This window comes from Musca vetustissima, unplaced genomic scaffold (assembly GCF_032173495.1).
Source record: "Musca vetustissima isolate MV318-11 ecotype Yass unplaced genomic scaffold, APGP_CSIRO_Mvet_v1 utg56881, whole genome shotgun sequence".
NCBI lineage: Eukaryota > Metazoa > Arthropoda > Insecta > Diptera > Muscidae > Musca > Musca vetustissima.
Window position 1 is genome coordinate 20,046 of NW_026878537.1, and position 72,089 is coordinate 92,134.

Genomic DNA, 72,089 nt, shown 5'->3' on the forward strand with positions numbered 1-72,089 from the left:
ACTTCGCCGGTTTCAGCATTAACAGGTGCAGTTGACACACAATTTTAAGGGAACATTTGTAGAGAAATTAGGTAAAAAAGTTTTGGTAGGTATGCACTGCAGACATAAAATAATATTTCGCCAGTTTAATTCAAATTGGTTCCCATTTCCTTATATAATCATGTCATAAACTATTGAGGACAGTGTTGTACGGTGGTACGTTACTTTTTTCATTTGTGTCAATTATTACAAAATATGGACCTATCAAAATTGGTTTGACTACGCAGTTCCCATTTCCCTCATTTAAAGTCCATTAAACTTTTCTAAACGAATAGAAATACTACATTTGTTTTTATGTATTCATGCTCTACATTAACTGCTTGAGGATATTGGTGCAATATTGAATTTTTTATGTAGGTATTTACGTGCATCATTTGATTTTATTACATTTCCCTTTTGGCCATACAAAACGGATTTAGAAACATTATATACAATATAAGTTAATAGCATTTAAATAAAATAATATTGTTTTAATTAATTATATTGCCTTTCTCTTATGACGTTTTTTTCTACCTTTTCATTACAGATTATTTTCTATCAATGTCCATGTGTTTGTGTTAGATTTTTTGTTGTATTAAAATTACCAGACCACCACCACCTACACAACTGAATGCTGCTAAAATACCTTTGCCGGCAATCATAAAACGAACTAAAGCAACACGAAAAAAGGTAATTACTTTTTGTCTGTTTTTTTTTTTGCAATGAGTAATGAATGAGATTTTAAATTCAATTAGAAAAAAACATCAAACAAATATTCCGATTTGTTGTCAGGATACAGCAGAATTAATTTCATTGAATGATAAATCATTTTGTACACAAAAAATTTAGTTTTTTTAATTTAATTTAGCTTTTTGTAAAACAGGAATGCTATGTGCCGTAATCAGATTGTAAAATTAATATCATCGATAATTTTTGAAGGAAAAATTAAATGTGAAATTTTATCAGAATATATAATAGGCTTTAATTTATTAAAACAAAACAATTTGGAATTGGTTGATTGGCATTTTAAGCTAATTATGTTTGCATTTTGTACATATGTAGGATAATTATGGAAGATCGTAAAAAAAACTATTAAAATTCAGCCCTTAATTTAGATGTCTAACGCCAGATGGTTCTACACATGTTTACCGTAGTGCAGGTACACACCAAATGTGTGGACTTCTATCTTTTCATAATAACGATCACAGGGTGACAACTAAATTTCTTCACATTTGGTGTGTGTCTACAAAGCGTAAACAGAGCAAACAATTAATGACATATTATTGACATACAACTATAAAGCAACACAGTGAAATATACACTATATCAAAAATTTGTTTGTTTTATTATAACCATTCATAGTTACGGTTTATGTCTATGCTAAAGATCTTAGACTTTTGGCATGTGTCTACATTATGGCAAATTTAGTAATTGTGTTGACTATATGTCATAACTACACTACTACAGTCCCTCTGTTAAAATTATTCTTCTCTCTTGCGTCTATTGGGTTCCTATGAGAAATTATTTACTCGCCGTTTAAACGACATATTTACATTATACATTCTTACCGGGTTAACCTACTTTATGAGGATTTCTTTGACATATATTCGAAGGAATTGGCAATTTAAACCCACTGGGTTAACAAAATTCGGTACAATCTAAACGTACTATTATATTGTAATATGGGTCCATATTTTTAATACTTCTCATATACCTGAATTTTTGTTATTTAGTTTTTCAAGCTTATAACATCAAAACCCTTAATATTTTACTTTCCCCATTTCTGCTTCTTGATTCCAAATTTTTATTTTATAAACTCAAATTTTTAAACTGAATACAACACTTCTAGTTTCGATAATTTAACCACATTACATATTGCATTATTATAATTTCCCCTGTAAAAATTATGTAGAGCTCCCAGATTATTATGTCGCCCCCCGTGAATAATTGGTACAACACAACATGTTTGTTCACCCATTTGGCCATTATCGTGGATGTAAGCGTACATGTTCACAATGTTCACTGGTTATAATAGTTCATTTACATATTTGCGTGTATGTGTGTTTGTATGTGAATGTCATTGTTCGTTCTGTACATATTTATATTTGGTCAAAAGGTTAGTAGAAATTATGTCAGTGTGCTACCATTTGCAAATAAAACATTGAGTTTTTTTCATTCAGTTATCTATCTGTGGCTTCTCCCCCAGGTATGGTGTTGGTAATTGTTTCGAACATGTTTGAAGTACATATTTATTCTGTTACATGATTTCAATTTCAAATATTTTTTTCTGTTGCAAGGAGGGGTTAGAATTTCATTCATTGTTCCCAAGAGGAGTTAATTTGCAGTTTGGTTTTTGTTCGCATTTTCGTCTCATCATTGCTGTAACATTAAATTTTTGTTTAAGTTGTACTTAACCTCCTTTTAGGTTTTGTTGCATTCAATGTGACTGCAGAGATCATAAATATTGTGTGAATGTGTTTCAGAGTTTTTGAAGTGAAATGAAAAGTTTTTTTTTGTCGAAAGGGGACTTTTCTCATAAGATTGAATGGCATGTGGAAATAAGACATATTTTCATGGGGGAGTATATTTCTGTACTATTTACAGGAACATTTTTAATGAAAATCAAAATGGTAATAAGAATTTAAATATAATATATACAAAATAGAATAAATTCTTAAAATACAAATTAATCTTCAATGAAGCAAAACTAAATACAAATTAATGACTTTGTACATTTTTTTCTGCATGTCAAGCGCCAAATAGATTTATATTCTAAAAAATAACAAAATATCTTTATTTGGTATCCTTTTTGGTATTATAATATTATTTTCAATTTTCGTTTCCATCATGTTGTGCATTGAAATGTATAGTTCTTGATTTCCTTCCCCCACACACACATTCTACCCAAAGGCAAATATTTCGGAAAACATTTACTGAACCATAAGTTAAAAAATTTGACGATAAATTGTTGGATATCAATCACAGCAGGCAATTAAAAAGAAAAACCAAACAAAACAAAATGATGCCCAAAGACATGGAAACTAAACTACAAGGAAGTAGAAGACACAAACTCCCCAGTAAACATCCTGTAACAGAGAGAGGAAGAATTATTGGCAAAGAACAACTTTTAAATCAAGAGTCACAAAAATTGATAAAAAAACAATAAACCTTGTCGTAAAATTAATAGCAACTGCATAGAGTATTTCTTTCATCGTTATAAATACGATTTAAACATACAGGAACACACACACAGACACACACTCGGGGAAGTACCAAACACCCACATATATGCATGTGTTTATAGATAACCGCAAGATAGTGTCATAAATTTTAAATTATTTAATATTCATTTATTATGAACAGAATTTATGGCATAGATTATGATTTCTTCTTTTTTATTTTAAATTTGCGATAGTATGTTGTCATTGGCTTTATAGTGTACCCGGAGGCGTATGATAAACCTAGTTTAAACTAGTTTGTGATACGTATACGCTACAAGGCATTACAATTTGCTTAGGCTTTTTCACTTTATAAAAATAACCATAATTGATATAAGTATTTTTAAAGTTATTTAGTTTCATCGCAATTGAAAAGAAATCATTTTAAACAATTTTTATCGATTTAATATATTGTGTGAAATGCCCTGGAATAAAACAAAGGAATATACAAAAAAAAATCAAAGCTTGGCAGGGTCGGACTTTTGATTTATACGTATCAGTAACGGGATATTTAGCATAAAACCGTAAGTTACGGTTTTCGGATCAGATTCTGGAACTTAATTAAAAAATATGGGTTTTTAATACAACATTTTTGATTATTAAAAATGTTCTCGCCCATTATAATCACCAGTTCCATCTATTTAATTCGCCGACATTTCATAATTTTTATATGAACTATAGGACTTAATTTAACATGCTTCTGAATATCCGATTTCGGCCAAATATGCACCGTTTTGTTGTATGATTTGTTGTCATTATAAAGGGATCTTATTAATGCCCTCATAGAAGTCCTGCTGTCTATTTAATAAAAAAAACTCTAGTAGTCGAGTTCTACAATCCTCCCTAGATACCAATTTTTTATCATTAAAAAAATTTTGCAATGCAAGAAAGAGGCGATTATCGCTTGGTGCCAATTTCGGACTGTATGGCGGATGGATTAAAACTTCCCAACCAATTTCCCGAATTTTCTGGCTAGTCACTGTAGATGTGTATGGCCTAGCGTTGTCCTGGTGGAACACGAAACCTCTCCTGTTGGCCAATTCGGGACGGTTCTGGTCAATTGCTATCTTTAAACTGTCCACTTGTTGAGGTGCTCCGATTTGAGCCAAATATGCAACGTTTTGTTGCCATCATAAAGATAACTTCATAATGCCTCTCTCATAGAAGTCCTGTTCTCTATTTGCAAAAAACTTGTGTAGTCGGTTTTCACAATACTCCCTAGATACCAATTTTTTATCATTAAAGAAATTTTGCAATGCAAAATAGGATAATCACTTGGTGCCAAGTCCGGACTGTATGGCGGATGCATTAAAACTTCCCAACCAAGCTCCCGAATTTTCTGGCGAGTCACTGTAGATGTGTGTGGCCTAGCGTGTCCTGTTGAAACACGACACCTCTCCTGTTGGCCTATTCTGGCCTTTTCTAGTCAATTGCGATCTTCAAACGGTCCAGTTGTTGACATAATAAATAATCCCCTTCCAGTCCCACCAAATGCATAGCAGAACCATCCTAGTCGCTAGTCCTGGTTTGGCCACCGTTTGAAGTGCTTCACCGCTCTTTGACCACAGTCGTTTTCACACAGGGTTATCGTATGTGATCCATTTCACATCTCCAGTCACCATCTGTTTAAGAAATGGGTCTATCACATTCCGTTTGGCCAAGGCTTCGTAGATGGAAATTCGATCCATCCTATTTTTGGGTGTTAATTGGAGTGGCACCCAAACATCGAGCTTGTTTTTGAAACCAGCTTTGTGTAAACGGTTTAAAAGAGTTTTATGTTCGATTTTTAGCTCCTGGGCGATGTTACGACTGCTAACATACCGGTCAACTATGATAATTTCTCCGATTTTATTGACATTTTCATAATGGATTTCTTTTTCCCCAACCTAATATTTTGTTATATATCATTTTTCAAATATCAATTATATTCACAAAAATACGAAATTTTAATTTTTTGAGTCATTTTGTTTCCTGGCCCATAGTGCCATTGTGAAAGTACACGGTAGTCAATGATACCAAAGTTTCTTACGGTAACGTGTTCATGAATTTTTGATCGCTCTATCTCACGAAATATTACCTGACGATCTGGCATTATTAGTTCACCCTTTGCTTCAGCATTCTGTAGACGACATCGACGTAACATTTTACTGATATATTTTGTTATACACTCCAATTTTTTGTGTGCTTTATGCAAAAGGTCACATGAAGAATATTCCATATTGATCCCCATCCATTCCATAACTAACATTTGTTATCATTATATTGATATATGTATGTTTGGCCTTATTAAACATATGTAAGCATCGACAACGATATTGTTCTGTCGCAAAACTGTCCTCCTTCCCAATTTATATATATATATATATATATAAATCAATACATTTACCAAATAAACTACCAGAAGGAAATGTATGACTTTTATAGATTATGGCAAATATTTAAATAGGCACAAATGGGAACGGCGGGGAGGGTAGATATGAAAAGACAGATACAAACATTGTCATAATTTTTCTAGACATTCTCAAACCCACAAAGACAAAGAAAATGTCTGTTTAAGTTTTATTAAGGAATCTGATATGAATTAGATATTCTAAAAGTTTTTCGAGATATGGGCCACCGGGAGAGGATGTATGTAGGAGGGTGACATGAATACATTTGGTAAACGTAGCATACTCCAGGCTATCAGTGGAAAATAGCCTGATTTATATTCATTTATTGTCTTGGAAAACTAAAAATAAAGAAGAACAACTTTAGAAAGATTTTCCAAACCAATGCTGTGATAGGCGAAGAAGATGATTAGATAAAGTTAGTGAATTAGAGTGGGAATACAAGTAGAGATACAGCAATAGATGTCAGTAATATTAACAAATTTCTAAGTATAAAATAATAAAAATATCAATGAATAATATATTGGATATGTGGTTGATTTGTTATACCCTACACAACTAACGCCGCGAAATATTGGTCCTAGACCCACCTTTAAGTATACAGTTCGTCATACCTCGACTAGCTGAGTCGATCTAGACATGTGTGTCCGTCCGTCCGTCTGTCCATTATAATTTGATACAGGCCACAGTTATGGACCAATCTTCACGAAATTTTGCATGTAAAATGTGTTGTGGCCAATGTAGATCCCTCTTTGGAAAAGAACGGTTAATATTTAGGGGATGAAATGAACCAAAAACTTTATTTTTGTCTGATTTTCTGGTGCTCCAGAGGCCGAAATTATGGCCCAAACACCGCGAATTTTTTGCATGGAGAAGGGGATCGGGCTAAAGAATAAGCGTGCCTGTTAAAGATCGATAAAGATCGGTCAATATTTGGCGGGTCAAATGGACCCTGACTTTTGTGTGAAAAATGACAAAATTTGTATTCTATGGCGTATATATTTGCCCCTGAAGGACCTAGACCCAAAATGTTGATAGTATTTTCAAGAGGAGTGGTTGACCTTATAATTGATACCAATTATATGGTCGTATGTACTCAGATGTGGTGCATGTACAGGTGCTTACGTATTCAGACATTATTTAGTAACCCAAAACCACATTAGAGGGCGGAAATATAGCGCTGATCGCTTTGAAAATTTCCATGAGATTCCAGTTATGGTCAAGGACAGCGCCTATAACTTTCGGTGATGATCAGATAATAATTTTGAGATAAAGTGGACCGAAAACTTAACATTTTTTTTGAGTCAATCTATAGGCCACAATTGAAAGCCCAACATCACAAAATACATAACCCACGGTAAAGAGAATCTGGACAAGTACAGCCCTCGGATACTGAATATCAGTAATATTTTTTGACCTTTAGTCAGGTTTCAAGAGGGTGCAAATATCGCAAAATTTGATTTTCATGGAAGTTGTGTAAGGTATTATATTGTCGGCTCCGTCCGACTATACTGCTCTGCTCACTGGTTTTACCTTACTTTTGCGGGCCCTTTACTTTTCTTTGTTAAATATTGACGACAGACATTCTTGTTGGACTAATAATCCTGTGCAGTTATGTCGTAGAGGTTATCCAGCTACCCTCACCTGCAACATTAATTTAATACGTTAAGAGGGAGCTTTCTGAAATCCAGTATTACTTATTTTATTTTTAAAATACTTTATCTATTTTTTCTTGGTTACCATATCCCACCCAATGATAAAACTATTAGAACCTTAAGGTTGTAAACGATAAAATATTGTTATGTATGTTGTACACCTCGAATAACAGCGATGAAATGATTATCCGCCCAACAATGTGCCGTGGAGTACAATATTCAATAAAGTGCTTGGTTAAGCTAAACATATCCAATATAGGAAATACATATGTATGTTCAGCACAAGACAACAAATACATATACATTATTGACTGTGAGATTGTCCGGAATGTATATTTGTGTGTGCCTGGATCTATCCATGTGTTTAGCTTGTTTATATGACTTCATAGCGGGTTATTGGTTCATTGCTCCTTGGGCCAACATCGTCGCTGAACATCTTACACTATTGTGCAACATGACAAGATTGTGATTTGTGTGACCTTATTGGAAGTGAAGAGCCTTCCTTTAGAACTTCTTCCTTGTTGTTACTTTCGTTGTTGCTGCTGTTGTTGTATTCGACATTCTCAATTAATGTTTGCAAAAAATAAGAAAGGATAGAATTGATCCAAGAGGATGGTAGCAGGGATGAACCACACGATGTGTGATTATTTTATCAGATTTTCGTTTTTTTTTGTTTTCTTTTTTTGTGTTTTGTAAGGTATCGTTGGAGAAATATGTAATACTATGAATTAAATTAGAGTGGTTTAAAGATGTATACACTACAGAGGCATACATTTTTAATAGAATGCCAATGTACGGGTTAGAAGTATTGGGAAAAAGTAGCGTCACAACGACACTTGAAGATAATGGTTAATGGTAGTGAACAAAAACTTCAGTTTATTTATAAATTACAAAAGACCATAACAAATTTAAAATATTTAAAATGTAATTACATTTTCTATGAAAAATGATTTTTGAAAGGGAATAAAAACACATATCTTGTAGATGTGATGAGCTCTCTTTATTTAAGGGAACCCCCGCCCATTCTCGATTTCAATTTTTCAAGATTTTAAATGGGCTGGTAAATCAATACCAATGCTTGTTAAGGTTTGTAACTTTGCACATATATATTTGAAGATTTAATAGAGACGAAAAATAATTTACAAAAATTGTTGTTATTGCTTTGTTGTTGTTTTTTGTAATTAAAGAAAAGTCCTTATTTTTAATGGCGGGCATGGGAACATCGGAATCCGAAAAAAAAAAGAGTACATGTCGCCTCTTAAAAATATTATGCTCTAAAATTAACAAACCTTTGAAAAAAAAAAATTTGACCAAAAACCAAGTTAAAAAATAAGGAAGATCTTCACCGATTGACTTTATCCTATACACCCACAGAGAAAGGAGTAAACATTTGGAATCGATTGGGTTATTAGTTTTTGAGTTATCGTGCCCGCCATTCGCAAATAAAAGTTTAGAGAAAAACGCGTTTAAAATTTGAGAAGTCCTTTAGCCGTCACTTGATGCTGACACAATAAATCGGCTATATCTTCAAGAGTTCTTGAGATTTTCACTTGAAATTTTGTAGAGACATTCTTGAATTAGTGTAGAAACGAATCAAATCAAAAACAATGTTGACTCCGAGAATGGGGGGGGGGGTCCCCTTAATCCATAAAAGGACGCTAAAAATATATTCTTTAACAAACCACACAAAATGTGCCAAAAATATCAAAATATCAAAACTACCAACTGTACCAACTAATGTTGTATACCCCAGCCGTACGGATAATGACGGTATGTGTACTTTGATCCGGCAAAAATGTCCCTCGTTGAAATATTAGTTTTAGGTAGTAATCCGTTTCAGAAGATTTAGAGTTGATTTACAAATTTCCGTCCGTCTGTCTGACCGACTGGTGCGCACATCGTAATATTTTTTCCAAACATAGTTCAATTTCGAAGATGGGGAATACAGATCCACTCCTTTTGGTACCTCCCCCATTAAATTGTGATAAAAATTAATTTTATAATATCATGCGAATTTTATAATATCATCCGAATTGAACCAAATTTTGTACAAGCTGTTATATTTATAAAGCCAAGATCCTCATACATCCCTCACAAATAGTTATCATTTTCAATATTTATAAATCCAATATCAAGCGAATGTTGTGTCCGATTTGAAGCAAACTGTGCATAACTTATTGTCTCTACCAAGCCTAGATCAAGTCCGAAGGTGGAACTCGTTCGCCCTCTCATTCCGAAGACCTCCACAATGCTGAGGGTATACAGGGTGAGATGAAAAAAATTGCAACCAACTTCAGATTGCTGTAATTTCTAAGCCACTAGTCCAACAGTTGTTAAAATTATTCCAGTGACAGCTAATTATATGGATTACAAGGGTACAAAAGCATTTTGGTGAGAATTTTCTGGAAACAAGCCGGCCATGGTGATGGTGTGGGCCGCCATAACAGCCGATGGTCGCCCTCCGCTCGTATTATTCAACCGTGTCATCAATGTTTGGGCATACAAACATTTCGGCAGCAGACCTTGGACATTCCAACAGGACTCAGCACCATCGCACTCAGCACGCGCCACCCAAGAATGGTTACAAATTAGGTCCTCGCTTCATTTCCAGCGCACAATGGCCACCAAAATCTCCGGATACCAATCCGTTGGGCTATTGTGTCTGGAGTATTTTGGAAAGCAAGGTTGTCACTAAAAATACCAATATGTCGATCACCCCAAGCAAGCGCTTTGCCGCGAATGGGCCTAAATACCGCAGAGCAACATTAGAGCAGCGTGTGACGGTTTCATTGCTTTTAATTGTTAAACCAGAAGTTGCCATTGAAATAATATTCTTGAAGAAGGAGTATAATTGTCCAAATTTAAATGAAAAGGAAAAAATCTACAATTCTGGCTGGGTGATAACCTTAAAAAAAGGTATCTTACATCCACGCTTCTGGCTGCATCCTTAACAAGTTCTTGATGACATTTTTTTCCTTAAAAACATCCACGGTTGTTCCTCAGATAGTCCTTTAAAATTATTTTAAAATCCGCTTTGTTGCTGTGATAGCCCTTAAAAATAATTTGTAAAAAATTTACGCTTCTTCCTCTGATAGTCCTTAAAACTAATTTTTAAAAAATCCAAGCTTGTTCCTTGTTGTGATAGTCTTTAAAAATAATTATTAAAAAATCCCCTTTTCTGGTTGTAATACAATATGGCATAAAAATCCACGCTTTTCACTGTAATAGTCCTACAAAACTATTTTGAAAAATCCTTTCTTGTGATAGTCCTTAAAATATTAACAAAAATCGACTCTTCGGCTGTGATAATCCTGAAAATATATTTTTTAAACCACACTTCTGACTGGTATGAGCATTAGAAAATATGTTTAAAAAATTCCATGTTTCTATAATTTTTAATAAATTCGTCTTTTGCAAATATAAGGTTACTTTACGTCTTCCATGTATAGAATACCTTTGCGTTTCATAAAGATATAATACTCAATAAGCCTATTGTAAAAATAAAACTTTCTATTGGTCTTCTATAGAAAGGAGTCATACGATCTATCTTATATAGATAAGGGCTTTAATCTATAGAAGACCGATAGAATCACTACCGGTTCTATATAAAAAGAAAACCTATCAAATGTATTCGTATATGTCTTGTAGAGATCGAAGATACCTATTTGATTTTATTTGATTGATAGACCTTCTATATGTAGAAAACCTCCTACTTCCAACTCAATTTTTCATTCAAAATAGATTTCACCCTTAGTAACTTGTGTTTAGTTTCAACTTAAAAGCCTTTCCTATTGACAATTCTGTCTAAATTATTTGTGTACACTTCATACTTCATTTCTATTCCTTTTTCTACGTTTGAGACATACGAAGAAAAAAAAAACTGTCACAACAACTAAAAGTGTTAAGGGACAGACCTACTTTCATGTTTACATTTCATGTCAAATGTCAATTTATCAGCAGTTCATCCTTAGCAATTTTTGCCGACAAATACCCACCTCGAATATTTGTTTCCAATCACGTTTCAAGTTAAGTTGCTCCGCCGTATAAAGGACACAATATTTTTTCGTGTTGTTGTTTTTGGTGTTTGCTTTTACAACTATGTACACTTGTATTTTTGGCTTCTTCGTTTTCCTTCATTTAATAAATGATGATGCTTTGTTTAACACATACTTAACCTAAGGAAAGAAGAAAAAAAACTTGCTTGCCTTTTCCCCACGAACACAAAAAAGGTAAACGAAGCATTTGACAAACCCTAAATGTATGCTATATATTTTATTGCCAGTCGTGTTTTTTGTTGCACATAACTACATGAATTTTGAAGGCAAAGACATATATCGCCCATGTGATAACAAAAAACACAGAGAGAAAAAGTGAGGAAGTGCCTTGCCATCCTTGTTGTAGCTACATCATGTAATACCTGTAGTTTAACACGATTTCAAACAAATTTAAAAGGCGTCCTCAGTAGTACTCACACACACACATACACACTCACTCTGTGTGTTAAGGGTAACAGTCGTTGTCATTCCTAACAATTTTTTGGGTTATCAAAAGTAGCAATAACGTATGCTTTATGTTTAATACATTTGCACAAAGATCGATTGGGATTTTTTGAGCAAAGAAAAAAAAAACACATACATGCAAACATACATGTGTGTATGTTGTACTATTTTATTGTGTTGTGTGATTGATTGATTATTTTATCAAGCATAAGGGTTTCTTCGTTCGTTCGTTGTGTCATCATTTCTCTGTTGAAATTGAATTTTTATTTTTTTTACATGAAAATAACTAAACTCTATTTAAATAAGCAAGAATTTGTAACATTAAATTGAAATATTTCTGGAATTTTTGAAATTTAATTTGTTGCATATCGTATCGAAATTGATCAGAATCGAAACAGGGTAGTAGTGGGGGAGAAATGGAGAAATAAACAAACTTCAGGCCGGCATAGAAATCTTTTGACAAATGTTCTACATATATGAAGACTTTTACATGTCATATATAAAACTAAGGCTATCTTTATATGAGGTACTATTGGTGGGTTGTGTGTAGTCATAGGCCCCAGTGCAGCTCTCACTTACGTGGGATATCATCTTTAAGTGGTGGTTACATTTATAATTTCCTTTGCAGCATATTGAAATATATAAATATTCTTAAATTCAATATATCCATATCCGTCCACCCGTCTGTTTAAATCGCAATAGAGCTGGTAATATTGAAAATAGAGCTGAAATTTTGTATATATATTACCTATGCTCATATGATGTTCGGTGTGGAAAATGGATTGCCACGGCCAATTTTTTAGGAGAGTCGTTTTAAACTCTACCTCCAATATTCGATATTTTGAGGCTTTTGAGTTCATTTTTTAAACTTAATAAGCTGTATACCAAATTACTGGGTTCTCAATAGAGTATAAAATCTTCCTACTAAAAATTATCCGATTCAGTCAAATATTTCGATATTTTGGGGAGTTTGTGCAAATTTTTATAATTTGGACTATTATTGTGTAGGAAATCTACTTACCAAAAATTATTAACCGGTACCGGTGTTTTTTACACGTTTTTTCAACCGAATTGGCTCTAATTGTTTATTTTGGATTATCTTTGGGTGGGAAATCTTCCTACATAAAATCATCCACGTTTTTGTATAGTTCCCATATAACGATATCCATAATTTTCGATATTCTGCAATTATATATCTTCGGTTTTCATCTGGTGCCTACTTTTCTGACTTTGATAATCCTTATTAATATTAGTTTGGGGAAAAATGAATCCATTATATTTATATGAACTATAGGACTTAACATGCTTCGGGCCGATTTGGGTCAAATAGGCCCGTGTTATTATATTATTTGTTGCCATTTTAAATGTAACTTCATAATGCCTCCCTCATAGAAGTCCTGCTTTCTATTTGCAAAAATCTCTTAGTAGTCGATTTTCAAAATCCTCCCTAGATACACTGTAGATGTGTGTGGCATAACGTTGTCCTAGTGGAACACGACACCTCTCCTGTTGGCCAATTCTGGCCGTTTCTGGTCAATTGTGAAAAAGTAAAAACAATTTAAAAAGTTTATAGTCGATTTTTTGCTTTTAGTCAACTTCGATCATTTTTCAGATTTTATCGACATTTTCGACGACTGGTGTGCAAGGTGCATCTTTCACATCAAAAATTCCTGAACGGAATCTACGAAACCAAAATTGCACATAATTGGCTGTTACAGTATCGGAACTATAAACACCATTCACACTTTTAGCCGCTTGGCTTGCATTTTCGCCTTTGTCAAAGAAAAACTGCAAAATATACCGAATTTTCTCTGTGTTCACTTCCAGTTTTAACACCCTGTAACTCACAACTGAATGCACCAACAAAAAACAGCAAACTATTTTTTTACTGCGAAATGTCACCCTTCCAACGAGCATGAAACTGAAATTGTTTGATCGATACCTTACGAGAAATCTATCAGTACAACCATCTGCCGAAAAAAATGAATTTCTTTTTCCCCTAACTAGTATATTTTCGGATCTCTGTGGGTGCCAAATTAATTTTTTTTTTTCAAATTCAGATAACCCTTTAAGTAACCCACGCTTCCGTCTGTGATTATCCTCACATATTGCTCTCTCACTGTGATAATTCTTAGAAATAATATGTTTTTTTTTTAATCAGCGCTTCTGGCTGTGGTAAATCTCAAAAATCCGCGCTTCCTTAAAAAAAATTTGTATTTTTTTATTCTACACCTATTACTTTGATAACCCTGGAAAATACTTTGTGGGTGTGATAATTCATAAAAAACGTGTTATTGCTTTAATTATTCTTAAAAGGCAGTCTTTAAAAAATCAACTTTTCTGTCTATAATAGTCCTTAAAAATCCACCCTTCCGCCTGTGGCAACTCTGTTTTTTTTTTAAAAAGGTCTGCCCTTGAAAAGGTTTACATGTTTTTTTTAAATATCAGCGCATTTGGCTTTGATTATCCTTAGAAAATATTATAATGTCATTTTCAGTTTCACACCATTATCATCAATATAATAATGTAATACAAAAATGGTCTCGGCAGATTTGTCTTTCTCGTCATTTTTTATGTACTTTTTTTTAAAAGACTTTCACTACACGTACCAACAATTTGTCACAATCACTTCAACTTTGGGCGAAGATGAACCAGTTCTTCTCATAGTTGGTTCATCGGGGTTCATCTCTTTCTTGGGGTTGTAGCAACTAAACCTCATCAATTTACCATCATCGCCAGCCTCGTTGTCTTTGTTGTTGTTTGTCAACAGAAGGCGTTGACTGTTTAAGAAAATCATGTAACGTTCCGTCCTCTTATCATTGCAACATTTGTTGTCACTTAAAATCTGGTTAAATATAAACAAAGTTTATTGGCCATGCCAGCCGAACCCACCACACCACACACACAGTTCCATGGTGTTTGTGTTGTTGTTGTTGTTGCTTCTAATGATGATTGCTGTGTTTTGTCGTGGCTGCATTTGGCAAAAGTTTTCTTTACTTCTTTTCGGTCAATATTTATTTAGGATTTATTTAGTACTTGGTTTTCTTCTTTTCTGATGTTATTGTTGTTGTTGCTGCTGCAGGAAATTACTTTGCTAATTCCATAAATATCCCCAGCAGGACAAAGTACTCTGCTTGTCCACTTTAATGGTACGTGCAGTGTGTGACATGTTTGCTTGGGTCTGATGGTGGGGGACAAAAGTGTACAATGTCAAACGTAATTACGTCAAAATACGTGTTCTTTACGTATTCTTTTTTTCCTTTTTCGTTCGAAATCTTAAAAAGTCACACAAAATAAAAGAAACCAAAATATTTGGTGTTGGAAAATCCTTTATGAAACACGTACCCACTGACCTCTATAGTGTTTTGTGAGGCATAGAAATCTCTATACATATAGAAATTGAAATCCCAACAAAGTTTGGGTCATTTAGGCCATAACAACAACAAATACGAAAGCCCTAACCAATGAATTTTCTTATCCCGTATTTGCCCTGATTTTCCAATGTTAAAAGTTATTTGGTAGCCACAAAAAGGTTTGATTCAAAATCCATTTGTCAAAATGGATTTTTATACGGATGGCAGGCAGGTCGTTGTATTCAATATGTGGTGGTTGTGTTCAATGACCACCATAATAGCCAACCAAAAACCTATGTAACAAATTTGATAGGTGTTGACCACAACAGCAACAATGGAAAGGAGGGAAAGATGGAGAAGGTTGAAAGAAAGTTTAAGAAAGTCATGCTGGTTATATTTACAGGTCCCCGAACAAGGTGAGAACCCTTAATTGCCAGTTGACAATTTGTCCTTGTTTGTTAAGGATACGGAATTTGGTAAATGTTGATATTAGATCTTGTGATTCCTCGATCCTTGTATTAATACATACAAAGCCAATATATATATTCTTAGGTGTCTCAATTTATCTTGACCTTTGAAATTAGACTTCTGATTTTTTAGGGATTATCACAGCTAAATGCATGGACTTTTTTAAACAAGTATTTTTAAGGATTATAAATCTATAAGCGTGGATTTATAAAAATGCTATTGGCGTGGATTTAAAAAAAAATATTTTTAAAATTATCATAGTTATCAGCGTGGATTTTGTATATTTTTTTAAGCTCGTAAAATAGAGGCGTGGGTTTTTTAAGGATTATCATTCTATAAAGGATTATCACAGATAGAGACGTGGATTTATTAAGATAGGGGCGTAGATTTTATAATGATTATCACAAATAGAGGCTTTTTAAGGATTGTCACATACATAAACGTCTATTTTTTAAGGATTATCACTGATAGAGGGGTGGATGTTTTCAGGATTATCGCAGATAGAAGCGTAGATTTTTTTAAGCACTATCACAGATAGAGGCGGGGATTTTTTAAGGATTATCACAGCTAGAGGCTTGAATTTATCAAAGATTATGACAGCTGGAATTTTGTAACAATTATCACAGCCACATTTATGTAGGAATTATCGCATCTAGAGTCGTTGTTTTTTTAATTTATTTAATTTTTTTTATTTTTTTAACGTGTATTTGAGTAATGGCGTAACTCTAAATTTCATGAAAAAAATATGTATATCTTTGTAAAACACGCAGACATAGTCCTATTGGATCTTCCCATCCTTATTTCATTGGATCGTAAACTAACAAAATGTTTGCTTATACAATTTTACATAGAGAGAGGAAATCGACATTCGTTTGTTTTCATCGTTCTTATCCGATTTTACTCGATCCTTGCACAGAAAACCTTATAGTAGGATATGAAGGAATTTCGGATACATATGAAATATTTATCATAAATAGATCTCATTATGCCAAATTAGTTAATAAAATCCGGAAGCAGATTAAGATCATTTAAATTTTGAATGAGATTTTCGGATAATAAATCCGGTTTTAATCAAACGATGTGACTTATATACATATAAATTGTAATGTTTTGCTAATCAAATTGCATAAATTGCATTCGGGAGACCCGGTAAATTCCATCTGAAAAAGTCCAAAATCAATGAAGTAATTGTAAATTTTTAAGTATTTTTATTGTAGAAGTGCACGTGATTTCTCAAAGACAGGACGTGGACCTTTAACTATATTTTTTTGGCGGATTGAGTTTTTGATTTTTTTTAAAGAAAAATTCCTATTTAATATTGTCGGACCAACGAGAATACAATTTGTTATTACATTTTTTGAAAAGGTTTTTGGACGTTTTTTCGCAAGTTCTGACACGCAGATTTATTCCGATTAATAAAGAAGTACTTGGAAGACTATTGCCAATTCAAGACATAACTATTTCCTAGTTCATTAAACCATAAGTTGCTCCTTGAACAAGACATTTGTGTTCATAATGACTAATTTTACTAATGACTTTTTATTTAAACATCCTCTGCCGGTATATTCTTAAACATCATTTCCGTTATTTGTTTATTTTCTTTTATTTTATTGTTCTTTATTCTTATTTACTTTTGTCTAAGTCTAAGTAGAGTATTTGCAACAACAACAATTAATTGTTTAGTCTTGCCGTTTATTTATTTTTTGTCTGCCAGTTCTTCTTCTTCTGTGTAACTCTTACAACATTTGCAACTCACTCACATTAGTTGCAAATGGCGATGATGATGGTTGGTGGATTTTCCTTTGAAGATCCAACTAGTTTTGTGTTTTTTTTAGTTTTGTTTGATATTTGAAAAGTTTGTTCTTCGTCGTCGTCTTTTATTACTAATGGACAGCATTTCATTTCAAAGCTTAAGCTTTTCAAGTGTACTCTCAGCAAGTGCCAGAACAAAGCTTAAGTGCGATTTTGTTTTATAAGTTTGTTAGTTGGATTCTGTTTTGTTTCTTCTTCTAATTCTTTAAATTACACTCATTTTCGTGCTTTAGCACGAATGAAAGAGAAAAAAACGACAAACAATTGTTTTACAAACTACTTGCAGAATTTGCATATATTTCAAGTCCACATCTTTTATATTCTTTTAAGAGGGTGTGTGAGTGTGTGTCGAACAATAACAGCTTAGACACCTAAAATATGCTGCATTAATGTGCATCTAAAAATTTTATATAATGTTTTTCCAGCACTTGCTTGCCATTCTTCTAAGAGCCTTTTGTTCCATTGGGCGTTAAACTGTACTCACTTAAACAGCTTTTGTGTAGGCTCCAACAACCTTCGTCCACGCCTAAAAATATTTCCCCCATATATATTTTGCACGAAATGCCTAAAAGTATGTTAATGAAAATATATTTTCATTCCATTGTTATTAAGAAAATTTTTAACTGGTTTTTGCTTTGGCTTCTATTTTAGGGTTCATTCTCATTTTTCACATATTTTCAATGTGCCGTAAGTTTTCCTTCTACGTATTTTTTTGTCTTCCTCTTGGTTTTTTGTCTTTTTTTTTTGGAAGAGGACAATAACAATGGCTGTGACAGCAGTAGCAGCAACGGCAGTAGTAGCACAAAAATGACAACAAAAATTCTTGTGTTGCAACCTGAATTCTTGTAAATTGTAGATGACACACATTTTTGAGGATCTAGGTTACTAGATTCCATGTTGTGTGTGCCACAAGGCTGCCTGCCCTCCGCACATGTGTGTTTGTGTGTGTCTGTGTATTTGTGAGTTTGAAAGTGTCAGTGTCTGTTGTTGTATGATGATACTATTACTACAGTCTGCAGCAGTTTGGTATGAATATAATGCACACATTGTGATAGTAGAACATGTTTGCTGGTCGTTTGGTCGGTCGGTCGTATACTCAATATGAAGAAGAAAGAATACCACAATGTGACTAGCACAAATGCCCCCCAGGAGGGTTTTCCAACATTTCTCCTCCTGCCTGCCTAAAACAACTGCAACAGCGGCAGTTATTTGGTCGTTTACGTGAACTTGTGTCATACTCTAGTTATTTGTTTTAGATACGGCATATGATAGCCGTATTTCCTACTCTTCCATCTTCTCTCGCACACACACACACACTCACTTGTTTTCTGCTTTGCATGTTGGCGGTTTGGTGGTGTTTGGGGCGAAAATGTTTAATGGCACCACCACACCGAAACAGGATGATACCCATTTATATTCAACCTGAAATTTCCACTGCGTTTGGCTGTTGTTCTTGACGCTGCTGAAACAGGAAATAGTTTTTGATGCTTTTGTTGTTGCTTTTTCTGTGCTGTCGCATACCATTGTCTTGTTGTTGTTGTATTTTGCATACGTTGCAATGTTTTGCCATTATGTATTTCGCTTTGTTGTTGCTGTTGTTTATTTTTCAGCTTTTGTTTTGTGTTTACTTTCGTCTTTCGAGTGTGTCCACTTCCATTGTTTTTTGTTGTTGCTCTGAGTCCTGCAATGCTTGATGTTTACCCTTCTGTTATTTTTGGAATGAAATAGAGGTACGTTTTAATTCTTCTCAAATCAAAAGTGTGATGTACGAAAAAAAGGTAAATAACTTATGGCACAGTGGGTTATGTGCGAGGCCAATGTGAGAATGGTCGGTGCATTTTATAAATGTTTCTTTTTTTCAAGGACTACAAGAGCTGTAAGTGTAGATTTTTATACATTTCCCAAAATAATAAAAAAAAACATTTTTTCAGGTCTATCAATTTGTGGACGATAAAAAAAATACTTCAAATAGCCGTGGACTTATAAATCATTACAAATATTAAAAAATCACACTAGATATAACTAGTGATTTTTAATATTTGTTGAAGGCTTAGCAATATACTAGAATTAATGTAAATTAAAAGGTTTTTAAATATAAAAAAATAATTATTGAGGCGAGGATTATTTAAAATATTATTTTATTCCCTGGAGGCTATACCTAAAGCCGGACCAACATTGATTACATCGTGTAGGGAATATCGAACATTTATAGTTCTCATTATATGAGATTCTGTGAGGGTTTTTGCCTATGCCTCACAATACCTTCCTCCACGCTAAATATTAAAAATTCCGAAAATGGGTAGGTATCATTATAGGTCATCTTGAACCTAACGTTCTAGTTTTTTTATTTTTATCTCCTCCGAAGAGTACAATGATTACTATTTGGGAGGAAAATTTAAAACTAAATACGATTTACAATATATCAAATTACAGCGAATTCGGTTGAAAATTGCGCTCAAAAACCTCAAAATATCCAAAAAAGGTGGACCTATCTTTATTATTTTTACTGGAGAGATTTGATACCAAATATGAACTCAAAGTGCCAAATTACAGCGGATTGGATTGAAACGCGCACTCGAAAACCCCAAAATACCGAAAAATTGGGGTACCATTATACGGGGGCCTAGACTTAGATCGATATAGTCCACCTTCGAACATGGACTATGCACATTTCAGCACCTTATCTCGATTCCTTCGTATGTTAGTGTGATTACAACAGACGGACGGACATGGCCAGATCGTCTTAGAATTTTACTCTTTATAGGGTCGGATATGAATATTTCGATGACTTACAAACGGAATGACAAAATTAATAGACCCTATGGTAGAGGATATATAAATATTATTCCAGTCTATAGTGTAGGTAATGATGTCTACCATTGCGGGTGATTTCTTAAATATTTTTCAAGGTCCATCAATATTAAAAATTATATATAATTTTAAGGTCTTTCAATGACTTTGAAGAGGGGTGTTTTTGAAGGTCTATCAACGGGCGTTGTTTCTTAAATAATATTTTTCAAGGACTTTCAACGTCTATCGGTAGCCGAGGATTTTAGAAAATATTTTTAAGTTCTGTCAAAGAACGTTGAATTATTTTCCAGGTCTACCAATGAAAGTGGATTTAAAAAAAATTTTCAAGGTTTACTCATGGACAGAGATAAAAAAAATAAGATCGTTTATTAAGTATAATAAAAGAGCTATCGGTGACCTTAGGCGGGGGAAAAAAATTAAATATATTTACGAAGGATTTCGCATAAATTTGACATTTTATTTAAACATTAAAACGTTGGGTTTAGAAAAATTGTCTTGGAAGGCATAGTAGATCTTTATGCGTGGATTATATAAATAATTGGTCAACGAATTACAAGACCTTCCAACGAAGATTTTAAACCTTTATTGATGAAATTTAAAAAATATATTTCTTGAAGAACTTTCTGACCATTTATAAAAAAAATATATAGGACTTTTATATCCTCTTTAAAATCTATGTGATTTTAAATTTAAATGTACTAGTTTTAGTATGACAACGTCTAAATGAAACTCGGTTGCGCATTCAAGTACATTTATATGGTAGGTTTCAAAATCCATTTCTATTCGAGAAATCGGTAGCTGAAACCAACCACTGTTCCCACTTCTTCAAAAAAATCCCCATTTTTTTGCGGGTAATTTTGTTGCTGCAACAGTTTTAATGGAATTTTTGTGTTGTGTGTTTCAAAGCAAACAAATTTAAGCTGACACTTGTTTATAACTGCAGAGCTTGTTGAACGAAGAAAGACAAATGATTAAAAAGTTTCGAAACGGTACCAACTACAGCAGCAACGACAAGAACAAAAAGATGAGGTTATATTTACCCAGCAGCTTGGTTATGGTCGTTTGTTTGGTCGGTCGGTTGGAGTATAAAATTAAGGATAACCAATTCTTTGCGGAAGACAAATATTTCTCTTAATTACCGGTTTAACAAATATTGATTGGGTCAACAGCAGCAGCACGTTCACAACAACAACAGCAGCAGCCTACAGACATGAACTGAGATTTATGTAGGTCAGTTTATTGTTCTACTTAAACTAACCCACCCATCCCGACCAATAAAATTAGAAAGTTTATGTGGTTGACATTTTAGGCCTTTGTTTAAATGAGTATAAATTTTCCAGCACACAAACACACACACGTGTACTTGGTCACAGAGACACATGAGAAACTTTTGTGGTTGATTGTTGGTATATTTATGCACACGCACGCACACACACACACACTCATACACAGTCACCTTAACATTAAATTTAAGTGTCTTAAAAGTATGTCCAAAAGTTAAAGTTCTTAAGCCGAACAGCATGAATTAGCCTTTAGCTGTATAGTATTGCAGTGTGTGTGTGAATATGTTTGTGTGTGTTTGTGTTCATGCTTGTGTTTATTGCAGTCATCCTTCCTTCCGTTTTCCTGTTTCTTTTTAAATTTTTAATTTCGTAAGCCAACAATCAACCAAAATCAGTGGGTTCTCTTTGGTGTTCTCACCTTTGGTGGCAAACATACATATATATTTCTCTGTGTGTGTATATATAGTATATGTTTGTCAATAACAGGAAATATGCATATGTTGTTTGTGTGTATGTGTGTTGGTTGTGTACATGTATATATGTGCATATACATTTACTGCAGTACAATGTTCAGGATGCAGACATCTGTATTTATGTTGCATACCTTGGGGCGTCTTTTAAACTTAATTGCATTCAAAAATCATGTTTCAGTGTATGTATATATGGAAATAAATAGGTAAATACGTTAAACTGGGTCGCACTGTAGAATAAATTGTATATAAATTCATTAAGTGAAGGTAAATGGGAAAAGTTGAGTAAAAGCCAGCCTGGCGAAAATAAGTATTAAATTAGTTGTTTGTTAGGTGAAACCTAATTTAATTAAATTGTTGTCTTATTGGAGTAGTTTTAGGCAAGACAGCTGAAAAAAATATATATTTCATGACAGCGATAGGAAGACTATTCCTTACATAATAGATCCTGTATTGAGCTAAATGTTAGATGGACCCATGAATAAATCTAATCGGGTTTCTTTTTTATTTTTACCTTTGACTTGTAGCGGTCTAGAGACGATTTTGAAAACAAAATCAGAGGCAAATACGAGATCTTATAATGCCATCGGTTGGTCTCTTCCATGGATGACTGATTTTGAGTGGCTCAGCATTGAGTGTGTGGTTACGATTTGTTTGAGCCAAATTCGCAAAACAAGTTAAAATTGAACAATGTATTACAATGGTAGTAAAATTAGGTTGTAAATTTGGTAAAGTAGAACTATTTATATCCTACACTACGGGGAAGGCATTGGAAATACTTCAAATCGATCGATATATATTGAGCCTGGGAAATATTTCGCGATATTTGCACACTCTTGACATTTCTAACCCTGGTATTATCTTATTTTCTCGACGTGAATATTTACGCCATAAAATGAAAATTTGGTCACTTTGGGTTTTGTTTAATTTACACCTCGGAATATTGACCGTTCTAAGTATTTGGTCAGATCCCCTTCACCGTCTAAAATATTTGATGTTCTGGATATAATAAAAGAGGCCATTACTAGAGAATAGAGCGACTAGAAATTCTGACAAAAATAACTATTTCGGTTCATTGCACCCCCTAAATTTCATTTCAACATAACCGAAATTTATAGCTGTCGTCCTTGACCATAACTGAAACATCACGCAAAAGCGACTAGTGCGACATTTCCCACCTCAAGTGGGGTAATAGTAATACTAAACAATATCATAACACATAGACACCTTTAAATATTTACATATAATTCCCAAATCCGTGTACATTGTACAACAATATAATTCGTACGAATTTATAGGTTAACCACTCCTCTTGGATCTTTTAGGGTCTATGTCTTACAGAAGTAAATATATAGCCCCAAAATACAAATATACACCGATCTTCATCCCAACAGTCACGCTTATTCTTTGATCAGATTCCCTTCCTGGTGTAAAATTTCATGGTGTTCGGCTTATAATTAAGTTTTTGTCCATTTCACCCCCTAAATATTAACGCATCATAGGCATCTTCTTTGGGCTAGACCCTAGACGGGACCTTCCTATGGAGAATACGTCAAAATAGGGACCTATATTGAAAAATGTCTGAATATTTTTTTTTTAATTTACCATGAACCCGAAATGCCAAATTACGGTCACTTCGTTTGGAAAATACTCATGGGACCATGGAAATGCCGCGGGACCATTGAACATTTTCTGCAACCCGTAATGTATGTTATTTAGGGTAGATGTATTCCAAATTGATCGATACTTCAACATATCTTCAATTTCAGTTCCCATTCCATGAACCTTAGTTTTACAATTCGATTTGTCATAGGGTGAAAATACTTCCGTTATCAAAAATTTCACTATTTTGGCAAAAATAAGCTATCGGAGGATACGTTTTCTCACAGAAGATTTTCAACATAGCTCGCAGGATCATCAGCTGTGTAATATTAACATAGCTCCATTTTATTTGGTCTATAATGGTTGAGCGTTTAATTTGACGTCTATATTTCTTAACAAAGCGATTATTGAATATATATTGTGGACATTTTAGAGGTCCGTATTAATGTCGGCCCTCTTTGGTGTACAATTTGTAAAATATATACCAACACCTCACCACATTCCAAAACCTGTCATACTTTTTTCTAAGTTGCAATTAAAATGGCCAACTTAATATCTGAAGCGAACCGAAATTCGACTAACTCTCCTGTGTTACAATGACTGCACTTATTCACTACATCCGTTACTTTTTATGATAACGTTTATTCCGATGTGGCTTTTACTTAATATTCCCTCGGCTCTTGTTATTTATTTTATTCTACAAGCCGATTCTTCCTGATTTTTTTAATAATACCGTGTTTTGCAGTCAACACTCTTATTCACTCACTCATTCATTCCCGTTGCACAGATTTACTTTCGCAAGTTGTGGTGGTAGTGGTGTTGGTTTATTTTAAAATACATTGTCATCAGACCATTAACTTTTATTTTATTTTAGTGGCTTGTAATTCAATCTCCACTGCAAATTGCTGGACCATTTAACTGGATTGTGTAAAATTTCGACGGAACTGTTGTTACTTCGTACCGGGAGATATATTTTAAAGGGAGCAATACAAGTTTGTTCTCTGTCAGCGTCATAGCAGTAATACTGTTTAAATCGTATATCCAAAGTATGGAAGAGGGGATTTTATTACTAAACAAATTAGATATTTTTTTTTAAAACTGTTAATCTAGTACAAGACAATTTGAAGCTTAGTGTGAGAGTGATGAAGGAAAAAAGTATTCAGAGATTTTGTGGTTGTTTTTTTTAAGATGTCATACTGGGAAATATCAATTAATTTAATTTATTAATTTATATTTATAAAAATAGATTGTGTAATATTTTCTTAACATTTTCTAAAAAAAAGAGATGGCCAAGGATTGATTAAATTTGTTGCCAAGCCGATTTCTAATAAAGGGTAGATATAATTTCTTGACTTTTGTATCCAAAAGTCCGTATTTATTATACCAGTTTTTAATACATATATCTTCCAAAAATGTATTTATTTTTTTCAATTTTTTTCTTTCCAGGTACGTTCTGCATGAACACCATTTCTGGTAAATATTTCACAGTTATTTAATTACATGTAGTGTTTAATTAAAACAGCTCTTGAATTGAATATTTTATAAATTGTAATTTCAATTTTGGCAAAACACTCGTCGTGTTACTTTGAATTGTTGAATGAAATTGAAATTTAATTTCAACAAAAATATTTTCACACATCAATAGATAATTTTTATTGCCTCTATTGAAGTGTAAACAAATATTTAAATTTTCGGTATTGCACAAAACATGTTTGTGGCTGTTGATTTTAATACAAATACATTGAACACCCTTCCCCATTTGACGGCAAACACAAGTGCTGTTTTTATTGAGGGCGTTCTATTGACTAGTCAATTCCGAATTACTTAAACATTTCTATATAATTTCGTGATAAATTTAAATAAATTAGTCACAGATAACAACACCCAAAAAATGATAACAGTAAACATTTGTCTGTCGTGTCACACAGTCCTTTAATTTGAAAAAAAAAACGATGTCCTTAATAGTTCGACTGCACGCCATTTCAATTTAAAACACATTTTCACCTTCTTTTTCGTTTTTTTTTTTGTGGTTTAATTTGAAGAGTACTTTCACTTCGTTCTTAAAAATGGCATATGGATAAATTCGTGGAAATAGATACAAAAAAAAAATAAATAATTTAGACACTTCAAATACATATAAATATTGAATATATTGTACACATTGAATCGGTTCATATTTCCTGAACGGCTAAAGCTTCATAAATCAAATTAAAGGCCATTATTTTTACAATTTTTTTTTTTCAATAATGAAGTACGAAAGTAGTATTGAATTCGTGATAATAACACGGGCAAACACACAGTGGGAAAAATACCGATCTAGCGCGCAGAAAATCAAAAAATTAAGTTGAAGGAAACTTTATAACATTAATGCAGTTTTAAAGTAGAGTGTTGAGATTACTTAAGTCCGTATAAAATAATCCGAATTAATAAGCTAGAACGGAATAACGGTACATTTAAAATAGAAAATTTTTCCAATGTTAAAAATGGCATTTTTTAGCTATAAAATTGCGATGGTCGTGTTCATTCTGTGAATATATTATTATAAAATTTTGTCCATTTTTGATATGTAGTATTGGTATTTAATTAAATGGTATAGTTATATAACCCATAAGTTATTTTAATTTAGGTGTTTCGGGCTAAATATGTGTAAGGTCCGTTTTTTTAATTCCTTCAATTAAAATAGGGATTTAGTATGGAGTGCAGTCGAGTTCAGCTTTGATTTTTGTTTTATTTTACTTGTGTGTCTGTCTAGAACATCATACTAAATTTTTTCCTGCGACTTCTTGCGACTCTCGGATTTATGGCAATTTTTTGAAAAAATGCCAATTTTGTGTAGGAAGCTTTTGCATTTTTATATAATTCATCAAATATGACTTGGAATAGATCACAGCATAGCAGATAAGAAAAATCAAGTTCAAAACGAGTGAGTATGAAAATGAGGGATTTAAGTAAGCTGCTCCAAACGTTGATTTTAAACTCATGCACTGAATATATATTTATTCCAAATGTCTTTCTAAATGAAAATTGAAATTACAACGACTTTATGAGTTCGGCTTCAGTTACCTATGAATGCAAAAATACATATTATTTAGTATCATCCTTTCAACCATGGCCTGTGGATATGCTATTAACGTAGAGTCTTTTGAAAAACTTACTGAGGAAACATTTATTCATTTGCGAATTAGATGCTATATAAACATACACAAAATATTATATTGAATAAAAATGTCTTTGTAAATAAGTTGTTTACCCACCAGAAAAATTATGGAATGACAATAGGTTGCTATTTTCTTCTGATCCAAAAATATCAAGTTTGTCTCGTAGTACATCTCTTAACCATCGATATAGTGAGCCACTATCTGAAGAAGTCCTTAAACTACTGGAGGAAATGCTACCAACTAATTCAGATCAAAACTCGGATTCTGAATGTGATTAGTATTTAATAAGTAACGCCTAAATTTTTTAAAATATATATATTTTTATGTTTTAGATATTTAATATTAACAATAATATATATATATATATATATATATATATATATAACAATAGTGTTTGGCCTTAACCCACTTTTTACCCTCAAAATGTTTCGGAATTTTTAAAAGAAGCTTCCATTTTAGGAGTACTATTAGTTATAACGAAAAATGTTGTTTATTATAAAATATTTCAATTGCTTCAAAATAGTAATTTTCACCTAAAAATTTAAGTTTTTTCTAAAAAAAAATCGGGTAATAAAAAAAAATTGCCAAATTTTTTCATAAAATAATTAAAATTGTCCATCTAAATCTATTCTTATCCAAAATGTCGATAAACATACAGTAAAACATCTACTTTGATTTTCTGCGCGCTAGATCTGCATTTTTCCCACTGTGAAACAGCTTTAGCCGTTCCAGGGCTATGAGTAACAGAATACGCCAAACTGCAACAATAAGGATTTTTCAAAACTCGAAAATTGTAACGAAATGCCCGAGGCGTGGACATTCCAAATAGCTAGAAAAGACCGGAATATGTGATATGCTATGGTAAATTGCAACTAGTAAAAATGAAACTACAGGGGTGTCTGGATATAGCGAACTAATTTTTGAAGCATTGTTCACAGTATCCTGGTTATTAAAATTTCACTTTTCGCGAATTTTTCACTGTACATACCGTAAATGAGACGAGGTCTTTGCGAAGATGTTATATAGACATAGACTTATATTAAAAAAACGCTATGTAAATAAGTTGTTTACCCACCAAAATTACGGAATGCCAAATTACAAAATTCATCTGCGACCATCAAAACTAAAATAACAAAAAGGTCGAGGAATATTTATAATTGTTGGTACGAAGAATTTTCCCCCAATAAGCTCCCAAAATATCTGACTAGAGATATTATTTTTCGAAAATCTTCAAGTTAATTAAAAATAGGGACAAACACTATACCTGGACCATTATACCTAGAATGAAATAAATATCATTACTACCAATTTGGTTGATATGGAGAATTTTTGGTAAGAAAGATAAAAGGTTGAGGTCTTCGGAATCACACATATATTTTATTCTTAACTTCGGTGGCTCCCTTCGAGAATTATCGTGCGCAACAACAGGCCAGACAGAAGGACGGGCATTTGCACAGTCTATATACCCTCATTAGCCATAAGGCTAAGGGAATAAAAACTAATTTAGTTGAAAACGTGTCAACAATTCTCAAAACACCGAATAGTAGAGACTTGTCTAAAATTATTTTATTCGTATCAAGAATATGTATAATTTATTGAATCTCCAAAGAATATTTCGGGGTGTGGCAGACGGAATGATAAATTTAATACACACTCCTCCAATATAACCCACTTATTTCAAATAATATAGCAATATGTAAAACGATTCTTATGTCAGCTGTAAGGAATGGTACATGATGCAATGAGAGAACAGCCAAAAGTAAATTGCCTCTGAACTTTCAGTTTTTACTTCGCCGATTTAAAGTATCTTATAATGTCCTGTCAAGGAAGTGGGTCCTTCTTTCCACCTACAACCAACCGAAACAAAATTAAATACTAAATTCAAAGTGACATCTTAAATTATGCCGACAATTTTTTGTTGTTGTAACAAAAATAACACTCACGGCCATGGTGGCACTTTTTCGCTCACTCACTCATTCACCGCAAAGTGCCGCACGCTCATGAATTCATGCATAAAAGCATCCAAGTTCTTCTTGTGTAAGTGTCGGTTGGTTGGTTGGCTGGTTTGTTGATGGTGTAATAAGAATGCCAGCAACTACAACTATAATTTAGTTGTCACACTTCTTGTACGTCTCACTCACATCGTACGTACATACACACATATACATACTCATACCTTAATAACATCAAATTTTATGAACATTTTAAAATAATGCAGATTGCAGTATAAAAATTACACTGTTGTTATACTCAAACATGGACACACACATACTCTCACACTGATTGTATGCATGGTGCCTTAAGGAAAAATGCAAAAGAAGAAAAGCCAGGAGGGGAAAAAGAAAAAATACCGCCGATTTTTTTTATGGTCCTTCGGCGGCATGTTGCATGTGCTTTTATGTCACCGGGGTGAGCGAAAGTTTAGTTCAAAGTGTATCTATGTGAGTGACGGTGTCTGTGAACATTTCTTGCTGTTGTTGTTGTTGGCTTGGAAGGATGGATGCACGTGTCGTTTGATATGTAATATGCAATGTATAAAATACCAACAAACCGACATACAAAACGATGTTGAGCAAGAAGACGACGACGACGAAGGAGAATGGATGCAAAAAATACTGCAATATAAAATCTCACGACATTTGGCTCAGTTTGCTATGACGACGGTGATGATGTTGATGGACACATTGTTGTTGTTGATGATGATGACGAGAAGCATAGTGTGTGTGTGTGTGTGTAACTGTGCTTCATACGAGGGGTTATGACAGCTCAGTTGACATTTTTTTTTTTTTAAATGTAATAAAACATAATTTTATATACTCCCCATTGTTGTAATTTATATAATGTAATTGTAGTGTTATTACAATTGCAGTTGTGAAATAAAGTCAATTGTGTGCTAGAGCTAGTGGGGGAATTGGCAGATTATTTTTGAGATGATATGGCTCCAATCAATTCGAATGAGGAATATTTTTCTAATACACATCCTTCATTTATCAAGAATTATTGCGTGCGTCTTGTTTTTGTCCATATTTTCTGGAACCGTAATCTAGATATGATGACATATGATTTTTTTTGGCCTGAGATTGTAGATATGGTCCTCAAAGACAAGACAAAGCATTTAAATTATAATCATATAAGTTTAATAAGTGGATTAAAACATGTACCAAAATAGTAGGGATTCGTATCTGTGGCTCGCATTTAAATATTATGAACATATTTGGAAAGTAAAAAAGTGTCAGTCGGTGTTGCCGGCAGATATATACCATCTGCCTATGGTTTGTGGAGGTTTTGGGAATTACAACACGTTTTATTTTTCGCTTTAAATAATGTATACGTTTTTAAAAGAGGTTTCCGATTTAATATAGATCAAATCGGTTATTCAATTCGATTACCTTTATTTAAATTTACAAGTTTATGAAGGATGGGCACCATTTCCGAAATTTATCGCGGCTTGGTAAAGATAATAGAATTGATTCAAATCGGATAGCCCGTCCGCCGCATGATATTATTAAATTATTTTTTTAGCACAATTTTGACCATTTTGTGGGGAAGCTACCAGAATTAGTGGATTACTCCCTTCTAGAGTTACAGTGCCACCATGATTTCGTCCAAATAAACATGGGTATATTCCAATATTCCAATGAAGTAAACTTTTGCAGTGTCAAAAGGTATATACACCCTCATTAGCCATAAGGCTGAGACTGTAATAAAAGTAAAGGTTTCTGAGCAAGGATCGGTTAAATGTCGAAAAAGGTGAAGAAAACATACAAATGACGATTTCTTGTCTTTGAGGACCTTATCTAAAAGCTCATGAGAGAGATTTTTTTATAATATGAATGTTTGTAAGTATACATTTCCCTATCATAGCATGTAATCAAATCAATAACCTAAACTTTATAATAGTTTAAATTGCATTTCCCAAAAATACCATTCTTTGTTGGGTGTGTGTGTGTGTGTATAGACAACGCCGAGAAGAAAATCGCAATAATTCCTTAACAATAGCAACAAAACCCCCTTTGGCATTTTTAATATTAAAAATTAATTTGCAAAAATTGAAAACTAAACTGTCAAAACTTTTAACCGAGCACCACGCCGTAGAGTTGATTTACATATTCAGGTGGAAGTTCACACGTGTATTTACCTGCCTCACGACGTGTGTATGTGTGTTTGTTCGAGTGCTTAACCACACTGGTGTCACTGAAACCGGTAAAGCATATCAATGGCGGCTTGGCATTGTTTTTATTATTTCTTGAATTACTGTTAAACGCTGTGAAAAGAAGACGAAGTAGGCACACAGCAGTAGGTAGGTGTATGGTGAAAATAACAATGCACGTAAGTGAACCATCTCACCCACAAACAGAATATCTATTTGTACACGTTTCGGGTACACTCACACACCCACACTCGATAGCTGCCGCGATGTGAAGAGAAAACAAAAGCGTCATCAATTCATTTGTATTGGTTGCCACTCACACTCATTGCTTTCGTTTGCTGGTGTGTGTTTGTATGTGTATCGTATGCATGTGTAAAAATAAACACTGTAGGCAGTTCGCAGCTTTTTATTATTGCTGTGGGAGTTCAGAAAAAAGAAAGCCTCTTTGCGATGGCTTTAAATACTTTAATTTAAATATTCATTTCTCTATTAAGGATACAATGCACATCCGTTTTGTCGTCGTCGCTGTAAGGAAACAATAAAACCGAAATTTTACTCATGCTGTTGTTTTTCTTTTGTATTTTTATTTTCACACTTTGTAAAAATCTTTCGTTCACTTTATTTGAGTTGGCATATCGTTTATATTTATTATTACTACGCCCTCTTATATTTACCTTCTTGGAACAGTGATATTGAAAGGAAACCATTTAATTGTATTTCACTTGGCGCAATAATTGCTCTATCAGATTGAACATGAGAAAGGAAAATTGATCGAAATTATAGATATAATTCGAGGGAACGCTTTCTTATTCATACAGTTCCAGCAATTTTAATTGGTAGTAATATTCAATCAATTAAAATCAAATAGTTTTCACAGTTCCTTTTCGGATTTACTGCAATAGTTTCTAAAACATAAAAGCATAGAATATTAGCCTTTCCAAATTTATACCAGGTTATGTTATATCAGCCCACCTCCTTCTGACACCTTATCAATAACTTATATAACTTGCTTAGCAAGGAAAATTCCGATTCCGCACTCAATTTTGAATATGTTAGAATTTTTCATAATTTCCAGTTCTCAGCACAATTAAAGTGTTAAAAAGTATCGAAATCATATTATTCAATCACCATTCCTGAGGTTAGAAAATAGTCAGTGGGACTCATATCTGAAAAAAATAAGTTGATTCGGAATTCATCAATTGTTGTCATCGTTTACAGTGACATGTACTGGTACTATTTCTTGATTTGGCCATGCAAATGACCCATTGACTCTTTGAAATATTCGCTGTTGATGATAATTTTTGTACACCTCCGTCACAAGGTGAATTTTTGCACATACTCCTAGGATGTTTTTAACCGATTTGTCTGTAAAATAGGCCCGTTTTTCACAGCCAATTAGGCTGTAATTTGGAATTTTGAATTATCATTGGATAGCATATATTTCTGTTGAGACTTATTAAAATTGGCCCAACTTTTTGAATTACGCCTGGATCTGGTAATATGGGCACACTATATCCTCTACTTTATGGCTTACACTGTGATACTGCTAAAATGTGCCTCATGGAAATATTGGTTTTAGACCCCATGTTTCTGTGAACCAAATCCGTTTCAGACAATTGGAGTCGATTTACAAATGTCCGTCCGTCTGTCTGCCCGGCTGGTGCGCACGATAGCTCTCGAAGTGAGTAACCGATTTCATCAAAACTTTACACATCGAAATATTTCTATCAAACTTCAAGTTCGAAGATGGGGAATATCGGTCCACTCCATCGTCAAAATTGTGATAAAAATAAATTTTATAATATCGTGCGAATGGACAATCCGATTTTAGCTAAACTTTGTACAAAAATAAAAATTACCAAACCTAAATCATGTCTGAAGATGGGACCCACTCTTTTAGGAACCTCCCCCACAAATGGTCCAAACTTTAAATATTTATAAATACAATGGATCCAACTTGAACCAAACTTTGCACAATTTGTAATCTTTACCAAGCCTAGATTCAGACCGATGGTGGGACCCATTGGTCCACTCATTCTGGTACCTCCCCCATAAAGGGTCAACAATTTCAATATTAATAATTTTAATATTAGGGGAAGGGAATGTCCGATTTGAACCAAACTTCGCACAGCCTATTATCAATCCTAGATCAAGTCCGAACATGGGACCCATTGGTTCACTTGTCAAACTTAACGACGTTTTTCAAGTTAATTGAGGCAGAGTTTTCCGTGCCATCTGAAAATTTAGACAACTCGGTCAATTGTTCTTGCTTTTGAGAGGATTCATTGTGCTCAGTCCATTCTATGAAACAATTGCTGTAAATATATAGAATAATCTTTTTGGTATTTCTCTCCCAGCGTTGTTTTTAGCCCATACAACTTTCATCTGAGACCAGTCGCAGTTATTCCAAGTGCCAAGAATATTGCTGTAGTCTCAGGCGCCCGTTTCAGGAATTGGTCATTACCAAACCACGTTATGGCGAATTTTGCTTAAGGATTTTTGTTTACACCCTTAAAAGATAAAGCTGGCTCAAGAACTAAAGCCAATAGATCACTTGTCGCACGTCCTCCGAGTGGGCTTTAGGAAAGCTTGACCTAAAATGGAAATGTATGTGCCAAAACCCGTGGTTGTTTACTAGAGGGAGAATACGCTACCAGTATAAGTTCTATGATTAGTATAGGGATACATTCCTAAATTGAATTCTTAACCAGTGAAGTTTATTCCATTTTATTCGAATATTTCACTGCGGTGTCATATAAAATCTTCCTTCAATTTCATAAAAATTAGCTCACAAGTACCCAATTATCGACTGTATTACAGATCCCTCCATATTTATTGAAATACTACTTCGTTTATTTTCTTCTTTTCATTATGTTATTGTTGCAATTGTTATTGCTTCAATTATTCATTTGTGAATCTTTGCGAATAAAGGAGAAATAACACAAATAAAATAATGAAATAAAATTGTTTGCTTAAACTTTTGTGCGGCTCGTCGTCGTTCTCATTTCATTTCAGTAGCAGCAGCAGCATTGCCGTTGTCGTCATGGCTGTCATAACGAATGTTCGTCCACCAATGCCGTTGCAATTGTTGCCATGGCTTATTAAGGCACTCGCTCGCTCGCTCACTCACTCACTGTTCGCTGAGCAATAACCAGTTAAGTTGTTAATATTTTCAGTTGGCCACGTTTTTACATTTGAATGAAAAGGACTTGTCGTCATGAATGGATTTCACCGCATGAATATTAGCACTCTCACAGGGTATTGCTGAGGGTGTTATGCTGGTGCTGCAGCCATCACGATGGCAGGCAGTGCGGTTGATGATGTGTTGTGTTGCGAGTAGCGCCTTGGCTTATGCTATGACATTTTATGCTTTATGTTTGGCTGAGAGATTTCTTCCTTTCATTTCAACTGCTTGGAATATATATATTTTTTCCCTTTTTTACATTTATTGTCGTCAGTGCCTTTGTTTGCCTTCAATTCCCCATTTTTTCGTGTAGTTTGCTTTGTTTCGTTTTTGTTTAACAAGTGAGTGAGTGGCTGCCTGGCTATGGGTGTACATAGTATGGCAGCTTGACTGGCTGGCTGGCTGGCTGGTTAGTTGGCTTAGCGTATGGACCGACTGACTGACAGCCGGTATTGCTGCTTTTGCTTTTGTAAAATTAGTTGCTTGGCTTGTATCCAATAAAATTGCACTTGTCTAAACCTTAATTCTTCATCACTTTCTTGGTTCTCCCCTTTTGCACAATTCGAACACTCTCTGCCACTGGCCATTGCCATAGATTTCTTCAGACACTTGAATCGTGTCTTCTTCTTTTGGATTGGATTTGATGATGGAGGGGGTATACTTTTCAAGATGCTGTTGTGCACCTAAAGATGAGGGAAATTCATTTTATTCTTGTTGTTATTGTTGCAAAATGAAAAGAAATAATGTTAAATGTTTTGCCATATCCATTTCCCCTGTCTTTTTCGTACAATGCTAGTACAAAGACCAGTTGCCAAGTTAACCAGGCACAATTGGTTGCTGGTTATGTCTATATTGACTAACGGCTGCCGTTTCTATTCTCGGCAATTGTCCGCAGAAATGGTTTATGTCCAATTGCACCTCTCTATGGCTCTCTTTCTCTTTGCCACTTGTAGTGTTTGTGCAACTATTATTCATTGTAATAAATTGCATTTTCTCAGTTTATACTGTCATGTCAGTGCCTTGAAGTATGCAATGGAAAAAAATGCCCGCTCGCCCAATTACTTGCCCGCCAAGTAACGACGACAATGGACAATTTAAACAAAGTAATCATCTCAATGTTGTAGATTTTTAATGCAAATTTTTCTTGTCTGCAAATTAGCTCCTTTGTTTAATGACAAAAATAAAGATAAAACAGAAGATTTATAATGAAGGTGTGTACATTTTTTATTCGATTCCAAGGAATTGTGTTTCTTTTAAAATTACCTGGATTTTTACTAATTCATGTCAATATTGGTCTTAATAATTAGTGTTGTGACTTACTCAAATCAAATTATGAGAAGTAATGAATTATTTTAATAATACAAATGTTTTTTTTTTTCCTTCTTGTACTTCCAGGTAATTTAAAGTTGGCCCACAAAATATAATTAATTTGGTATGTGCAGTCCTAAAATACAAAAATAATTGACAAATTGAGGTGGTTGATTTTTTGGAGATTTTTAAAAACCCTTTGGAATTTAAATAAAAATAAACATCAGAGAGTATACGTTCCGCCAAGTAGGCCAACAGAAGGAAGCTTTTAAAGAATTGAATGAACTACAAAAAATTACGATAAGATCGGCCGGCTTAAGCAGGTTTAAGTTAAGTCTGCCTTTTCTAGAAGTTTTTGTATCTAATTTCAATAAGATGATCGGAACCTCTAAGAATAATTGCAACGCATTTACAACAAATACAAAGTGTCAGTCGGTATTGGCGACAGTCGGTATTGTCAGTCGGTATTGGCGACCCTCAGCCTAGGTTTGCTGAGGTCTTCGGAATTATACACATCTTTTATTATTCGCTTTATATAACGTATACTTATCAAAAAGGTTTGGGATTTAATTTTGATTATTCAATTAGCTTCAAATTAAATTTACAAGTCTATAAAATATTGACCCTTTGTGGGGGTGGTAACAGATGGAGAGGACCGACGTGTGCCAACTTCGGACTTTATCTAGGCTTATTATAGTTAATAGGCTGTGAAAAGTTTAGCCTAAATCGGACATTCCATTAGCCTGATATTGAGTTTACAAATATTTAAAAAGCTGAACCTTTGTTGGGGACGAACCAGAAGAAGTTGAACCATTTCCCTCATGGATTTAGGATTGTTAAAGACAATAGGTTTTGCAAAGTTTGGTTAAAATTGGACATTCTATTCGCCTAATATTAGATTAACAACTATTGAAAAAGTTGACCCTTTGCGGGGGAGGAGCCAGGAGGAGTGGACCAATAGGCCCATCTTCGGAATTAATTTGGGCTTGGTTGAATTAGGTTGGTTCGCATTAATTTTATAAGATTAAATTTTTATCACAATTTTGACCAGTTCGTGTAGAAGTTTGGAAGAAATATTATTATGTACACATCAGGCAGACAGTCGGACGGATATTTGAAAATCGACTACAAATAGTCTGAAAAGGATTTGATAAAAAAAAACAAAACAAAAAAGTGGGGTCTAAAACCAATATTTCGATGTGGCACGAGCTGTGGTAGAAAGCCCACTTTAATGGTAAATTTCATTGTCCTTTTAGGATCCTAGTTTCAGACATTTTACTTGCAGTTAAAAAATTTGGTCCTTGACACATCATTGAGTATTTGACACGATATGGTCATACTTTTAACAATTGTCGCGCCTAAAAGGCCCTACCATTTGACTTGTAACTTTGTCAATATTAAGGATGTTAAAATAGTGCCTTATAACAATTAAAAAAGATAAAAGATAACGGAAATTGAGGTCTTGGGTCTGTATAATAAAGCAACGAAAGGCCCTTTGGCTACAACAGCCCTTATATAAATAAATTGTGTACTCCTCAAAGTATGCTTCAGAATTGCTTTTTTTCTCATTCATACTTGAATTCATTTTCACTTTCATTTGTACTTTAAGAAAGCAAGAAAAACAACAACACTAATATGCATCAAGTTGCATTTTATTCGTACTTCTTCTTCTTCGTCGTCATCTTTACATGGATTCATTGCTATTATTTGTCATTTCGTTTTCTATGGTGTCTGTGTGTTTGTGTGAGTGGTTGTAACCCTTTGATGGTTTTGTTTTTCTTTGCTATTCATTGTTCACATGAATGAATTCTTCTTTAGTCTCCTCATTTTTGTTGTTATTGTTTTTTTTCTTTCTTCAGATGCTGTTGCTTTCGGACCCCTTTTTTCCATTGCAATCCTTTTGTAGCTACTCTGAGCAAGATGAGAGTGAAAGCGAGTGCGAAGAGTGTTTTTTATGCATTATAAATTTATTGTTATAGTCCTTTGGTTTTTTTCTGTTTTGTTGTTATAGTTTTATTCATTTTTTATAAGCTGTTAACAATAGACACTTATAAAACTAAAAGACCATACTTTTCAGGCCCAAGTGTTTTGTTTTGAATTTCCATTCCTTTTTCCATATTCCAAATGCTGGGCACTCAGATGATGATGACTACGTCTTGTCGTCGTCGTCATCGTTGCACAGCAGGAGGAGATTGCATTTTTTCAGAGTCTTAATTGTTTAATTGCCAGTAAGAGCAATGTTTTCAGTTCAAGGCATCATGGCAGCAATACAGAGAATCATGAATGAATGCAGCACCGAATCCACTGTCGACGTAATATCCCCCCAATACATTTCCAAGAAATTGTATGCCCAACCATCTATGCAGTTCACCACCACAAAAAACAACAATAACACAAGTGGCCAAACTTAAGCATTTTGTAAGTGTACTTTTATCACCACTTATTCGGCTATCGTTAGCATCGATTTGATTGCCTACACTTAGGCGCTTAAATGAAATTCAGTTCAGTTGCATGATTTTAGGTCATTTGTTTTTGTTTTCCATTGAAACCACACACAATTTTCACGCAATCAATTTTCCTTGCGCGCCCCTCCTATGACCGAATAGTGTTTTGGAATAATGTAATTATCCGAAAATACGACTGTACGATGCGCTAACGAATAGAATAGTTTTGGAATATTGAACAAATTTAATAATCTATATTTGGATTCATAAATAGGTATGTTTTCCTTTTGAAAATTTATGAGATCAGAAGAATTTAAAACCATCAAAAAATCATGACATCATCATTGTTATTACAGCATTTTGAGTAGAACTAATTTCTTTTTGTAAAATAAAAACATGGCGTTATGAATAGAAACGGTTTAACGGAGATGACATTAAAAGTGAGAGAAATATTTCATTAGCAAGGATTCATATATCCTTGTCGAAAGCAAACAACTTAAAAAAATGACCAAAATTACCTTCTACAGATCATGTTTTCCCATTTCCCAGACATTTAAAAATATTCGGATTAGAATTTCTCAAAATCCTTGCATTTTAAGTATATGGTGCCTTTTGCAAAATTAATAATATAAATGTGAGGAATATGTACAGGGTTGCCCATAATCGACGGTCCCATGTTTATTTTTTTTTAAATCAAAGAAAAAATAAAAATTTGGCGGTTGGCAATGTTAATCATTTAATTTCTTCCAAGTAGATTTGTTTACATCAATTTTTGAATATGATATCTCTCAAATGGCCGCCTCTGACGTTGATGACGTATTGTGCCCTTTTTGCTGCATTTTCCATCGTTTTTGCCAACATTTCGGCCGGAATAGCGGCTATTTCTTCACGAATGTTGTCCTTGAGCTCTTCTACGGTCCATGACTTGTTAACGTAAACCTTTGACTTCAATTATCCCCACAAGAAGAAGTCAGGCGGCGTCAAATCAGGCAAACGCGGTGGCCAGTCCAAATCAACACTTTTTGACATCAAACGACCCGGAAACAAATTCTTCAGAAAATCGATTGTTATGCGACTTGTGTGCGGTGGAGCGCCGTCTTGTTGAAACTGGAACTGCCTCATACGCTTTCGACGAATAATTGGCATCACAAAATTGGTCATCATGTCGCGATAACGCGGGATGTTCTTGGGGACCTCTCAACACTGGCTCGTACGGCAGCGATATTCTCGGCCTATCGCCTTGGTCTCTTCGGATTAGGAAAAGCCTTACCAGTCGAAAATTTTTCGTATAAACGCTTAATGGTGTTCTTAGAAGGCGCACTTCTCACATTTTTTAATGTTTTAAAAGCACGTTGAGTTTTCACAATTGACTTCTTCTGTTGAATGTAAATTTCAACTATTTCAGAGCTCTCGCGTGGCGTGCATTAGTTCATGGTAAAAATCTGCTTGGACTGACGCTTCAAACGCGGTATGTCATTAAGCGATGTGACATCTCTGTCAAAAGTTATGGCGTTGCCAGATGGGTCCGTCGAATATGGGCAACCCTGTATGTCTAATACATTAACCCTCTGAAGGGGTCTTTTCGGCCCCTCTTTCCAGAAATGATTGAAAACTCATTTAAAACGAGGTTATAGCTGATCAGAATATTCTACAAAAATGTTCGCCATAAAGTTTTACTATGAGTCAAGTCAGCCCAAACCATCTTTCGTGTCAAATTCCTCTATGAGTATCAAAAGAAATCGATATAGAAGGACGAAGTGGTTCTACAAAAAAAATTTCCAATTCGATTTTACTGAACAAAATTTAAACTCTAAAAATACATACCATAGCTAGAAATCAATCTATTCAGGTATCATAGTGCCGCCAGCAAAAAAAAAATTAACAAACCGTATCTCTGAACATTGACCTAGGTCGATTTTTTCCTTCTGAGGTTCTTTCCTAGGTCTTTCGTCCCTAATAGGAATTTTCCACCCCACCCAAAATCTTTTTGTACAGTGTAATCAATACAACGTTTCATCTAGGATCAATATTTACTAACATTACCAAACATTTGTACCAAAACCAATTTGCATTAACTATTTGTGTAGGGTATTCCCCTCCCCCCAAAAAACACCAAAAATTTGAAATGCAAATTCGATTCGATTGTCATTGTATTGTGTGTAAGAGATACGAGGATTCTCTGCATGGGTGTGTGTTTGTATTGCTGTGGTATGGATTTGTGCCAAAATCCATGGTAAACTTTCACTTTTCGAATTTGGTTGCAACAAAAACAACAACAAAGCTGTTGCAATTGTAGTTGCGAATCTCTTCATTTCTTTTCTAACTGTCTGTCTAGGTTTCTGTTTGTCTATCTATTTGTCGGTATGTCTGATATTAGATGTGTGTTATGTTTCTAAATAGAATAACAATTGCAGCAGCTGTTAAAACACCACAGCAACATTCAGCCAAGCCAAACCACAAACGAAAAGTAAAAGTGCGTTTCTTTTCACTTTTTTGTGTTTTTGCCTTTTGTCTTTTGTATTTTTTATTCATTCTTCTGTTTTTGCATAAAACATACAATTCGTATGCCATGGGCAGTGTTTCGAGGATATTTCATGTTCATGTCCTTGCTTTCTCGCCATGAGCCAAAGAAGACATGCTAAAGGAAGTAAGGGTCCTTTCATGTAGACAACTTTGTTAGTTCGCTTATTTTTTCCCTCTCTCTCTCTCTCTCTTCTGTTTAACGCTTTGATGTATGCGCAACAATTGCAATTGTGTTTTTAAAGCGTGTCTCACTATGAGTGCGTGTTTGTATGTGTCTGGCACAGTGTCTTGTTAGGGAAGACCATTGTTCTTGCCTTTGCCTTTCTAACTAACCGACAGAAGCCGAGGCAAGGATATATCTAAAACTTAATTTGACCTCATTCTGTCCAGACAAACGGGAACAGAACAAACAAAAGAACTTAAAACCATAATGGATGGCAGAACTTGATTTCAAACACATATTGCCCTGCTTTTTTGCAAACGAAGAAGATGAAGAAGTAGCAGTAGAAGCCTACTTTTATAAAGTTTGTTGAGAAAGACAAAGAAAATTAGAGCTTATTTAGTTCTAATTTAAGGTCCTTTGTTGGGGATTTATGTGAGTAACATTTAATTTGTAATGGAGAGTTTGAGGTTGTACTATGGGTTTGGTATATACAATTGAATTTCTATACTCATATTTAATAAATCCACAACAATTTATGACGATCGGCAGTACAGACATTATACTTAAAAAAATATACTTAAAATATATTTAGTGAAAAACGCGTTTCAAGTTTTTTTTTCAGTTCTCACGAAAAAGTATATATGTTTGTTCTAGGTCCTGACTAGAGCTCTTATGTCGGCGATATTGTTTGTACAAAGTTTTTCCGATCGACTTGAACATTCTACCATATATGAACATTCTTGTTTATATTTCAAAATAAGATTTTTCAAAATGATTCGTCTTTTAATTCACCGCTTCTCAATTCACATTTTTCCTATATCCTTTTCGACTAGAGGAATCCGTTACTAGATAGTGTTTTTAGATAATTCCACTCCAAGGTTGAAACCAGAATTCCTGAGCAGAAGTCCACCGCAAAAAGAAGTCCTTGAACATTAATTGCATCAGAAAAGGAATTCATTCAGTTAAGCCCCTTTTTAACTGTTTTCCTTATTCCACAGAAGGAAAAAAGATTTCTAAGTAATCCAAGGTCAACCTACAAAACTATAGATAACACTGTTAGGTGGATAACTACTTTTCAGGATGAGGATAATACGTTAACCCTCAGCCGACTCTTTGAAGGGTTCTTTTCGATCCCCTATTTCAGAAACGATTGAACATTAATTTAAAACAGGGTTATAGCATGTCAGAATAGTCTACATAAATGTTCGCCATAAAGTTTTGCTATAAATCTCAGAATAGACGAAAACTAAAAAAATCAGCCGAAACGGCAAAAGTCTTAAAAATATGAAAACTCATTTTAGCGTTTAACCCGAACTTGTTCCGAGTTTGTACAATTTTTTCCACTAGATGTCGTTTTGGAAGGATGTTATAAAGGACAAAAATATTCGTCATCAAATTATAGTCACTTAAGTCACTTAACAAGAGAAGTCCTTATATATAACATATATACGGAATATATAGACGTAAAAAACTCAAAAATATTATAAATTTTTTTATAGAAAATTCCCACAGAAATCACAGCAAATTGTATGAAAAAAACATGTATGGCGTCAGTTAATGAAATATTCTACGTCATATTTTACTATGAGTCTCAAAACAACCTATATATTTAAATTCAATAGTTTTTTTTTTTTAGAAAGGTACAGTATAAATCTACGGTATATATTCTGAAGGTACTACACGAGAGCTTCCATTTGAACGTCTTCTTAACCACGTATTTCTGTACTGATTAACTTGAATAGGGATCTAAACGGTTTCGTTCACACATTGCTGATTTTCCAAACCTAGCTCAGGCCCGAATATTGCGCATATTGGACTGTTCTTTTTGAAAGCCTGCTCCAATATTTACATTCATTCTGTTTGGACAGTCCATCTTCAAAAATAACTATTTCAAAAGAACTTCGAGAGAGCAAACATATATTGTTTTTCCATGGAAATCGCTTTGGAAAGTACCCATAAAACTACTGATTCAACTGATCACTGTGAATTATTCTCATTATAAATATAAAGAACATGTTATCTACTACCATTATACCCTATAATAAAATTAATCGATTTGAATATTGATAATTCAATAATTGCGATCATTGTTGAACAAATCTCGTTTTACAAAGTAATTTGTTGATGGCCCCTTAACCGTATAATAATGTGTAATTTGTGTTTGTGATTCGACCACCTACCCCCATCTATTATGACATTTAGCAAAATAACTTATTTTTCCAATGAACCAAACAAGCAATCTATTTTCCACACATTTATTCTTCTCTACTTTTTCACAAATAGCCTTTGTTGTATTAAAGGCAACATTCCATGTGTGGATGTTGTGTGTGCATTTACGCTTTTGTTGTCAAATGCACACGCATGAACACTAACAAATTGTAAATATAAATATCCTTACTGACTTACTCACACACACGTTCACATGGACAACAATTTTCAGTTACTACTCCGAGTATTTGTTTGGCGATACCCAGTAAATCATTATTTTCTAACATATCAATGAAAAAATACAATTTTTGAACTTTCTCTCAATATCAATATTAAAATTATATTCAAAAATGTTCACTGGGTTATGCCCTTATATTGCACGTACGTCAAAAAAGAAATGAATGCAAGCAATACTACAACAGTTATCATTCATAATGGCATGAATTGCTAGCATAGTATGTGCGTGTGTGTTCGTGTGCATGTGCTCCATAGTAGCCACTGTATATTTTTGTGTAAGTGTTAGCCTGAATATGAGATCTAGCTACTAAACGACTGTATGTTTTTGAATGAATCCTAGAGGAAGAGGAGAGCAAAACAAACAAATAGTTTGCTGCATTTGATTCCCATTTTGTTGATGTGTAACTATTGTGACTGTTGCTATTGTTGTAGTTGTTTATTGTATTTGGTGTTGCATTGTTAACAAGTGTACATTTGTATTGCCGTAGCGGAGAATTGATGATGCAGATAAATAAAAAACAAACTTTAAATTTTTAAATAAAAATACATTTTTAACATCATCGCCAAAGCAAGGCTATAAAAAATGTAGGTTTCATGCAATTAAAACCATGTTGTAATTAAAAGGACTTTATATCAAAATTCCAAAACAATTATAAAGACTACATTCTGGCTCCGGTTTATTAGCATATTGGCGGATCTGCGAAAATTCTATTTTCATCCTTTACCGATTGGATTTATTTAGAATAACGTGTTAAGGTTTGGAACCGGTTGCATTATAAGTTTTTTGAGTTATCTTACACGCCAATCGTAAACGTTTAAAGATTGGGAAGCACTTGCCGTCGCTTGATGCTAACTCAATAAATATTTCCTTAAATATTTCTTTAAAGTAGCCATTTGGCAACAGTCCTAAATTTCGACCCTAAAGGTTGAATAAACATGATCATTTTGAATAAATTATAAATAAGTAACCCATTGTAATAATATGGGTTCTTACCTTATTAAGTCAATCTACAAGAAAGAAAGGACATTTGGGCCTTAGGAGGCTCTCGTTGTAGTTTTCTTCTTTATTAATGGAAATCTGTTCATAGTTTCGACAAATTCTGCCTCGAATTTCTTGTCCGGTCTAATTGTAATTGTGGACCAATTGTACAATGTTTTTTTTTTTTTGGTTTGATATTTCCCCATAAAGATTATTATCAATCATTCTATTCTCCTTTTAGTTTTTCCTGCAACTTTGTCATTGCGAAATTTCAAATTCTGGAGCTAACCAACTGCTTCACCACTTTCAAATCATTGGATAATATTTTAGAGATACTTTAAGGGGTCTCCTTCAATTTAATATTTAATTGCTACGTGTCAATGCCGTATTTGTGATCTAATATAACCAATTCGTCAGAAGTCAAATCCCTAGTTATATACAGAATAGCGTCACCATATCGCATTCAGAACATGAATAATTACCGCTCTTTGTATGATTATTCAAATCTTACTCCCACTTGATTCCATATTATCCTAGTTATTCTTTACAATAGTCTGTATGCTTTCTATATAGAAGATTATACGTCAGGATCACATCATGAGGACAGATGGGACTCCTGGGATCACAAATATAGATATTTTTGGAAAATAAAGATTTCATTTTATTTATATTGGCCTTTTTAGTTGTTCTAATTAGACCCTCAGAATAAGCATCTGTTTTGAATAATTTTTCTGTCGCATTGGCACTCGGAGCTCGAGCTCGAGAAAGAAAAAAGTTAAAGAAAAGAGCTAAAAAGAAAGAAAGAAAGATTTGTAGGATCCATAAATTATATATTAATCCGTGAAAATATTTATCATTCCCAATTATCCTACCTTTTAACAATACATCCAATATAATCCCGGTTTGAATCCTTTAAATTCCACCCACACATTCATACAAATCCCATACTGACATTAAACACACAATTGATAAATCGCTCTATTTATATTCTGTTGAAAATGTAATCAACGAACGCATGGCGTGGTGTCACATGGAAAATAACAATAATAGTAGCAGCAGCAGCAACAACAACAAGAAAACAGTTTTGCTGACATTCACACATTCCTCACCAACACCTCATCTGGGACTCTCTGAATTAATTCTAAACAAGTTAGTTGGTGGTGGTATTGTTGTTGTTATTGTGTTGCTATTGCCCTTGGTGTAGCAGTTATAGTTTTAGCAAGAGTTTTTTTTTGTGTTATGTAGAAACTTTTATAACAACAATTTCAAATTGTTATTTTAGTTGTAGTTATTGTTGCTCGTTTGCATGAAATGTTAAATTCAACAACAACAACAACAAAATTTCCTTTGTGGATTTTATAATAAAAATAAACTTTCCTACTCCATCCTAACCATGGAGAAAGGTTCAACAGGGTCAAGTCGTTGTAACTTGAAAAGAAAACTTAACCAAAAAAAGAAGAACACTTCTTGGTTACAACACAACATAAATCACTTCGTTGGAAGCTGTTGGTGCTGTTTTCAGTTGTGTGTGCCACTCACTAACTCCACACAAAATAGTTTGTCTGAATTCTCATCAGCATCAACAGTAACAGCATCAGAAGCAGCAACATCGCCACCATCGCCATCAGTTTCATCGTTTGGCATTAGTTATGTGATTTATTTATGACACTTTTTCCATTTCCATTTTATGATATTTGTTGAAGACGACGGACGTGTGCGTGTCTGGCATATGTTGTATCTTGAAGTTGTATTCCATGTTTTTCTTCGATTTCTTGTATTTTCATTTGCAAACATATGATGGGGGATGAATGTTGTTAGTTATGAGGGAGGGTAAAATTAGGCGGGAATTTCGGAAAAATGTTTTTGCAATATGTTATAATTAAGTATTAACTGTATTTAAGCCTGACTATTTTGCAAAAACAAATTACAAAAGCAATTATTTCTATGCATATGACTCTGGTGGCGTATGATCAACAACCAATCTAAAAACAAAAATGTATACGCTCCATGGTACGAGAAAAATCATATTTAAGGACAAGGCACAATTTATGATATTTTATGACATTTTTATATCGATTGCAATTATATGCATGCATTTCTGTCAAGAAACAGAATAAAATTTGCCATGTTCTGCAGTCGAAATATTATTATAACATATTAGTATATGACTTGAATTGCTGTAGTTTTGAGATTCGACTGTATGCAACATTTGCAGCCGATTTCAATTTCATGTTGTTCTCCAACTTATATTTCAGAGACTTATGGGAATATTCGATTATCGGTTAAATATGTTTTCTATGTCGAGAAGATATTATAAACTTGTTTTACCTCAAAGATTTGTAACGCCACGAAATATTGATCCTGGACCAGACTTTTGTATCCGTATGTACTTTATAATTTGTAATCAAAATAAGAGACAGATAGGACTCATCTTCGAATTAATTGCAAATATTAGGATGTGCAATTTACAATTTTTCTAAATTTCAAGCCTTTGTGGAAGAGGTATTTACAGATTTTCAAAATTTTCTAGGGCATGGGTTCCCGGTCATACAATTAGTACGTGGAATGTTATAGTAATGTGGTCAAATTAGCGATAAGACATTTGATATACCGACTTTATAAAAATATTACGTTTTATAAATTTTGATAATTTTTATGTTGATGTGATATATTTTCGCTCAACAATAATGGAGTCTACATGTTTTCTCAAATTACTTCCCGTTTTAGATTTTCTGTGTATTATATGCGACATAAACTTTATAAGATAGATGTCACCTTACTAAGTGTATTTATATTTTTCAACACTCAATCGAGCATTTGACTGTTTAGTTTCCTTAACTTATGAAACCGACAACTCTTTCCCAATGCAGCTGACGCCCTTCTGTCTCCAAACCACCTCACTGTCTATTCAAGTACTTGTAAATCATTGTCTGGCAATCAAAATGCAATGCAATTTTCTTCTTACACAACAACATTTGTCATCGTCTTTTGTTGAAGAATGATGATTCGTTCAAATGAGTCTGCGTTTTCCAACACGAAACGAGCAAAGAAAAAAAAATGATGCAATGGAGAATGAGACATTTCCAAAGAATGAATTGTCAAATTGAAGACTTCCGTTTGTATTCTCGAGCATGATTTGTTACTGTGTAGTACTGGCTGCTGGTTGTTTAGCTCTGGTCTGGTTGGTATCAATCAAATTGTCTAAGTATATTTTTTACTCAGGCAAAAAGAAAGGCGAGGACACGTGTGCACTTCCTCCTGCCATTGAATAAAGTTATAAATTGCTTGCAAGCTCTCACATGTACATATTTCATCCAAATCATCATCTAACATCAATAACAACAAATTGAAATATGACACGTAACCATTTATTGAAAATTAATGTTCAATTGTTTGGAAATTGGAGAAGATTTCCCAGACTACAGCATAGAAGAAATATTTATTTGTAGGTAAATCGTAACGTCAGTCAATAAATGGCATTTCAAACTCTAAACACACTCACACTTACTTACCATAATGCAAAAACACACAAACACATATCAAATACAAGTCGGTGCGTTAGTTTTGCGAACATGCATTTGCAATTTGTCGAATTAAAAATCGATTAAATGAATTATAATTCATAAAGCAAACAGTATGTGGTTATAAATGCATATGCCATGGGTTATATAAATGCCTAAATGCGATTGTGGTTGTCCAACAACAATTACAGGTGGCATTCAAATATGCCAGCTCAATTAATTTGTTGACATACGCACATAACGTTTTTATCGTGTGTGTGTGTGTGTTTTTTTTTTTTCTGGCTCGACTTAAAACGCTTTGCGGTTTGATAAAAACCTCACTGATTGCTTCAAATAAAATTCAATAAATGCAGTTATTTATAATTTTTATAAATGTAATTACCCCAAATTAGTTTACTGATTTTGTTGATGAATTTTTAATTGACTTACACAGATCTGTGTTTATTCATTTATTATATAATGCAGTTATAAAAATTGAATTTTGCTGGAGTTGACATGTTGGCCTTTCTATGGGAAAAAGTGCAAAAACTATGTGTATAAATTGTATGGTGTTGTGTAAATAAAAACAGAGCTAGGTGTCTGTTGTTTCGATGGAATATTAAATTGTACATTAATTTCTGATGCACAGTTTTTCTTCTCATGAAGAGTGAGGCGACATATATTAAATTGTGGCAAGGTTGGACAAAGGAAGATTTTCGAATCGATTTTTTTATTTTATTTTATATGTGGGGGAAGTATAAGATGGCAAGGTCTAATATACCCCATTTGATGATTCTATGTAGATGTTGAAAAAATATTACGATGTCCAATCGATTTATCGAACCGGGTACTCGATTCTCATCACGTGAAATTCACATATTTTCGCAATGTTAACCCTTAGTACAGAGTAGTGAAATCTTAAGCCTTCATCTAGGTCTTGTAAAAATATTACGATTTTAACTGAATTGGATTCTCAATTAGTTTCATATTATATCTACAAAATTTAAATCCTTTGAGGGGGTGTATCAAAAGGTGTGGCTCGATAGGATGTACCTTTGGATCAAACCGATTATTTCATTCGCATGATTATATGCATTTATTTTTTCAGCAAAAATGTATCCATTTGTTCGGTAGTAATCAAATTAAGTGGACCTTCAAATTATAAATTGTGGAAGAAATTTTATGTTGTCCTAAGTTAAGATAAAACCGCGTATTCCTTTCGAGAGTTAACTTCCACGCCAAGAAAGCAACTTTTATTTCTTTTCTTACAAAAGTGAATTTTTGCAATAGAGAAAATGTCATATAACAGCCTCTCAGTGTCTGTGTAGCTCCTCCACTGCTCACCTCAAGGTAAGTATTTTCCTATACCCTACACCTTACTGTTTTAGACCGTATAATGTCTTTGTATGTATGTTTGCAACATGCACAAACAATATAGAGAATCGGTTGGATTTAAATATAGCTTTTATATACATATATTCTCATCTGATTCCACGATGTTGCACCAAATACACGAAATGTAGCATGACGTATCGATGTTGGTTCAGCCTTATGGATAATGACGGTATATACACATTGATACGATAAACATATGACGAATCGAAATATTTCTTTTAGACCCATGTTTTTTGGTCCAAATCCGTTTCACACAATTTGGAGTCGATTTCTGGTACCTCCCCACAAAGGGTCAAAATTTTCAATATATATAAAACTAATGTTAGGCTAATAGAATGTCCAATTTGACCCAAATTCTGTACATTGTCGTATTTCACCAACTCTAAATGTTCGAGATGGGAACGATTGTTTCACTCCCTCCGGACCAACTATATCAAATTCTACGATAGGGTATATAGAGCAACATCATCTGGATGTACGGCAGTTGTTAGCCGATACTTTGACCAGAACGCTGTCTTTATAACCGCGGAGAATTCTGCCACATCCTATAGTATAAAAATGCATATGCTGCATAGAAGAGCGATTGGATATCCCCATCAATACCTCGATAATTAAGAGAAATTTGACCGAACAATACACGAACCCAGTATTGAACAAAAGCTTACATTTTCACATCATTATTAAAATTGTGTTCACTCCTCCCGTTACTATTATGTCAGTAATAATCACATTTAGGCGAATGAACCCCTATTTTATATTTCGTATTACTACAATATTAGGGATTTATTACCGATATAAATTAATACGAAACTAATACGTAATTTCAATATTTGATACCTGCATCGTTCTTTGATGTGGTTCTGTAATTTATCATAGAAATATAGCGTTGTGATAACTTTTGTAAATATCATTGCACATATGCACCTACCTCCAATAACTAATTAATCTCTAATGGAACAACAAGGATTACATTTTATTTATTGAAGAAATTAGACTAATAAGCCTTTGACACACTCTCTGTGTGATACTTTCGTTTTAACTCCTTTTCCTGCTGGTGGTTCTTGCCTTGATTGCGTTTGTTGATAACTCACACCTGTCAACACTCGATAATAGAACAACAACTATAAGAACAAAAATTATCTGCTGCAACTTCAAAGGGATTCGCACACACACTCACACTCGTTGCGTAAGTATGTGTCTCCTCTTGCACTTAACATGAGTAGATTTTAATCAGATGCTCTCTTTAAGATATAGACAAAGTGTCACTCACACACACACACATACAGACATACATATAAATCTTAAATTAGGTTAATTTGTAATGCAAATATGAAAGACAATACAGCTACTTGCAAACACAGAACAGAATATCTCACGGGAGATCACTATTTGTTGAGTTGAGTACATGTATATGAGTGTGTGTGTCTATGAGTCCTTGTGTTGTTGGCCTACCTCTCCCCTTCACATGGTGTTGTTGTTCTTGTTGTTCAAATACAAATCATTACACATTAAATGCATTAATGCATCAAGGATGTCAAGTACCTTGACGAAATGTGAATTCCCAATTGATGCCATATCATATCAAACAGAAGACGGTGGAAAAAGAAAACAGCGTAGCAGCAAATATAGTTGAGAAGGGCGTCTTCTCAAGCAAATAATTGCAGATGAAAAGAAAAGAGCCATGACAGGTTTTGTGCGCTTTTAGAATTATTAAAAAAAAAACATGAATACTAGCTTCAACTAGCTAGCTAAGTGACCTAGTTTGCATCGCTCTTTTCAATTTTTTGTTTTTCTTCTTCCACTTTTTTTATAATAACACAAGGACTGTTTATGATTAAAATTAGGTCCTTGGTTGTTTGTTATTCGAATTGTGCATTGACATCAATTTGACGGGAAAATTTTTTTTCGATGTTTTGATCAGACAAAATCAATTTGAGTTCAACTTCAATGATAACTTCTAAAATGCATTCAATAATTTATATAGATTGATATTTGAAATATCCGAATGTCATTAGAGTTCAAGAATTATTTCTTTTATCTGTTATTAGTGTCTGAAGGTCTTCGGAATTACACAAGGTTTTATTATTCGCTTTATATAAGTCATATGTTGCCATCGAATAGGATTCCGATTTAATGTTGGTCAGATCGGTTATTCAATTCGTTTCAATTTAATTAAATTTACATGTTTATAAAATATTGACCCTTTGTGTGGGAGGTACCAGAAGGAGGGGTTCAACCTTCGGACTTGATCTAGGTATGGTAAAGATTGTACAAAATGTGGTTCAAATCGGAAGAAAGATTACAAAAGATTCAAATCTGCCATTCCATTCGCCTAATATTTAATTTGTAAATATTGAAAGTTTGTAGGGGAGGTACCAGGAGGATTTAACCAATAGGTTGGCTTAGTAATAGATTGTACAAAGTTTGCTTCAAATCGGATAATCCGATAGCATGATATCATCAAATTTATTTTTTGCACAATTTTGACAATTTTGTGGGGGAGGTATCAGAAAGAGTGGACAGATATTACGATAACTACCTTCAAGAGTTATCGTGCGCACCAGCCAGCACATTTTTAAATCGACTCCAAATTGTCTAAAACGGATTTGGTCTAAAGAAACATGGGGTCCAAAACCAATATTTCGATGAGGGACATTTTTGACGGAGCAAACCTCATTAGGCATAAGCCATGAGGACACAAAAAATTAAGCTTTAAAGACTTTAGGGAAGGGCCTTAAATTGACTTCATCCAGTCCTATCAAAGAAAATCCTGTACATTATGACGGGCAATGAATCGGGTTATAAGGATGCAATCTTCTAATAAATACTTCTCATTCCGTTTGACCGAAGATTGTCTTTCCTTATGTGTTGTTCACTACACGATTATCATTATCATACACAAGGACTGTTGCCACGGTCTTTCATACCTAAAAAGTCATAGCGTTCCAAAAACCAACGATATCGTGGTCGAAGTCAATCTATGGATTATAACTGGCTTTACTGGAACAATCTATAAAAACTTCGTACCAAAACTATTTGAATAACTCACTCCAGATTATAACAAAGAAAATACAAGAAAACCAAACAACAACAAAAATCACTCACTCAATAAAAATTGGCCTCTTCAACATTGCCGTCGTAATTGGCAATTAGTTCAATAATATTTTCAAAAGATTTAAGCTTTACATATCAACAAGCATTATAACAATTTTTACATCGGATATTACAAGCGACTGAGTATATATTTCAATATTTATTACAAAATATGCTACTACTAGGGATTGGCAATAAAACGTATTAAAATATTTACAGTGTTTGCTGTTTTGTTTTCTTTTTTTTATTCTTTTAAAATCCTTCTTGCTGGTAGTGGTGTTGTTGTTATTGTTCTTGGTTAAGTTGCCTGCACTGCTCTACGAAGTGAATGAATATAAAGTAGACAAAGCAGAAGAAGAAGACGCAGGCGAAGAAAAAACACATTGAAGCATTCAAGTATGCAATAAAAATATATGCAAACATATTATCAAGACTATCCTGAAAGTATGCTTTACTTTAAAGATCCATAACCATAGTGGAAGTATGCTATAGCATAAATTGTTTTTGTTACACTCTTTAGCTTGTGGCTTAATGCTATAGTTTTTGTTATTCTTGTTGTTGTTGCTGCTTGTGCTCTCCATGGTCAGGCGACCAAGGAAAAATGCAATGACTTTGCTAAAAGTATTTACTAAAAGTCACAAAGTTATGGAAATTATAATCAAGTTATTTGCGTAACATATTTCCATAACTTCTTGCATCCATCTCCCCCTCCAGAAGATTGACTGCCATGATGTCCGTCCTCTTGGTCAGCTTGCTAGCATAGTTTACTACTACCCTACCCACATATATATTAAATCACTTTCAATTTCCCCACTTCATCCACAAGTTTTTGAATTTAGTTTTCGTTTCGTTTTTTTCTAATTTCTTTTTTTCGTGGTGTTTATTTTTCAATTTCATGGTTGTTGTTTTTGCTTGTTGCCGTTGCAAGTTATGTGATGAAATGTTTTGTAATCAAATTGAAATCACTTTAAACTTTCATCTACAACTTGACAAATTTTGTTCATTTATCAAAGTTGCAAACTCTGTGTAAAGCTGGTGATTTACTCTGGGTAGAATAAAAAACAACAGTTTAAGAAAGTTGTTTTAGGGTTTTTTTTTTGGTTCCGACCCCCATCGCCATTTTAGGGAGACACACCGCCATTTTTGGGGAGAAAACATACTTTTCAAAACAGCCAAAGTTGTTTGTAAAGCAATTAAAACATTACTGTTACCAGTAATTGGACTATAAAGTGAGAAGGACTGCCTTTGGAATGACCATTATTGAATGTTTGACGAATATAAATCTGTTTTAAAATAAACTAATCCAAAGATATTTATCCAAACAATATATATTTCAAATATATCTAGATATATATTTTTATTTATATATCAATATAAAAATGTAATCAATTTTTAATTTCTGTTTTCCAGGTAATTTGCTCAAATGACTAAATCACGAATTTCAAGGCCCAGCTGAACCAATGCGGACATTTTAGTTGATCAGGTTTTTAGATCATAGTATATTTTGTGCCACAACCACAAATATTAATTGGAGCTAATCATCAATGTTAAATTATATGTCAAATTAAAAAGGATATATGTATGGAAATCCCCAATATGTCGAATATTGGGTATTTATATGGCGGATACTTAAACATCCAAGGAGCAGTAGCTTTTGTGGGAGTTTTCCATGAATATATTAATAATTAATTAAAAATATAACCAACAAAAATTATAATTTATCACCCTCGACTTTAATCTCGAAAACGATTTTTTGTAATAAAAATGTTCCCCAACAAATCTGGATTATTCCAGTTTGTTGTCTGCCAATATATCCCTCTTTTAGTAGGCTATACTTTAATATGACTTATTGAGAACTTTCTTCCAGCAAGTGATAGTATTGGTGCGTAATTCGTCTGTAGACTATAAAAATACCCCAAATGATGTAGTCCATTAATACTTTATAAAGATCGTAATGAAAAGGAATCTGCTAACAAAGCAATTTCTAAATGAAATGAACTTTAACCACAAAACAAATCCAGACAATAAGCCAATGAGATAATCAAAGACAGTTATGACATATCTTTCGAAAGAGAATCAGCGATGTTAACAAAGCAAATGTGGATAATTAAAAGGACTTAACAAAGTAATGGGACTTTTTTGTTTGCTTCAATCGACAAAGACATAAATAAAAAAACATACTTAATAGAAGTTAGACACATTGGCGTAGCTTTAATAAGAAATTTCCAAATTTTGTATATATATATCAAATTGTTGTTAAAACGTACTCACATCTACGCCTGGGGTAGGAATTTATTATCGGCACACTTAAAGTCGGCACACTTAAAGTCTTGTGGTAACAACAAAAGCTTTGCATATCCGTTTTCTTGTGATTATGAGGCCACAAACATTTTTTGTGTCTCTTGAACTTTACTCACAAAGTTATTAAATTCTGCACTCAAAGGTGGACCACCTTGCTAAGCTGTAGGTGGCAATCAATGGGTATGGTCTAAAAGCAAACGGAGAAAAGTTATTTTGCCATAAACCATATACGTATATGTGAGAGTGTGTGTGTGTGTACGACTGAGTGAGTGATGCATCAGAAGACATAATGATGGTAGTCAGGCAGTTAAGTCACCTACAAAATGTTGGCATTGCCATTGTTATGCTTTTAATTTGCAAAGGCACTACTATAGACTCATATATGCACACACACACTGAAATTTGTGGCACATTTTACATACACATCATAATCGCCCACCTACAAACAACCTGACGATATTTTCCTCTTCCGTCTATTGTTCAGGGAATTTTTATTTTGCAATCATCAGCATCAGGTTTGGGATGTATGAGGGAGTTAATACATTCTCGTTGTAAATGTAGGTATAAAATATAAAAATATCAACAGAATTAACGTACATGTCCCTTAACCAATTAGGAGCTATATAAACGATCTTAAGCATTAAGCTTCGTTAGGGTAAAAAATGAATAACCTATATTATCCATTCCCATAACCGCCTTCGATATTCAGACAAAAGAACTCCAGGGAAGTGCGAAATTGGTCCATATAAGCGATATCAAATATAGAATATATGCCTTTACTAAACTTTATGATACTGTCGTTATATCCGATGTGTCGTTAAAGAAGGTGTCTATTTATAATTCAATGTGTAGGATATTTTCCATTTTATTATATACATATTTCCCTTCAAGATTCACAAAACTCTATTAAAAATTTGTCCCTATATTAACCTTTTAAAATCAAAAATCTCGCCTAGTCTGCGACAATTGAAAAGAAAATTGATCTAAGGTCAGATAAACCTTTAGTTTTTCTTCAAAAAAATAGAAATACATAATATTCTTGCGAATCAAGCTGACTCCAAAAACACAATTACAAGTTTTGTGAGTTTTCTACATACCATCACACTGCATAATATATGTGCCATCTATAGATACCATTTCCTACCAACGAAGTACTACTGAATGGTCGCATCCAGGATTTGTTTTTGCATTAGCAGAACGGATCATTTGTCATGATGTTCTTATGTGGGTGTCGTAGCCATTTGAGAGTATATGTGTGTGTGTCTCTGCCTCGAATATTAGGTAAATGAGAAAATCTGATAACCAAACCATGTTGGCTGTTTGGAACAAAAATCTTAAACTACCTTATCTGTGAAAAAAACTGTAATTTCAATCTTGCTTGGATTTTGAAAATCGTTTGAAATTGAATTTCAAACACTGGTGGGAAATGAGTGCATTGCAAAGATTCACTTTAATAAGTTCCAGTTTGAGGTTTTTGTATAATGGGAATTCTACTGGTAGTTGCGATGCAATTTTTAAGTTCCGTTCATATGCGAGGTTTGTTTCATAACTTAAAAATGTAATTATTGAGGTTCGCCGCATAGACGTGGTTTAATTCTTAAGGTCTGCCCCTAGGAGTGATTTAATTGTTAAGGTCCACTCCTAGGCATGATTTATGTCGAAAGCTCCGTCCATAGGCGTAGTTTATTTTTAAGCTCATTTTAGACATTAAGCTCTTTTAAGGCTCCGCCATAGGCGTGGTCTATTTCTTAAGCTATTTTTAAGGCTCCGCCCATAGGCGTGTTCTATTTCTTAAGCGATTTTTAGGCTCCGCCCATATGCGTGGTCTATTTCTTAACCTATTTTTAGGCTCTGCCCATAGACGTGGTATATTTCTTAAACTATTTTTAGGCTCTGCACAAAGACGTGGCTTATTTTTTAAACTGTTTTTAGGCTCCGCCCATAGGCGTGGTCTATTTCTTAAAATCCGTCCATAGGCCCATAGGCGTGTTATATTTCTTAAACTCCGCCCATATCCGTAGTTGATTTCTTAACTTCGCCCACAGGCGTGGTTTATTTCTTTAACTCTTTTTTGGATCCGCCCATAGGCGCGGTTTATTTTTTAACTCCGCCCATAGGCGTAGTTTATTTCTTAAGCTCCGCCCATAGGCGTTGTTTATTTCTTAAGCTCCGCCCATAGGCATGATCTATTTCTTAATCTATTTTTAAGCTCCGCCCATAGGCGTGGTCTATTTCTTAAGCTATTTTTAGGCTCCGCCCATAGGCGTGGTCTATTTCTTAAGCTCCGCCCATAAGCGTGATCTATTTCTTAAGCTCCGCCCATAGGCATGATCTATTTCTTAAGCTATTTTTAGGCTCCGCCCATAGGCGTGGTCTATTTCTTAAGCTCCGCCCATAGGCGTGGTTTATTTTTTAAGCTCCGCCCATAGGTGTGGTTTATTTTTTAAGCTCCGCCCATAGGTGTGGTTTATTTCTTAAGCTCCGCCCATAGGTGTGGTTTATTTCTTAAGCTCATTTTAGTGTTTTTGTAGTTCTTTTCAAGCCACGTCCGAGGTGTGATTTGTTTTTGAAGTTGTTTTTAACCTTTATTTAAAAAAAACATTTTTTCTTGGAGTATTACCTGGCTCCATTGTTCTTTGAAATACATAGGCTTATAGACAATGTTATGGGGCAACAACACTGAAATATTTTTTTTTTTTTATTTCCATTCGCATTTGGACTGCAGCTGTAACATCAGCAGCAGTAGCAGTAATAAACACAGCAGCACAAATAGAGATTTATTATTCGATTTCAAGTAAGTCGTAAAGTAGAATTTTTGGTAAACACAATTCTGAGCCAAGAATAACAAAAGACATATTTACAAGTATACACCGACTACACACACACACACAATTACTTGTATCATACAAATATAACACAGCCAAACAATGGCCTATAACTCCAGCACCTGAGATGGCTTGTTATTGTGTCATGTGAATTGTAAAAGTAGTGTCGTGTTTCTACATTCTTCTACCTTCCGCCCGGGGGGAAATGCGTTTGTGAACGAATTGAAAAGCAGCCATTCGAGAAGGGGTCACAACCACATCAAGATTATTGCCAAACAACAAAAGTTGGGTAAACAAAACAAGATGAAATGAATTGTGTGCTGTTCCCTGTATAATCGGTGGTTATGTGGCCATAAATGGAGCCAACTAGGCGCTGACGTACATACATACACACTAGCACTTATGTGTATGTATATTTGTTGTGTTACAGTTGTTTGTTCTTATTCCGCTGTCCTTAAATATTGCGAATCACATTTGTTGTTCATTGGCCAAAAAATATACCTTTGCATTGATTTTTGTTTGCAAATAATTGTTATTTTATTATGATGGATGGTATGGTTCTTTTAAGCATATACATACCTACATACTTAAAAAATACTTAATTTGTTTTTATACAATTTCAATCATTTGCTGCAGCAATAATACTGTGAAATTTAATTTTCCTCATAACCTCTCATATGCTGCCTTACTTTGGAAAAATTTCTAATTCTAATTAAATATTTATTTGGCTTGACAATATAAGAAGTCATATTAGTACGAAATTTCCAACCATTTTGTGGTATATAATATTCATGTTCTAATGTTTGAGTATTGCCACACACACATGACTCAGCTCTTTTTCATTTTGTCTCACTCTAGTCAAACTTTATGAAATATGTATGTTTAAAACCCCTATATAGCTAACGAAAACCAACGAAATTTTCAGATTTTTTTATTAAATTTCCTGCAATGAAATATTTTTTGCTGTAGCTGCTGCCTGACTGCCGCGTATTTGATTAAAACGAACTTTACAAAGTTTTAAAATAACTTTCGGAAATTGTATATGAGTTGATTCTTTTTTGTTTTTGACCGGGTTGCTTTTTTGTTCCTTTTCTTTTTGTTGGACATTGGCAATGCGTGGCGGTCTGGAAAACTATTAATACGAGTGAAATATATATTTGTGTATATGAAAATATAAAGCTTAAGCAAAGGAGAACATCGAGGTATTATACTGTGTTTATGACGGGAATTAAAATAATACTTTATTATTTTACGTTATTTGTTTTTTGGGGGTTTCTTCTCTTTTTTGTTTTCTTTTCGACTGGAGTCTGTAAAGTTTGTCAGACATTTGTTTGTGGTCGAAGTTATTGTATTGTATTCACTAACAACTACAAAAGCAAAACAGGGTTATCTCAACTTTTCTGTTGCCCGTTTTTATTGCCCGGTATTAATGAAATGACTCGAAAGTTTAATGCTCACGTTTTATAGCATACTTTGAGGATTACCACAAGAAAACTTTAAAAAGTTAATCAAATTATGTATTTTAAGGTTTTTTTGACAACGTCGTTGTTGATAGTTTTTTAAGTTCAATGGAATTTGGAATTAAAAAATGTTATAAAAATTAAAGGAATTTTCTGTATGAAATACCATGTGATTCGCCTTAGGTAAAATTAATGAAAAAGACAGCTTCAACATGAAAATAGGAAATTTTATATTTTTGAGAAAATTATTTTTTCCTGAATGTAAAAATAAAATGTACTTATATATGGGTTTATTCATTCACCAAAGCACTTAGATCACTTCGTTTTGGGTGTGAACGGATTTTCCCAAATTTACACGAGGATCGAGGTATTATAGTGTTAGAAGCCGTTACTATTAACCGAATATTACAAAATTATACACGAAGAAGGGGATATGTCCACGAAATAAGCATGTTCCTGTTCATAATAATCGGCCAATATTTAGCTGTTAGAATGGACCCAGACTTTTTTGTTAAAAATTATAAAATTTGCATTTTATGACGTATATATTTACACCTGAATTGTTGACAATATATTCAAGAATAATTGTTGACCTTTAAATTGATACCAATTATATTTATGTATGTACCACGTTGTGAGAGTTAAACATTATCGAACTGTATGTTGAGCTAATCGCTTTGTAATTTTACACGAATTTTCGGTGATGATCAGATGAGATTTAGGGGGTCAAATGGACCTAAAACATTCTTTATTATGGATTTCCAGTCCCCTAGAAGCGAGTAGAATTTGTAAGCATTGGGAAAGAACATCTGGCCAACTAATTAGAATGGATATTTTATAATGATCGATCAATATATAGCGGACAATATTTGAATATTATGGCGTAAATATTCACTCCGGAGAAAATAATTCGTAAAAGATGCCAGGGTAAGAAGGAGGAGGGAATGACCTCTAATCGGTCATCAGGGTGCAAATATTTATTGCCCAGGCTCGGAATATAGATCCCTGAAAGTTAAAGTTCAGTGTTAGTTGTGTAGGGTATCATATGGTCGGCCCTGGTTTACCATCTACTGTTTTAGTAACTTTTTACATACAATTATAATCTGAACGTCACTTTCAAATACAAGGTGATCTTAACAACCAATAATCGTATCTGATTTAATGATCAACATTTACCGGCTGTTGGACCGTGTCAAAAGAAATTTGCCATAACTTTATCAGTCGATTGTTGGAATTTTCCCTCGTTGTCGAGACAGACCATCGTATGAACTTCACATATCGATTTATATAAAAAATCGCTTACTTCCGCTGCAACCCCGTAACACTTAACCTTGAAATGAAAAATTAGGCTAAGAACACCAATATGCCGAAAATTTAGTGGACAATGGGACAGGACCTATATTGTGGCTTCATAACAAAACGTGGACCCTTATATTTTTCTTAAACATTGTGATCTATATTGCGATTTAAAAGAGGACTGACAAGGTTAAATCGACGTATTCAAAATAGAAATATTTCAACAAATTTCTATCGGAATGGGAAATTTAATATAAACTCCACCTGATTGTGTAAAACTCCTCCATTCTTCCTGATGGTGTAGTACTCTTCAATTCGTACACATATTGGAACGCATAATTTTCTTGGAAAAGTCCAACCAAAAATGTTTAATAATGTCGAATTCTATGTATATTTCAAAATTGGACTGAAAGTAGCAGGATACAGTAATTTTCGCAGAGTCACATCAGAATAGGTTTTTTTTATTCTAGTGGTATTACTCAGATTCCGCTTCCAATAGGTATATAATTATCAGCATCATCTAAACGTTAAGTATATTCATAAATTTCCCATTGATATACTTTTCTAGCAATTCTGCAAGTGGATTTTAAGGTATTTGTACTTTAAAATCTGGCTTGATTTTAGCCCCGACGACCTAGCAATACACTCAATACGTCTGGTGCACCATATTCAACATATTTTCATGACAAAATGACCTTGTAGGGTCCTTTTAATACATAGAACTTAATTATTTTTTTTTTTCAATTTTCTAATTATGTCTACATAATGTTTGTTTTATCTGCAGTAATGACATCTGCGAATATCTGTCGACAAGGCGGCTTATCTCCTTCTAATTTTTTAATCAGACATTTTTGTACCCTTCATCAATATTCACCGGAGACACCATTAATTTCTTCGATGATTTCTTCATGTTCGTCTGTTGCAATCTCGATAGAGCTCGCACTTTTTGCACTTTTGCAAATTGATGTTTTGTATTGAAAATGGTGTACATCAGTCCATGTTATTTTGTGGACCCCATATAACGGCCACCCCCTATGTAAAGTTCGGTCTGGCCGAACATAACGGAGCTTTTACTTCTTTTAACTGGGCTCAAATTCAGTTATCTTTAATTTTGTGGATTTTCATATTTTGTTGTTGAATTGAATTTTGGGTTTTCATTTATTTAATGCCTTACATAAAAAAACTTTCCAATAAGCAAAATAAATTTCGTTGTAATGTTGGAAATTTAAATTTAATAGCTTCTGTTTTTTTCCGAATTGTTTACCAACTATTATTATCTACTTGCTTATTATATGTTTTTAATATTGTCATCAGTTAATATTTGCTTTTGTACTTCGAATGAATAGAATAAATAGCAATTTGTCAACTGTATTGTTTACACATACGGCAATATATATTTTTAATATTGACTTCATTTTTAACAAGTTTTATGAGAATTTAAAATGAAATATTTACTAAAAATGCATAGCATATTTGTATTCATATGTACCATATACACACATGCTTCGGTAAATACATACATTCATATCTAAATAAATTGCAATTCTCACTAATGTAAATATTAATATTTTGTGTGTGTATGAATTTAAATTACTATAACAGTAAATGGGTTTAATATTGTATCGGGTATTTTGGGATTCGGAGGTAGGAACAGTGGGTATACAAATTGAATGAAAAACAATAAACAAAATATATGCTTCGTTTATCTATAAAACGTAAATATTTGTTAACTCCTCGACATAAATATAGGATTTTAGTGATAATAAAGAGACCAAGTAGATATTATGTTTCTGTCCCATACAAAAACACTGTGGCATTTTGTAATTTTATAAAAATTAATATCAACAAGAAATTGCTATATGAATTTTACACAATATTAAACTGTAGATATTCAAAATATCATTTGGGTCATTACAAAACACCATCAGCAGCATGCTCATCTCGCTTTACACAAATCCAATCCATGCAACGTGCTGTGGCAGAAGCTAATAAAAAACAACAAACACACAGACAAAAGCATATCCAAATATTTAACAATATATAACAGCATCAAGCTATTGTGTCATATTTATGACAATTATTTTAATTTCTTTTTTTTTACGCTTCACCCATCTCTGGCTTCTCAAATACAAGCGGTCAGTAAGAGATTGGGATTCGGGCAAATCCATTGAAAATCCCATTTAAGTCATTATATAAAACTATTAAAAAGTAGAATATACAAACATACACAACTTTGTGTACATAGAGCAACAGTAATATATGACCATGGTCCTGCAATTCGGTTCTTTTGTTGTTCTCTCTGTGGATGCTGATGTTGTCCAATAAATGTACAAATAAAATGAATAAAAATGAAATATGTCTGAGCCATTAAAGAAATTATGATTGCACAATTTTTTATGATTTCATTTCTCTATAAGGGACGGAGAAATTGCATTACAACACAAGCAACAGTCACATCGCTGAATGAATGCTATGGTGTTCTGGTGGTGAGGGGAGAATACATGAAGCTATGAGTTACGTATGTCACTGACAAAATGTATAATTCCCAAATATCAGCATAAATACCGAGAAACGAACATGCACACATTGACACCCATTCATCTCATTTTACTTCTCAGCATGCATCGACATTTCCATAAACATTCTGTACGTATTACACATTCTGTTGAGTATGCCCAGCATAACCATTTAGTAAAGTTCGTAAATTGGCAGATATTTATGATTTTGGGAATAATGCCATATGAGTTGCTTGGCGTATTCTAAAGCAAATTGAAATTGTCGACTTTCTTTCCCTCTATAGCCAGAAATTGTGCTGTATAGATGTCGGGCAGAATAAGGATAACATTCTTTTGACCTAATTACTGAAATGATTCCCAATTTTCAGATTCGTATTTACATACCTATTATCTTTTGATATCGTATTACCGTACACAACAACTCTTTTGAAGGAGTAAAATTTTATTTATCGAAAATTTAAATTTAAATATTTAATTTATCGAAAATTTAAATTTTTGCCTATATCAGATATAATTCAGTCTGAATTTGATCATTTTGCTTTGCTGGTTGCTTTTATTTGCAAATACTGGTACATCATAATCTTTGCTGGGTCGTTTTCTGGTTCATAATTATTGCAACAATTTATTATTTGGAACTTTGACCATTAAGCCAAGTGTAAACAAACAAATGATATCTCATCATCTTCTTTAGTTCCGTATTCCTTTAACCGAGATATATAGGGTGTGTTTTTGTGTGCTATTGCAGTAATTGTAACAAACTGAGCAATTAGTATTTGAGGTAGTATTTCACGCAATCAAATCAATATTAAACCTACTTTAAGAACAAAATTCCACGTAACTGGGGAAAAATTCGTGTATATAGTCGAAATTAAAACTCTAAGCAAATTTGTTATTTAGAAATGGATTTTTATCCATATATATTCGAATGATTCAAAATCCAAAAATTCGACAAGTGCATTAAGATCACAATCCCCCCTAGATACCAATTTTTTATCATTAAAGAAATTTTGCAATGTAAGAAAAATATGATGCATTAAAACTTCCCAATCAAGCTCCCTAGGTTTCTGACAAGCCACTGTAGATGTGTGTGGCCTAGCGTTGTCCTGGTGGAACACGACACCTCTACTGTTGGCCAATTTTGGTCAATTGTAAATAGTTTAAAACTGTTTTATGGTCGATTTTTAGATCCTGGGCGATGTTTACAACTGATAACATGCTGGTCAACGTCGACCATTTCTCCGATTTTATTGACATATTCGACGACCGGCCTACCTGTGCGAGGTGCATCTTTCACTTCAAAAATTCCTGAACGGAATATACGAAACCAAAATTGCACATAATTGGCTGTTACACTATCGGATCCATAAACACCATTCACAATTTTAGACGCTTGGCTTGCATTTTCCCCTTTGTTGAACAGCAAAGGTACCTAACTTTTTCTTTGTTCAATTCCATTCTTAACACCCTGTAACTCACAATTGAATGCTCCAAACAAAAAACAGCAAAATAATTTTTTTCTGCGAAATGTCACCCTTCCAACGAGCATAAATCTGAAATTGTTTCATCCATACTTTACGAGGAAAAATAATAATAATCGTAATTCCGATAGACAGGCGAACATGTCTAAATCGGCATAGAATTTTACACCGATCCATTTTGAGTTGTTGCGAGTGGAATGTCAAATTTAATACGCACTTCATGGGGATAATGAGGAATATATTTACCGTATTGGTTTATCCTACTGCCTATTTATACTATAATGCCTAGAATGAGGTATTAACATTTGAAACACTATTAGTTAATAGTTTTTAAGAATGCAAATCTCCACTGAGAAGAAGCTATATCGTTGCCTGACCTTCCAACAACAATCCCCTTGAATATATGTGTCATTTCTTAAAATTTTTTAAATTTATGTTGGGGTGAGTTTTTGTGACGTATGATTAGTGTCATAACGTATACGACATCTATTACAAGGACAGTATTCCATACAGTTCAACCATTTCAAAGAAAGCTATAGCATAATTAATAACCAGCGTCTGTCTGGATGATAAATAATATGATCTAAAAGTGTTGCGTCCAGATGATGCCACAGAACAATCTTACTCCCTTGACTTTTTGGGAAAAAGATCCACAAAGATGGAATGTGGCTGAACATTTTTATAACGCTTTTAAAAGTACTTGTTAATGGTGGTTATTTTTGGCATTGAACAAAAATAGGTATTTGTATATAAAATAATATTTATTATTTATATATAAAATAATATATTTTTTTTACTTCTGATATTAAATATATAATCCAGAATTAATATTTGTAAGGGATTCTGTGACGTATGATTATTATCAAAACGTATACGACATCTAGTACAAAAGATATCTTGTTATATATTTCCATCACCCAAACATTCCATTACCCATTACATATTTTACATTTCCAATCAACATTTATGTTTGTCAAATACCCGAAGTGGAAATCCATAAACAACAACTACAATAATAACATAATGACTGTGGTGGTAATTGCCAAAGCCAATTGTCAACAGCTGATGTTGATTACATTTGTAAACTATGAAATTGCCTTCAACTATTGTTTAGTCAATGGGTAATTAAAACTAATTTGTGACAACTTAACACATTTGCATTAACAGTAGCTGCAACAACAACAACAATAAATTTTACTATATATGTGTAATATTTCTATAAATCACCGACTGAACAAAGAGCCTGATGCCACACTGCCTGCCACACAATGACAACTCATTTAACGCGAAAAAAAAACATTTTCGAAATATTTGAAGTTTGATGCGAGGGGGGAAACAATAATAATAAAACCATTTGCCATTCAAAGCGACATCAACACATTGCTTATGATATTATGCTGGGTAAAAATTAAAATTGTTTAAAATTTCATTAGAGAATTTAAAGGAAAAATCAATATAACAATAATTCACATTAACAGGTCAATATCTATGCCTACATGAATAAGTGTGGATTTTTTAGTTTTTAAACTTAAAATTCTATAGGAATCAATTATAGAACCTTGACCCACTCTAGTACACCATCCATGTTTACACAATCAAATTGTTTGCCATTGTTTCGTTGTAAGTCGCGCAAATGGTATCAATTTCAACAAATGACAAGTTAGTCAGTTACCAGCAGCAATGCCACTTAACAGTTACTGATGACTGTTTTAACGAACTTTTAGTTGGGTGTGATTGGGTGATGTGGTGTGGCAGCATTAATGTGCCGCACCAAAGTGGCAAATAGGGCCGTCCAATGACTAGATCCCAGATGAATGTATGTATGTGTGTGTGTGTTTATTGGTTTGAATATTCATATCAACGCTATCAGTTACAGTTATCAACAATGACAACAACAACGACAACAGCTCAACAAACCAAAGTAAACCAAACAAATGATTGAGACAGTTCCAACTGTCAGTGGCGGCAATAGTGTGAGCGTAGCATCAGCTGTTGTTACTGTCGTTGCAATAATTTACTACTCTGCCAGTCAATTGTTTGTTGTTGGTGTAGGCTGTTAGGCGATTGTTGTTACCGCAGGTTTGAAATATATTTACCAAATTTGTATGTCCGAATGTGTTTATTAATGATGCTGTGGTTAAGTGTTGCCTATCAAATGTCCAAATGTGTCAGTGTGTATAAAAGTGTATGTGTGTGTATGTGTGCGATCTGCCTTTGATTGCTGGTGTAGTAAATACCATTAAAATGACGACGACAGACATTGTTACTACATTAAAACCCATTCAAGTGCCAATTAAAACCACAAAATGCTAAGGCATTCATTGCGTTTAACAGCAGCAACATCAGCTACTCAACCGACCAGCCAACGAACCAAACACACAGTTCAAAGCAGAGTAAATAATCAACACACAATAAATATTACAATAATATGTTCTATACCAACACAACAACGAATTGGAATTAATACCATAATTTTGGGAGGATATGTTCATAAAATTACCGGTTGTGCTTATGTTCTGTTATAATTAACTTGGAGAACTGTGGCATTATAAAAGTGAAAAAAGCAGAGTTCAGGGAATGCTTAAGGTAGAGAGACATGAATGAAGAAATATGAAAAAATCTATGAGTTTATGAACTTTTCTAAACACCCAAACACACGCATATAAATATGAATTTGATATTTATCTTTAATATAAACATGGGCGTAGAACCTTTGACGACCTTGGTATCATAAAATTCTATGTTGCAATATGTGTGTAATTATTTAGTAGAGTTTGTATCTGTTCATACAATAAATTTTCATAAAATTCCATTTCACGAAATTATTTCCTAAGAAATTATAATCTAGCTACGCCAGTGGCTAAGAAATGTAATCACATTTTGTACGGCAATGCTTCTTTGAATATATATCGAGCATTAAATGTCTGTTAATATTTTCTTATTTTAATAAAATAATTCGTTTATATATATAAATATCCGAGATTGAAATCAAATCACGTTTTCTATTAAATGTGTAAGAATTAAGTAGAAATGGGCGTTGATGTGTGCCAAAGTAATAGAACTGTAGCACTGTGGGCCAGGAATCCAATTTTTTGACAAAAAGTTCATTTCAGGTAGAGTCGATATATCGTTATATATTTGAAGCCTGGAGACTTTGAGCTTTACATTAGTAAAATTTTGTGGGTCGCGGGTTACAAATGACATGAGGTCAAAATTAATGTTGCATATATTTCATAAAATTAAAGTGAAAATTATTAGTAATTAAAAACTAATTATAAAATCATTGAATTTAAGAACCAATCCACGCCTTAATATGTTCTCTGTCCAGAATTTTGCGACCGGTTATAAGCTTAAGAGTTATTGTCGATAATATAAAAATAGTCCATGAAATTTTTCTTTAAACAATTAAGAAAAGAAAAATAAAGTGATGATAACATTGGAAGAATTGTCTTTAAGACAATAATAAATAAAAAATACGATTTCATGCTATTCTGATGTTAAATACTGCCAATAATTGGATTAATTTTATTTCATTTTTAAAATCTGATTTCAGATTTGTAATTAATGACCATAGCTCTACAAACTGTGTTCAAAAATAATTTGATTAATTCAACTTTTAAAAAATACGTCTGCCATTTTCGATCCACCCTATTCAATTTTTACGTTGTAATCAGCGTTCTCGATACCTCACCAAAAGCCAACTGAACGACGTTCTCCATCTGAAGAGGGTTTCCCCTTCTACATATAAGTTTTCTAACTATAGAGAAGATATATATAAGGTTGGGGAAAAAGAAATCCATTTTTTAAGAACCATTGTATAAATGGTTTAAAACAGTTATGGACGATTTTTAGCTCTTGGGCGATGTTACGACTGCTAATATGCTGCTCAACTTCGATCATTTCTCCGACGACCGGCCTACTTGTGCGAGGTGCATCTTTAACATCAAAAGTTCTTGAACGGACTCTACGAAACCAAAATTACACATAATTGGCTGTTGCAGTATCGGAAACAAAATCACCATTCAACTGTAAAATGTACCGAATTTTCTCTATGTTCATATCCATTTTTAACAACCTGCAACTCATGTAACTCACAACTGTAGGTATATTCTGTAACTTTAACAACATTCTATATTGTTTAAATTTCTTTTGTTATTGTAAAAACAATAAAAGGAACAAATGAAGTTGTTGTAAAATAAACAATATCGAATGTTGTGTTAAAAAGTTACAGAATAGACCTACTGAATGCACCAAACAAAAAACAGCACAATACTTTTTTTTACTGCAAAATGTCACCCTTCCAACGAGCATTAATCTGAAATTGTTTGATCGATACTTTACGAGAAATCTGTCAGTACAGCCATCTGCCGAAAAAAAATATAGAAGAATAGAAGATAATCCTCTATTCCATATTCTCTCTTTAGCCTTCTTATACAAAAGTTAACCTCTTCTATGTATAATAGAATATAAAATTATCCATTCATTCTATCCATAGAACTCCTCCTCTATATATACAGAAGTAGTTGCCCTCCCTTGTCTGTAATATAGTTCCCCTTTACTGCATACCTCAGTTTTTCTATCAAGATGGAAGAGTATCTTCTCTATATATAGAAATAAATGCCTCTATTATCGATATAAAAATTCCCCTCTTATTATCAGTATCAGCTGCTTTCTTTATGTATACTGTATACTGTTTTTCTTTCTGATATTTTTCCATGGAACAATATATATTCTATACGTAAAGAACACTCAAATCTTTGGGATATAGGTATCATATTTATATTAAGTATAATTTATACAATAACCACTTATGGAATTCCATTTAACCATGATTTCCATGCATCTTTCGGGCGATATAAATAAATATTTACTGGCACGTTTGCAATTATGAACATAAACCAGAATCTTATAACCACCAAATAATATCCGAAACGTTCTCTTTGCATCCCAAAACCAACCTCTTTCGTGTTGTTCGGCATGTAAAATAAACAAAAATAAATTGCCAATGCAATTGTCAGTTGGGTGCGTAATATTTGTTTGCCTCGGTCCTTTTTCTTCCAATTTCAATTGGAGCCCAGATTCCTTCTTATTGGCTTCAATTGAATTTGCTGCTGTTATTGGCCAAATGGTGTGGAGGTGGCTTGGAGGTATTGCTTTGTATGGACGCCATAACCAACAACTGCTACTACTTAACCGTTTAACATTTCTCTCAGGCTAGCTAGCCATGAGTCATTCGTGTTAGCATATGTGTGGGTGTATCGCTATGTGTTTACACGCCATGAAATGAGAGTATGCATGTGTATTTAAGTGTCAGTTTATGTTAAATATCCTTTGGAATTTTTGTTCTTTTTTTGTTGGAAGGCGTTTCAGTTGTCCTTTTTTGTTTCGATTCCATTCAACGAATATGTTGGTGATAAATTGCATATGTCTGCCTTTTGGTTAAATGTTGTATAAATATTATATGAGCTTGATTACATATTTGTTTAATAGTATGTATATATGAAAATGTATGGGTCATCGCTGAGTTGGCCACTATAATTTTAATAAAATACAATTTATGTCCTCATATTGTATAATTTTACAGTTCGCTGTTACAAGAAATATAAAGGATGTAAATCGGACATCTGTCTGTTCTGCTAAATAAGAGTGATAAATAAGATATATCAGTGGCTCAATATTACAGTAAGATAAAAATATGCAATCGTATATATAATAAGCTTTTAGATAAAAATCAGGAAGAATTAATATCTATAAATAGAAACGAAGTAGGTTGTTCGTATTGGGTAGGGAATTACAAAGCCAACTACATCATTTGTGAATTTCTGTCATACTTATTTTATTGTTTTATACATTTCATAAGCAGATTTTCTACAGATTATTCTGCTTATCTGTTGATGTCATTTTATTGAATTTCCTTAAGATTTGCCCAAGGCTAAAATATGTCAACATGATTGTTGGTGCTGCCCTTTACAAATGTGTTTACATATTTGCCATTTGTCTGTCGGACTGTTGTCTCTCTAACTGTTTATACAGATAAACTTCTAACATAAACATACTGAGCTGGACCGGACTTGACCATATCATATTATTATACATTTGCCGATAGTCATGCAAATGTATGAATATACAGTGGTGGCCACAGAATTAAAACATTTACTGTGGTAAACATTTTTTGATCAGCCCTCGATTCGTTTGAAGTATTTTTGAAAATTTTTTAATTCAGAACACTTCGATATACTGCACTTAAGAGATTTAGTGTGGAAATGGAAAATTATTTCATGCAATTTTTCCATAAATAACGGTTTTTATGAAAATACATCGACTTTGAAGTGGCCATATAATTAAAACATTGTGTAATTTTTTACTTTACTGCATTTTTTTTTTAATATTTTTTAAAAAAGCTCTTTAATTTAGTTAAATTATGTAAACTAAGCACCGATAAAATCATTTACTGATAAAAATTTTTGAAAAAAATCTGTAAAATCTATCAAAATTGCCAACAATTTGTACAGTACACCTAACATTCAGAAAATCACCTTTATTATAGAAAATAAAGGTCCGAATGCACCAGAAATTGCTAGAATTAGTAAAAAACAATAAATAATTCTCAAAATAAATAAATATTTGAAATAAAAACTCAAAAAATGGGAATTAACCTAAAGGAACGATTCAATTTCAATAGCCTTTACTGAAGAAGGCCGGAATATTTTTGCAGTATGTGAGAAAATATCGATTGATATTGGTATTTATTATATCAAATCGATTGTTCGAGTAGTACAGAATATATTTAATCAAAAAATTTATCAGTCACAACAGAACGAACAGAGATCAACACCTATGTTGACGAGAAAACGTTTCTGGTACACAGCAGCATGTTTGATGGTTAACTCTTGACCCTTCAAATCTATTGAACATGACAATATTTTTCCAAAATAATATTTTTTGGAGAGAATAATGCCCATTTAATCTATTTTAGCCTAAAAGAAAGAAAAATTTTACAATTTGACAAATATTTAAAGTCTTGTGTTGAGCATCAAAAATGCTGCTGCGTGGCGGAATCTTTTACTCGTCAACATAGGCATTGATCTCTGTTCTTTCTGTTGTGACTGGTATATTTTTTGATAAAATATATTCTGTACTACTCGAACAATCGATTTGATGTAATAAATGCCAATATCAATCGATATTTCCTCACATACTGCAAAAATATTCCGGCCTTCTTCAATAAAGGCTATTGAAATTGAATCGTTCCTTTAGGTTAATTCCCATTTTTTAAGTTTTTATTTCAAATATTTATTTATTTTGAGAATTATTTATTGTTTTTTACTAATTCTAGCAATTTCTGGTGCATTCGGACCTTTATTTTCTATAATAAGGGTTATTTTCTGAATGTAAGGTGTACTGTACAAATTTTTGGCAATTTGATAGATTTTACAGATTTTTTTCAAAAATTTTTATCAGTAAATGATTTTATCGGTGCTTAGTTTACATAATTTAACTAAATTAAAGAGCTTTTTTAAAAAATATTAAAAAAAAAATGCAGTAAAGTAAAAAATTACACAATGTTTTAATTATATGGCCACTTCAAAGTCGATGTATTTTCATAAAAACCGTTATTTATGGAAAAATTGCATGAAATAATTTTCCATTTCCACACTAAATCTCTTAAGTGCAGTATATCGAAGTGTTCTGAATTAAAAAATTTTCAAAAATACTTCAAACGAATCGAGGGCTGATCAAAAAATGTTTACCACAGTAAATGTTTTAATTCTGTGGCCACCACTGTATATATATATATGGTTAAAAAACAATATTCATTGTGTGTGTGTGTGTATGGGTTAGTTTTGTACATTTACAATAGAAACGCAAAGCAAGTGGAACGGCTCCAGCATCAGTAGCAGCAACATTAAAATCAACAACACTAAAAATGCCAGCAACATTTCAACATTTGTTAAAACAACAGCAGCAGTCTAGCAGCAAAAGACGACAACACAGAACGAAAAGATGTAGAGGCGGATCTTAAAATGCAATTTATTATCGTCGAAACTTAGAAAACAGACAGTTTTATTTATTTCCTGTTCATGTGCGGTATAAATTACTGTTGGATGTTAAAGAAATGGTGATTCTTTTTTTGTTTTTAGAGGGCAGGGGTTTTTTGTTCTCTCAGGATCATTGTTTTGAGAAATTAAAACAAACTTTTTAATAAATTGTTTGTTTGTGTGTTTGATAACTAGTCAAAAGGTTTTGAATATATTTATATGGATGCAGTTTAATTGTTTTTTATTTCTGAGTTTG